Here is a 72,089-nt window from a genome sequence, read left to right as displayed (position 1 = left end):
TTCTTCCAGTCCAGCGTTTCTCATGATGTACTCTGCATATAAGTTAAATAAGCAGGGTGACAATATACAGCCTTGATGTATTCCTTTTCCTATTTGGAACCAGTCTGTTGTTCCATGTCCAGTTCTAACTGTTGCTTCCTGACCTGCATACAGATTTCTCAAGAGGCAGGTTAGGTGATCTCGTATTCCCATCTCTTTCAGAATTTTCCACAGTTTACTGTGATCCACACAGTCAAAGGCTTTGGCATAGTCAATAAAGCAGAAATAGATGTTTTTCTTGAACTCTCTTGCTTTTTCCATGATCCAGCAGATGTTGGCAATTTGATCTCTGGTTCCTCTGCCTTGTCTAAAACCAGCTTGAACATCAGGGAGTTCATGGTTCACGTATTGCTGAAGCCTGGCTTGGAGAATTTTGAGCATTACTTTCCTAGCATGTGAGATGGGTGCAATTGTCCGGTAGTTTGAGCATTCTTTGGCATTGCCTTTCTTTGGGATTGAAATGAAAACTAACCTTTTCCAGTCCTGTGGCCACTGCTGAGTTTTCCAGATTTGCTGGCATATTGAGTGCAGCACTTTCACAGCATCAACTTTCAGGATTTGAAACAGCTCAACTGGAATTCCATCACCTCCACTAGCTTTGTTCATAGTGATGCTTTCTAAGGCCCACTTGAGTTCACATTCCAAGATGTCTGGCTCTAGATTAGTGATCACATCATCATGATTATCTGGGTTGTGAAGATCTTTTTTGTACAGTTCTGTGTATTCTTGCCACCTCTTCTTAATATCTTCTGCTTCTGTTAGGTCCATACCATTTCTGTCCTTTATCAAGCCCATCTTTGTTAACATATATGCAGAGTACATCATGAGAAATGCTGGACTGGAAGAAACACAAGCTGGAATCAAGATTGCCGGGAGAAATATCAATAACCCCAGATATGCAGATGACACCACCCTTATGGCAGAAAGTGAAGAGGAACTAAAAAGCCTCTTGATGAAAGTGAAAGAAGAGAGTGAAAAAGATGGCTTAAAGCTCAACATTCAGAAAATGAAGATCATGGCCTCTGGTCCCATGACTTCATGGGAAATAGATGGGGAAACAGTGGAAACAGTGACAGACTTTATTTTGGGGGGCTCCAAAATCACTGCAGATGGTGACTGCAGCCATGAAATTAAAAGACGTTTACTCCTTGGAAGAAAAGTTATGACCAACCTAGACAGCAAATTCAAAAGCAGAGATTACTTTGCCAACTAAGGTCCATCTAGTCAAGGCTATGGTTTTTCCAATAGTCATGTATGGATGCAAGATTTGGACTGTGACGAAGGCTGAGCACAGAGGAATTGATGGTGTTGGAGAAGACTCTTGAGAGTCCCTTGGACTGCAAGGAGATCCAATCAGTCCATTCTGAAGGAGATCAACCCTGGGATTTCTTTGGAAGGAATGATGCCAAAGCTGAAACTCCAGTACTCTGGCCACCTCATGCAAAGAGTTGACTCATTGGAAAAGACTTTGATGCTGGGAGGGATTGGGGGCAGGAGGAGAAGGGGATGACAGAGGATGAGATGGCTGGATGGCATCACGGACTCGATGGACGTGAGTCTGAGTGGACTCTAGGAGTTGGTGATGGACAGGGAGGCCTGGTGTGCTGCAATTCATGGGGTCACAAAGATTCGGACATGACTGAGCAACTGAACTGAACTGAACTGAACTGAGAGTCTTCTCTTGTGTTGTTGAAAGAGGCTGTTTGCTGTGTCCAGTGCATTCTCTTGGCAAAACTCTATTAGCCTTAGCCCTGCTTCATTCTGTACTGCAAGGCCAAATTTGCCTGTTACTCCAGGTATTTCTTGACTTCCTACTTTTGCATTCCAGTCCCCCATAATGAAAAAGACATCTTTTTTGGGTGTTAGTTTTAAGAAGTCTTATAGGTCTTCGTAGAATGGTTAAACATCAGCTTCTTCTGCATTACTAGTCAGGGCATAGACTTGGATTACTGTGATATTGAATGGTTTGCCTTGGAAATGACACAGATCATTCTATTATTTTTGAGATTTTATCCAAGTACTGCATTTTGAACTCTTTGTTAATTATGATGGCTACTCCATTTCTTCTAAGGGATTCTTGCCCACAGTAGTAGATATAATGGTAATCTGAGTTAAATTCACCCATTCCAGTCCATTTTAGTTCACTTATTTCTAAAATGTTGAATACTGGAGTAGGTTGCCCTTCTCTTCTGGAGTAGGTTGCCATTCTCTTCTTCAGGGGATCTTCCCAACCCAGGGTGTGAACCCAGGTCTCCTGCATTGCAGGCAGATTCTTTACCATCTGAACCATCAGAGACACCCCGCCAGATAAGAGAGCAAGTATCTTTTGGGGTGTGAGGGTAAGATAGCAAGCATTTACTATTGGAAAGGAAATGGCAATCCACTACAGCATTCTTGCCTGGGGAATCCCAAGGCCAGAGGAGCCTGGTGGGCTACAGTCATGTGGTCACAAAGAGTCAGACACGCTAAGCAACTAAGCACACACACATTTACTATTGTAACTTTCTGGGTTTTTTTGAGTCTGCTGTGTGGCAGACACTTTCCATACACCATGCATTCAAACTTTGCAAGCCATCTGTGTTCATTTTCTAGGGCTGCTGTAACAAAGTACCAAAACCTGGATGGCTTACAGCAACAGGAATTTATTGGTTCACAGTTCTGGAAGTCAGAAGTTCATAAGCAGGGTGTCAGCAGGCCCACGTGCTCCCTAACATCTCAAAGGGAGAGACTTCCTTGTCTCTTATAGATTCTGGTTGTTGTTGTTGGAGATGTCTTTCCCTACTTTCTGGATCTGGAGCTGCAACAGATCCTCACTATGGCAGCACAGGTACAGACCGAGGACACCCTGAGATGTTGCGGGAATGAGTGGGATGGAATAGATGGGTAGAGGGCTCGTTTCCATCAGGGTTTGCTTGTTCCTCCTGGTCACTGAACATCAGCCTCCATCTCTGCTGTGTGTTCTTAGCTGACCATCTTCCACCACCATCTAGTTCATGCAATCTACTTGTGTCCTGACCAACAAGGCTCCATTGGTCCCCTTCTCACCCTCCTCGGGGTGCCCTAGACCCCTGGGTGTGGGCAGGGGTGGGGGTTTTGTGTGGTCTTGGCATCAGGGGAAGCACTTACGGCCCAGGGTCTCTCCTCCACTTAGCATTGTGCTCCTCTTGGAACACGTCTGTTATTGCTCTGGGCTGGCTCAGCAGGGGCTCCCCTTCAGCCAGCTGGGCCCCGACCTCCAGGCTCAAGACTTTCTTAGGTTTCTTTGTGGCTCAGCTCCTGCCTGGGCCTCTTGCTCCTGCAGGCTCTAACAAACAGGTCCTGGCTCTCGTGTTGAATCCAGCCTCCGTGTCCCACTCAGGCATGCAGGATCTCCTCCTTGCCCAGTCGGAGCCAGCTGAGTCTCAGAGAGGGTGGTGGGATGGGGAGGACCTCTCCATGTCCAGACTTATCTTGCCATCCCCTCCATCTACACAATCCACCCTAGTGATGGTGTGAGCCTCTGTGTCCAGTGGAAGAAGCAAGCATTGCAGAACAGGAGAATGTTCGTACAGCCCAAGAGTGGCGTGGCTTTTGTCTAACACTCAGGAATGAGTTGTCCAGGGAGACACATGCTGACAAAGCAAGAGACTTTACTGGAAAGGGTGTTGGTGGAGAGCAGCAGGGTAAGGAAACCAAGGAGAACTGCTCTGCCACGTGGCTCACAGCCTCATATTTCGTGGGAATAGGGTTTGTTTCCAGGTTGTCTCTGGCCAATCATTCTTAGTCAGGGTCCTTCCCAGTGGCACACACATCACTCAGTCAAGATGGATCCCAACGAGGATTCTGGGAGGTTGGTAGGACATATGGACTCGTGCTTGCTCTCTCCCTTTGACCTTTCCTGAATTCTTCCAGTTCATGGTAGCCTGTTATTTTCTCATTACTTACCAGGCCTCCTATTGTTAAGACAGTTCATGCAAGTGGCTGCTGTCTTGTCTGGCCAGCGAGGGTGGTGTTTCAGTTGGTGCTCAATGCTTCCCCTAACAGAAGGATGGTAAAGCCCTCTGCTGTTATGTGGCGCTCCCTACTACCCCGTCTCCTAGAGTTTCAGCTTCAAGGTAAACCATGGAGCATAGCTCACTCCAGCTCATTCATGCTGCAACTTTTTATACTTTTCTTTTTCTTTAGTACCAATCCTTCCTGCCCGCACACTGCAAAAAGTTCTTATCTCACCTCCATGTGATGGGAAAACTGCCTCTACCACTTTACGCATTCCCTCCTTCTCTGGACCGCGGCATAAATTCTTTTCACTTGACAATCAAAGCTAGACATTTGATATTAAAACAACAGTGTAAAACTGTCACAAGGAGTTCCGACTCCTACAATAGCAAGCCTAGGCTTCCAAGGATGCAAGGCTAAACAGTCCAAGTCCTGGTTCTCAGGTGGTTCCTGGGTGTCAGGGGGCAATTGGCTTCAGCCTGCAGGTCTAGTTTAAAAGGTAAAAGAGTTGCAACATAGAAAGGAATGGCCTATCCAGGAAAATCCACTAGGTGACATTTTAGAACACTGCCCTACTTTTGTTTTAGCGTCGAGATTGTGCAGCCAAGAAGAGCATACTTTTTCTGGCACCTCTCAGAATTTGTGAGTTCAGTTGGTCGACGTATCTTTTTAATGAGTCTGAGATTCTAGCCTGTAGGAGTTGATTGGGTTTGCTCTAGTCCAGGGCCAGAGATAATCTCTCTCTCATTCTGACTCTTCACAGTTCAAACACATGCTGCCAGTCCCCCAAATGTGGGTGTAGATGGATTAGTACAAAATCGTCCATGGAATATAGTGGAATATGATGGAATATAGTGACTTGTCACTGAGACCTGCCACTATACATCTGCCATCCAAGCTATAAACCCGACCATCTTGTCCAGTCTGTCATTTTACAAATGTAGAACTGGAACTCTAGAAAGGTGAGAAAAATTGCCCCAAACATTCCAAAACTTTGTTGGAGTGAAGGGAAGACGAGGAGACCTGTGTGCAGATGAGCTCTGTGGAGATACAAACTCACGCAATTTCTTTCCACCATCTCATGCTGCGACGAGTTTTCCTTACTCTTCCCAACTTGCAGATTGTTTTTCAACTATAAATATCCATTTTGGAGGTGGAGGTGGACAAGTGCAAATGCCTGACCCTGAGAAGCCCCCATCCATCTGCCAGTGGCCACTGAAGACAGAACTTCTGATGAGCTGGAATCTTGGTTTCTTTGCCAAGAGACTTCAGCCGGCTTGCCAAGGAAGGGTCAGTTCTCTGCTCAGATGAACCCAGTCTGGGGGCGTGGAGATTACAGTGGAGGATGCTCTTGATGCATCCACGGCCCCTGATCTGGAGGAGGCAGCCCTGGACAGACATAGACAGATGGTAAACGAGGGGCCCTCATCTCCAGTCTTCAGTCGCCGCCACCGCAGTAGGTGGCCGGCTCTGCAAACCCTGACTTGATCACAACACCATGCAGACATTTCCGTGGATTTTTAAAAAGCAGCTGTCAGCTCAAGCTTGCCTCACTGAGCTTTCAGTCCTGGTGGCTAGACTGGCAGGCTTCCGACATGGAAACCCTGGAAGGAAAACAGAGTGTAGTCAATCATAACTATGCCTCTTTTAGCTGGATTTTCATTTTCAGAGCAAAGACCTCCTTAGGACTTGAAACTCTCCATTCTTCTTTCTGTAAGAACATATGCAGAGCTCCCTACCTCAGTATGGAAAGACAGTAGTGAGAATGTAAAAGCAAATGGGGCAAAGAGATCTATGTGCCATAAAACGATGGGGTGCTGGGACAATGTGAGCGAGATCTCCTTGTTATGATCCAAACATACACGCCACGCACGCACAGAGCACTCCCCTCTACCCCTTATGCAAACAAGATCAGGCGAAAATAAACTTGCTGGACAGCCTTGAAAATAAAAAAGAAACTCACAAAAGGGTTTCTTCAAATGGGGGTAAAAAGAGACCCACAGCTTTCCTTTGCTGAAAGTCCTGGGAGGAGAGAGGATTTATTCCATGCATGCAGGATGATTATAATGTAATAAGACTGCTATTCTTGTGTGGCTCGTTAGCTAGCCTTAAAGATAATTCTAAGAGAAGTTCAAAGGATATTTTGAGCTGTGGGAGAATCAATGAAGGCATTACTTTGAATGACAGCCCTCCCTTGGAGCTCTGGAAAAGTTAATCACATTTCATATGCAAATAGATACCTGCCCCCCCACCCCCACCAGGTGTAGGGTTGGGCTTCCTTCTTTTATTCAGTGTATTTCTGAGTGGGTTACCTTGGGTGCAGCACTGTGCCAGGTGCTGAGGGCCAAACAGAAAAGGTAGGCCTGGCTCTCCTACCCACACACTCCCTGGGGAGAAGTTAGGTCATGCAGAACAAAATGTTTAACTTCCATGCCACGACAGAATTGTCAAAATTAATTGATCACATCTCCAATGAAGGCAATGAGCTGTCTTGCGTCAGCTGCTAGAACCACCACCCCGCACTTCCTCCCTAGAAGCTCATCCTTGAACCAATGTCTAAATGCCAGTGGGTGGAATTCTTGGGGTCAACTCTGAGTTGAAGACTTGACAGTGGGATCTTGGTTTCTACTTTTGTTAGTGAAAAGTGAAAGTGAAAGTCGCTCAGTCATGTCCAACTTTTTGCAACCCCATGGACTGTAGCCTGCCAGACTCCTCTGTCCATGGAATTCTCCAGGCCAGTATACTGAAGTGGGTAGCCACTCCCTTCTCCAAGGTTAGGGAACCATTACCAAAACCACCCACCTTGGCCAGGCGATGATACCCGCTTGCCTGAGTTATCTCACAACAGGAGGTCCCAATAAGGAACAAAGTGCTGCTGTCAAAAACTAACCAGGAAAATTCGGGAGAGCCTGAAAGGAGGGAGGAGATGACCAGCCTCCAAAATCCTTCTTACAGGGATCCATCTTGGCTGAGAGAGGCACACACCACCAGGAAGGACCTGGAGTCAGAGTGATTGGCCAGAGAACCTGCAAACGCAACGCATCACCATAAAACCCAAGACTGCCAGCCACGTGACAGAGTTTTCCCAGTTTCCTTTACCCTCCTGCTCTCTGTCCAGGCACCACTCCACAACAAAGTCTCTTGCTTTGTCAGATAATTCACTTCCAAGTGTTAGACAAGAGCCCATTCTCAGGCCCTGGAAGGGGTCCCCCTTCCTGGGACAGTTTTCCTTTCCTTTCCTTAGGTTGTTGTCAGTATCTTTAAGGGATTTCTGATGTCTGAGTTGCCATGGGGACGGATATCCTCTTAAAACACTGTACTGGCCTCATGGGCAGGGGCGGGGTGCAGGGAGGAAAGGAATGGCAAACTAAAAGGCAGGGCATGCAGGGGGATAAGAACACAATTTGAGCAACCCAAGGAGAAAGGATTGTTGGGAAGAAGAGGGCTTGGAGACTGCTGCTGGCAAGAAGGAAGCGTGAGTGGCATTTCCTCTGACCTTCACCTCTCTCATTGGGCTTCCCAGGTGGCTCAGAGGTTAAAGCATCTGCCCGCAATGCGGGAGGCCTGGGTTCGATCCCTTGGTCAGGAAGACCCCTGGAGAAGGAAGTGGCAACCCACTCCAGTGTTCTTGCCTGGAGAATCCCATGGACGGAGGAGCCTGGTGGGCTACAGTCCACAGGGTCGCAAAGAGTCGGACATGACTGAGCGACTTCACTTCACCTCTCTATTTTGAGGTAGATCCCTGCAGTGGCCTCTCTGTCCCCTCCCCCATGTCTCCCCTGTCATTTTATCCAACACCACCCAAAACTCTGACTTTCTTTCTACTCCCTCAAAATCTTCCCTGGATTTTCACTGATGCTGGAGGAAGTCCAAATTCCTGACTCGGACAACTCATCAATCCAAGCCACAGTCCCACCACTCTTTCCCAGAATCCTTTGCTTCTGCCACATTGAACTACCTGTCGTTGCCCAAACACACAGGGTGTTTTCTGGCTCAGACTTCTCCCTCTGCCTGGAATGCCTTCTCACCTCCTTGCCCTCTTGAACCTACCCATCCTTCAGGCCCCCTTCAAAGCTCATCAGCTCATATAGAAGTGTCCCTGCCTGCCTTTGAATCCTCATTGTTCCTGCTGCCTGAAGCACTCAGTAGTCCTCATCTGATGTCTTGTATTAGAGAATGATGGCCCTATGGTTAATGTATCTTAAATGCAGGACAGGGGGATGGAAGGGAGGGAGGAAGGAAGGAAGAAAAGAAGGGAGGGAGGGAGGAAAGCCTCCTTTCATCCTTTGACTTGAATAAACAGGACTTATGATGCAGAAGGCAATGGCAACCCACTCCAGTACTCCTGCCTGGAAAATACCATGGACAGAGGAGCCTAGTAGGCTGCAGTCCATGGGGTCACAAAGAGTCAGACACTTACTGAGGGACTTCACTTTCACTTTTCACTTTCATGCATTGGATAAGGAAATGGCAACCCACCCCAGTGTTCTTGACTGGAGAATCCCAGGGATGGCAGAGCCTGGTGGGCTGCCATCTATAGGGTCGGACAGAGTCGGACACGACTGAAGCGACTTAGCAACAGCAGCAGCAGTATGATGGGAAATGGGCTTTCCTGATGGCTCAGTGGTAAAGAATCCACTAGCCAATGCAGGAGATGCGGGTTCGAGCCTGGGTTGGGAAGATCCCCTGGAGAGGGAAATGGCAACCCACTCCAGTATTCTTGCCTGGGAAATCCCAAGACAGAGGAGCCTGGTGGGCTATAGTCCGTGGGGTCACGAAAACAGTCAGAAGTGACTGAGTGATTAGAAAACTGCAGCATCATGATGGGAAATGTACAGGGTTCTGAGTCAGTTATTCTCGCTTAGTTGAGAGACTTATGTGGACCGAGCTCATGGTGGTGGTGAGGGGGCTGCTCCTAGACACTTGGTCATCCTAATTGGTAAAGGCAAAGACTACCTGACCTTAGGGTGAGCTGAGCCAGAGCCTCAGGGGTCAGCAGTGGTTCCTGGCAGAAGAGGAAGAGGGGGGACCTGCCCAGACAGACCCCAACTATCCTGAGAGGGGATCCCTGCCACCTGGCTCAAGAACAGAGCCCTCAGAAGTCCTTTCTCCTCGCAGCCAGCCACAGGCTGACACACCAATGGCCAGGCGGGCTCTCATTTAAATTCCCCTCAGTCGTAAGTGCAGAAAAGTTGACAAAATCCCAATAGGATTCTCGTTTGGTTTAATTCCAATTCAGCTCCAGGGGTCTCCGCATTAAGCTGTATCACTGAAACCCTTAGAGGCCAGAGCCAGATTTCGCAAACCCAGGTGGGGTTGGGGGCCAGGGTCCCCTTCCTCTCTCCCACCACGACACCACACTTCCTCTTTTCATTCATCCGCTGCCCCACGGCAATGCATTCATCTCTTCTCTTCCTGCCATTCCGTGGCATCTGTCTAGTAATGCTTCCCGTCTATCTGCTCATGTCATTTTCAAATTCTATCTGTTGTGCTATTTACTCTGTTTATGTTTCCTGTCTCTTCTGTTTTCTGGCTTCTTTCCATTCATAGCATCTATCCTGTTGATATTCTGATCTATTTATATCCCCTTGTGGTGCTCAGGCTCCCCACTCCTTTTTAATCTCTTTCATCAATCTTGTTTACCTTCTCCATAACCCCTTCATCTTGCTATTACCTAGTTATCTATTTAGTTAAGTGGCCCGGGCCCCTTGCTCTCTGTCTCAGCTTTTACCTGAATCCACTCCAGGTACCCAGGCAGGGCTGCTGACACCACTCCCACTCTGACTTCCTGCACTTGACAAGGGAGCCCAATTCAGCTCTCCTCTGGGGCCAGACTAGTGCAGCCAGGCTCCCACAACATGTGCCCATGAGGTCCTCTCCGACAGAGATAAGGTATACAGAGCATCCAGCCCGTGGCCACCCTGAGATAGGTGCTCATTCCTCACTTGATTTTACAACTTTTCAAGGCAATTTCCCCTTGTATTAGGTGAGGAAGCTGAGGCTCGGGGAGGTGAAGCCACTTGCTCAAGGTCACACAGTTAATATGTAGAATATAGACAACCTACCCTTAGTTATCTGCATGAGCAATGGCGTGGATAATCTCCCCCTCCAGAAAAACGGAGACCTCATTTCTAACAGGCTCTGGAATGTTGAGTTTGGGATGGTGGATTTCCCTCCCGGTGCAGTTCTGCTGTGGCTGATCGTCAAAGTACAGTGCAGGAAAGGCCAACTGATGGAACGGGACTATGCTGCAGAGTCCCCACAGGAGTGACAATGTAAAGGCAGCACTGTCCCCTGTAATGGAGAAAGCCAGTGTCTTGGCTGCCACCCTCGTCCCCAGACCCTCCCTCCCAACCCCTCATCCCTGCCCGATAAGCCATTTCTGCTCCCCACTCACCCATAGTGACCAAGAGTTGTGTGGAGTGGTGTCAGATGCCTAGTGGAAACCAAAGGAAAGCCACCACGGCTTCCAGGATGGTCTGGGATACACGATGGAGAGAGTGACTGATTGCTCCCAGAGAGTTAAGCAATAGGAACGTCCCTGAAATAGAGCCATCTGGGGATAAGATAGAAACAAGTGAAGCCTCAAGCCTCTTGCTCAAGAAAAAAGAAGTGACTTCACTCCCAATCAGGTGAAGTCCTAAAATAGGAATCCCCAGTTCAGAGAAAAGCAACAACCAAACAGAACCCCCACTCCCCACCAACATCCCCTGACCCCCTCTCGTTCAGCTCAGTTCAGTTCAGTCGCTCAGTCCAACTCTTTGCGACCCCATGAACTGCTGCACGCCAGGCCTCCCTTCCATCACCAACTCCCGGATTTCACTCAGACTCATGTCCATTGAGTCAGTGATGCCATCCAACCACCTCATTCTCTGTGGTCTCCTTCTCCTCCCACCTTCAATCTTTCCCAGCATCAGGGGCTTTTCCAATGAGTCAGTTCTTTGCATCAGATGGCCAAAGTATTGGAGTTTCAGCTTCAACATCAGTCCTTCCAATGAACACAAAGGACTGATCTCCTTTAGAATGGACTGGTTGGATCTCCTTGCAGTCCAAGGGACTCTCAAGAGTCTTCTCCAACACTACAGTTCAAAAGCATCAATTCTTCAGCGCTCAGCTTTCTTTATAGTCCAACTCATCACATCCATACATGACTATTGGAAAAACGATAGCCTTGACTAGACAGACCTTTGTTGGCAAAGTAATGTCTCTGCTTTTTAATATGCTGTCTAGGTTGGTCATAACTTTTCTTCCAAGGAGTAAGCGTCTTTTAATTTCATGGCTGCAGTCACCAACTGCAGTGATCTTGGAGCCAGGCGAACTGCAGGGAACATTATTAAACTCCATCAAGGCAGCTTCCTTGAATTCTTTCCTGGGTCCTTCTTGCCTCTAAAGTCAACCCATACTCCCTAGTCTATCTCTTGTGGAAGCAAAAGTGCGGTCTGAGCCACTCAAAAGCCATTAAAGAGGCGAGGTTGGTGGAAAGGAGTTTGCTTTTCAGATGCTGGCAACTGGGGGGCAGGTGTCTAAAAGCTGACTCCTTCCCACTGACAATCAGTGGGCAAAATGTTTTATAGATGGAAGGAGAGGGCACAGTCGGCTCTGACAGTCTTCTTGAAATTGGTCATGTGGTGGCTTGGCCAACACCATCTTGATCATTTCAGTCTTCAGTAGCACAGTTGGTTTGCTTCCATTTCCTTAAGACTGGTTCTCGGAACTGTGGCAGTTTATGTCATGGCTACAGTCAGTTCATCACACAGTTAACTTCTTCCACCTGGTGGGGGTTTCAGCATCTACAAGACAGCTCACAGGGTAAGGCTCAGAGTATTATCTATAGCCCATGAAGAGATACTGAAGATCCTTAACTTTGCTTACTGACAAAACTACTATTATTTAATCTTGTTGATCAGCTTTTCTTTGCTGCCATAGTTTCTCACTTCTCTGATTGAACAATTCTTTGGCTAATGTTTTTCACAGACAAAAGGCAAGCTAAGGAAAAGGGGCGGAAGGAACGTAGGCTCCTGCTCTGTTTCACGTATGCATCATCCACCCTTACCTCTCTGCGTGTACTTTCCTGCCTGCCACATCAGTATAACACAAGGTCCTCACCTGAGATGTTCAGTGTGGGGAAATGAACTGAGACCCCTAGGAGGCATGCTTGAGAAAGGATGGGTGGCCTTTTCTTTGGCTAACTACTAAGTTTTTAAATAACTGGCCCTTAAGGATTTTATAGCATCCAGAGGTGGGGAACATGCAAGCTGATTACCGTATCTACAGTAGAGAGGTGTTGAGCACTAAAATAAAGGTGAAAGAATGTGTGCAAGTGTTAGTTGCTCAGCCTTGTCCAGCTCTTTGCAACCCCATGGACTGTAACCCCTTAGGCTCCTCTGTCCATGAAATTCTCCAGGCAAGAATACTAGATTGGTTTGCCATTCCTTTCTCCAGGGGGTCTTTCTGACCCAGGGGTCAAACCCAGGTGTCTTGCTTAAGCAGGTGGATTCTTGACCAACTGAACCACCAGGGAAGCCTTAAATAAAGGTAATTAGTATGAACTGGGAGCACAGAGGAAGGGGAGACATTCCGGTATGGCGAATTGAGGAAGTCCTCATGGAAGAGGTGGCATTTAAGCTGAGTCTTGAAAGAATTCATGCAGATATTTTAAGTGGAAAGATTCCAATTAACAAAAAGCAGGAAAATTCATGGAGTGTTTACAAGCGTGGGGTGATCAGGTGGGGTGTTGATGGAAGTCAAGAGAAAATGATGCTTTTCTATAAAGATGTGACTGCTTGTGGACTGCAAATCCTGTGGGGCAGTGGCCATCTTTTGTAGCTCTGTGCCTGGCACGGTCACGTCTGATGCTCAAGAGGTATCTCTAGTCATGGGTGGTGTGATGCCAATGGCGATGGTGTGTGTCACCATGATGCTGTTTAGGGACTCGAGCCACTGTCACTTCGAGGCTGGGGGTCAGGACCCAGAGTTTGGGAAAGCTGAGTTAGTTTCTCCCTGCTCTTCCTCCCTCCCCCATTCCTCCTCCAGCTCTCTCCATCTGACTTTGCTTCTTTTTCTGGAAAAACAGGTGGGAAGTTGCCAAGTTGACTGGGACCCCCTGCCCAGAGTGATAGACCCTGTCACAGGAAAGTAATTTCTTTTTAAACTTCTTTCCGGTGAAACCCCGCTGCTGCACACAGCAGGCCGTGTATGCCAGCACTACCATTCTGCCACTGCAGTGCTGGGGAATAAAGGAAAATGCTTAGCATTAAATTTCATGTAAATCAGACTTTATTTGCTCTGGTGACAGGTTATTACCTTCGGCAGGGAATGAAGGGGGGAAAAAATGGCTGTTGACTGAAGACACAGGTCCCCACATGAGGATGTTTCCAATAGCAGCCTACAGCTGTGCCAGCCAGGGTCACCTGCCCTTTCCCCCACCTCCTTCCTCCATCCCAGCAGCTTCCATGGGCTTTTCCACCAGCATCTGCCCTCTCCCAGTTGGTCCCAGCTAGCAGTACTGTCTCTGGTGTTAGGCCTTCTCACTGCTTGCATGGGGACATCTTCTAGACCAACTGTGCCCAAGCATGGCTTAGCCCTCTGGTGCACTGCGGCATGGACCCTCTCATACCCAGAACCCTCTACGTGCTTCTGTTCTCCTTGCTGAATTTAATTTATCCTTCAAGCTCAACTTAAGTCCAAAACCTCCATGAAGTCTCTCCTCGCCTGCCAGCCAGAGGCACTCTCTCTCCGTGGAGTTTTGTTCATCCTACATCACTTCATGGGAAATAGATAGGGAAACAGTGGAAACAGGGTCAGACTTTGTTTTTTTGGGCTCTAAATTCACCACAGATGGTGACTGCAGCCATGAAATTAAAAGACACTTATTCCTTGGAAGAAAAGTTATGACCAACCTAGATAGCATATTCAAAAGCAGACACATTACTTTGCCGACTAAGGTCCGTCTAGTCAAGGCTATGGTTTTTCCAGTGGTCATGTATGGATGTGAGAGCTGGACTGTGAAGAAGGCTGAGCACCGAAGAATTGATGCTTTTGAACTGCGGTGTTGGAGAAGACTCTTGAGGGTCCCTTGGACTGCAAGGAGATCCAACCAGTCCATTCTGAAGGAGATCAAACCTGGGATTTCTTTGGAAGGAATGATGCTGAAGCTGAAACTCCAGTACTTTGGCCACCTCATGCGAAGAGTTGACTCATTGGAAAAGACTCATGCTGGGAGGGATTGGGGGCAGTAGGAGAAGGGGACGACCGAGGATGGGATGGCTGGATGGCATCACGGACTTGATGGACGTGAGTCTGAGTGAACTCCGGGAGATGGTGATGGACAGGGAGGCCTGGCGTGCTGCGATTCATGGGGTCGCAAAGAGTCGGACATGACTGAGCGACTGAACTGAACTGAACTGAACACCTTTGTCCCATCGCCCAGCCTAGCCTGATTTGTACACTCCAACCAGCTACCAACACACTGATTGAGAATCAATCACGTGGTTTACACTGTGCAGGGCCCTGTAGGGCCCCTGCGCACAGAGTCTTTCCATGTCCCCCATTTCTTTGATTACAGGAAATAGCCTTCATTCAGCCTGCATGAACTTCCCTGAGTTCCACAGAGTCAAGCTGTGGTTAATTAGGGAAGGGGGGTGGGGGTGAGACCAGGGAGAAACAGTTAAGAGCAGCTTTGGTGAAAGGTCCAGCTTCCCCATCAGTGGATACACACAACAATATCTTTGAGCTATTTTCCAGATTTCCCACCTGAAACCTCCTCCAGGTGGGAGAAACTTATAGTATGCTCCCCACAAATGTGTAGACCCCCAGACCAGTTAAGCCTGAAAGTTGATGATGTTGCTTCCTACTTACCTAACCAGCACATCAGAAGAATGTCTGCGAGCTGATCACACCCTCTTTCACTACACACTTCGTCACTCTCTTCCCCAAATCGGGGCACTTGGTTTTAAGAGCATTAGCCCACTGTCTCCCCCTTTGCCTGGCAAAGCGATAAAGCTACTCTTTTCTACTTCACTCAAAACGCTGTCTCCGAAATTTGATTTGGCACTAGTGCACAGAGAAGCTGAGTTTTTGGCATCATTCTCCCAGTGATGATTGACTTCTGCTGTGGAGTCTGCTATGAGCCAGGCCCCTGTCTCATGGGTCACAATCTCTATCCTCCACCTACTCACCACCTCCTTGAGGAGCGAAGTTATGCACATGAAGAAACCAACCATCACTCAAAGCACAGAGTAGATTCTCAATCAATGGTTGGTGTTGGTTGCTAAGAGGCACGTATCAACCAGGATAGGCTGGGTTATGCTAAAGCAACAAAGGATCCCCAAATCTCAGTGACTCAAAGCAACAAAAGTTTCTTCCTAGTTCGTGTTGCGTGTCCGCTGTGGTCAGCTAGCAGATAGGCTCATTGAAGTCACTCAGTGATCCAGAATGGTAATAGCAGCTGCCACTGAAACTTGAACCTTGATCACTGCCCAGGAGCATCTTACATTTGGCAAGGAAATAAAGCTCTCTTCTGAAGGTGACCCAGATTGTCTCCGCTCACAATTCCCATGGCCCCACCAAACATAAAGGGGCCGGAAAGTGCAGTCCTGCCATGTGTCCAGAAGGCAGAGAGCTAGAAATACTTGGTGAATCGCTCCAAAGCCTTCTCTAAAGGGCTTAGTTACTAAATTTCATGGGGAGTGAGCTGTGTCTGATCTATCCACCACTAAACCCCTGGTGGCTGGCACGGTGCTTGGTACCTGATAGAGACTCAATAAATACTTAGGTTGATGGAGAGCATTGGCTCCGACCCTTTATCTCAGTCCAGAGTTGAGCTTTGTGCTTTATTGGCCTTGAACCTGCCTTCTGTGCCTCTAGACCCCAAGCCGTCGGGAGGGGGCAGCTTTGTAGGCCTTACACACAAGAGTCAGTGTTGCTTGGACAATCTTCTCTGCACCAGAGGAGAGGCAGGGAGGGCAGGGCACCGTTACCTGTGTAGACTGTTCTTTCTTTCTTCCTTCCTTTCTTTCTTTTTTCTCTTGGAGTATAATTGCTTTACAATGTTGTATTTGTTTCTGCTGTAAAACAACATGAACCTGCTCTGTGTACACACATACCCCCTCCCTCTTAGATCTCCCTCCCCTCATCCCACCCCTCTAGGTCATCACACAGCGCTGAGCTGAGCCCTCTGTGCTGCACAATGGCATCCCACTGAGACTGCTCTTTATTAATTGGCAAGCAGACACTTTTTGAAATGTGTGTATAAAGGTCTGTGTGTGTGTATGTATAACAGGTAACACCAAAGGGGAAGAAGGCAGGTTGTAGCTCCATAGTTTATCACTGCATATCTCCCACTAGTAGTTAATCAACTTTCAGTTTGACACAGTACTTGGTGGTGGGGGTCCGGGGAGAGAGAACCTCTGAAGGGCGGGTGCCACCCTTCCCTCGGCAGCGCTGTCTGTTTCACTCATACTCACATCTTTTCTTCCATTTTATCCTCGTTTTCCTTCCCTCTCTTCTGTTTTCTCTTCTGCTTTGATTGCCTTCCTCCTTTCTTCAAAATCTCAAAGGCAGATGAGAAAAGAGGATGGGGAGGAGACCAGCCTTGGGTCAGGCGTGTGAGCACAGGACCAGGGTCTGACTGCAAACTGATCGGCATCCGAGGCCCCGGTCATGGTCTGAACGTCCCTGTCACGGTCACAGTTTTAGATATGCTTGATTAGATGTGGGAGCCGTGGCAGAGAAAGTCGGGAGCAGAAGTCATTTGAGGTCCTCTCTCCACCCCTCTCCCCACCACCCCTCCTCCTCCTCCTCAAGGGCTAAGATGAAACACAACTGAGATCATGTCCAGGGAAAGGCCCACTTAGCCATCTGTCCCCCAACTAGGGGTGGAGCAGGAGCCTAGGATCTTGCACTGATCATGTCCAAGCTTGTCTGGGCTTTTCCAGAATCTCTGACGGGGGACTGGGGTTCAGAGAAGGCAAAGCCGGTCCAGCAGCTTGGCTGCCTCCGCAGCCTCCAACACTGGTCGTCTGCCAAGCTCACCATCTGTACCCTCCGGCCGGTGGTAGGCATCGCCAGCTCCTGCATCAGCCCCCGCCCCCAGCCCCCCACCCCCAGCCTGTGCTGGGAATCTGCCAGCACCCGACTGCATCATACAATCGGATAAGCTTTGCCAGGTTTATGGCTGGTAATTTATGGCCTTCTTTAGCAACATCTATCACGCTGTACAGTTGTTAATCCCAGAGTCTTTGCCCACTTTGCAGAAAATAGCTTGCAATTCCTTACAATGTAGCATTTGCTAACTCACCTGTCTGGCTGTCAGGCTGGGTGGGTGAGACAAGCTACTCTTTAGTAACTTCTTTCTATCTTACTTTGCTTAGGGGAGCCGGGCTTTCTCCCTCCAGAAAATAACAGCAAGGATCTTCATTACTCCACTACCCCTCTGCTCTCCTCTGTTACTGCTCCAGCGGCAGCTCTGTGCCTAACCTGCTCACTCTCTGGAAGGCATTGGGGGTGCTGATGGCGGGGTGGGCTTACAGTCCCAGCAAAACCAGAACCTTGCACTGCTATACAAGAGAGAGTGGGTCCCAGGCAACACGGACTTGCTCCCTCCTCATTCAATGTCATTGAGGGTCTGGAGGGAGTGTGTCCCAAGGGTGCATGTACACACTTGTACACAAGTACGGGGGGAGGAAATACTTCTGTGGTCAATCCTGGCTTAGGCATGCTAATGAAACAATCAGTCTGGACCATTGAAAATCTTCAACAAAGGCAAACACAATGCCACATAAATGCGTTTGGCTCCAGGATGAATCACACAGTATCTTACAGCCAACGCTTTTAAGTTGAGCTATTTCAGCATTAAAATTAAGTCTCCTGTTCTTAAGGTATATATATCCTCCCACCCGCTCCTTGCCTGGTAAAAGAGGAGGTGCTTGAGAAATTCTAAATCACATGCGGAAGTGCAGGTGTGGTGAAAGGATATGGACTGTGATCATACGGCATCTATATATGGATGAATTTTAAAAATTGTTTCATGTGCTGGAGAAAGATGGAGTGAGACACACTGGAAAAGAATACGCCAAATGATAAAAAGGTAAAATTCAGATATTGGGAGAGATATACAGACTCACACACATACACACACCTACATACAATTACATACACATATTCCCTGATGGCTCAGCGGTAAAGAATCCACCTGCAGTGCAGGAGTCGCAGGAGATGCAGGTTTGACCCCTGAGTCAGAAAGATCCCTTGGAGGAGGGCACAGCAACCCGCTCCAGTATTCTTGCCTGGAGAATCCCATGGACAATCCCACCCCGCCATCCCATGTATCCTGATGGGCTACAATCCATAGGGTTGCAAAGAAGCAACTTAGCATACACATTCATGTTATATTTATTATATATGATTTGTACATATTATACACATACCTCAATTTATTACTTTTCCATATTTTATAAATTTCTTACAATGGGCATGCTGCTTTATACTTGGAATAAACACAAACATCACAAATGAAAGACAATACTCATTTTGATTGACCTATTGATTGTTATGACTCACATCAAAGTTATTCATCCCTCTCCTGTACACTTCTAGGACCCAGAGAAGATCAGGAGGAACATTACTTTCCCATTTCTTTCCCTTGGATCCATTCTCTACAGTACCCCGAACCTATTCTGGTTGGATATTCTATTTTCTGACAGTAAATATAGGAAGGAACTCTTGATTACTGAATAATTTATTTTCTGATTCAAATGTCATATTCTTTATGGTATACTTTGATTAGCTCAGGGTACTCAAGCAATGCTTGTTGACTGACAGAATGAATGAAGTGGCAAGGGCTGCTGTTCATTTGGAACAAGCCAACTGAGGCAATATGGGCTTCCCAGGGGGCACTAGTGGTAAAGATTGCCTGCCAATGCAGGAGACATAAGAGACATGGGTTTGATTCCTGGGTCAGGAAGACCCCCTGAAGGAGGGCATGGCAACTCCCTCCAGTATTCTTGTCTGGAGAATCCCATGGACAGAGGAGTCTGGCAGGCTATCTATGGGATTGCAAAGAGTTGGACACAACTGAAGCAACTTTGCCTGCACAGAGGCAACTGAGGCAGTATGTTCAGACTGAGGTCATTTTGCTGTTCCGGTACAAGCTCATTAGCCTCAGTGTCGGGGGTAGCAGCAGCCACAGGACGTGCTGTGTCCAGTCAGGGTGGGGATAGTGTGGATACAGTACACAGTGAGGGCATTTTCCATATTAGGGCTGCATGCTCACCAAGATCTCCCACCCAATTCACAGCTCACCTCAGGGCATTCATTTGCAGGTTTGTTTGTTTTTAATCAGAAATATTCAGTGGAAGGCATGGATGTTCCAGCAGATACCATAAGCAGTGTATTGCTATCTCTTGGACTCCCGTATTGTGCCAGGGTTATCTGTGATGAGGGCTTCCCTGGTGGCTCAGAGGTTAAAGTGTCTGCCTCCAGTGCAGGAGACCTGGGTTCGATCCCTGGGTCAGGAAGATCCCCTGGAGAAGGAAATGGTAACCCACTCCAGTACTCTTGCCTGGAGAATCCCACGGACGTAGAAGCCTGGTAGGCAACAGTCCACGGGGTCGCAAAGAGTCGGACATGACTGAGCAACTTTACTTTCACCTTATCTTTGATGATCCATCTGCTGCTTGATGCTTTTCTTTGCAACTTGGCTTCTGAAGACATTCAACTAAAGTGATGTTGACTTTAGACTTCCTGATTTTAGGGATGGGGAAAGGAATTGTTACATAAGTTTCTGGAGCCTAGTCCTTTCAGTGCAGTCAGCTGCAACATAGAATGAAGTCAGCATGTCTACCATACCCTAAACACACACACACACACACACACACTCACCCTCCTCTAATGTCCTGTATGAAGCCCAACACTTTCTTCTTTCTCCTCCCACACCAGCTGCCCTCAATCATCATTTTAATCAGGGTTTGAGGATGATGAGGAAGGTTGTGTAGACAACCAAAACCCTCAGTCTGAAATTGAGGTGACTTTGGAAAGTTCATTCCAGGCCTCTGGAGACTTTCACAAAGATCACAGATCAGGAGTTTGGTCTTCTCCATACCAAAGGATCAGAGCTGAAAGAAACTGAATTTAAGGGCTAGTACAGTGTGTGTGCGCAGATCTATATGAAACTCAGGGAATTTCTAAGATTCCTATTTTTAGTACTGGCAGAAGAGCCTCTTGATCCATCACTGAGTGTGAGGCTGGGGTGGGTAGGATGCATAAGGTCATAGCTGCCCCCACCTTGACACTCACTAACCACAGACTCACACTCATGTTCATTGTCAATGGCTATTAAGGTAGGCTGGTGGAGGGCACATGGATGATAGAGGAAATTACAATCCTGGGTCCCAGATTTAATGACCCAGTGACCTTGGGAAAACCATGTACCCTTCCTGTGCCTCACTGTCTATCTCCTACAAACCTGTCTGCCGAATAAAAATCAAATGAGTGTGTATGTGTGAAAGTGTTTTGCAAACTGAAACAGACTTAGAATAAGTACATAATAAGTACTTGTTGAATGAGCAAGTAAATGACATTCAGTCATGGTGTGCTATTAATTTTGATGACATATTGATATCACTAGCAAGTATTTTATCGATTGATGACAGGTCTATGAGTACCGGTCAAAACGGAACTGCAAAAACCACAAATTTCATCAACGAGTGATATATAGCTTTATACTGGTTTTCTTTGTTTCATTTGTCTCTGTCTTGTCCCTCCAATTATACGGTAAGCTGCTTGAATGCAGAGATCTGGTCACATGTAGTTTGCCCAGCATCAGCGAGGTGTGATGGCTGATATCAGTGATACAGGGGGCTTGAATCTTGGATCGTTCTTGGACTGGATTTGGGATGCTGTGAGTGTGCACATTTATGGGACAACTCTCTGCTGGATAGACCAGAAAGTGGGGAGAGACAGAGCTAGTTGGGGGGTATTCTTGCAGACCTCTGCAGTCTTCATCTCTCATATAAATACAGTGTGCAAGGAATTAAATAAGAGAAAAAAGAGATGTTGGCAGCAAGTCAAATTAAGCTGCAATTTTTTTTTCCTTTTTTAAAATTGTTTTAGGTTGCACCCTACAACATGTGGGGTCTTTGTTCCCTGACAAGGGATCAAATCCGTGCCCCGCATTGGGAGCATGGAGTCCTAACCACTGGGCCACCAGGAAAGCTCCTAAGCTGCAATTTTCTCTGAGCCTTCTGGGTGATGTTTCACTATCTCCTGAGAGGACTAAGTGTCTGGCCCTGACTTCTCTTCTCCCCCTTCTAAGTGCTGTGCTTTCTCTTCTTCCTGGCCGGCTAAGAGCCCTTCATTGGGCAGTCCTTGGCCTGGAATTAGAAGAAAAATACCGAGATTGGGAGGAAAGCCTTTTACTAAAAAAAAAAAACGTAAGTGAGCAGCTAGGGCAAGAGAGAGAACCTTTAAAAGGAACTTTTAGTCCCAGGATCAAAATGCAGGCTAGCCCTTTCTTCTCTGTGAGGCCAGCCCTGAGGAAAGTGGAATTGCCCCCCCTCCATTTCGTTACAGAGAAGCCTTTATGGCTCCTTTCAAGAGCCTCAAGTTCCCAGGAAGAGCGTTGCCATGAACTCCACCCCCCACGCACTGCTCTTCTCCGCATTGTGCTTCACAGCGGAAACTGATCGAAAATGCGGTTAACTTACTCGGGGCTCTGGCAATTGATCCAGGACCAGGCAGGAAGAAGAGGGCTGGATACATCAGATAACTAGTTCCAGACACTCAGATGGCGAAAATCAAAGCCAAAGGACCAATGAGAAGGGAAGGCATGTTTAAGTACACGAACCAGCAGAGACAAACGGCATAAATAAGGCTGATGGATGATGGAGAGAGATAGGAACTGTTTCAAACCTGAGCGCCTTCAGTAACATGAAGGCATTAGCTCTGTGGGAAAGGTGGGAGCTATTAAAAGGATGAATTGATTGCTGAGCAAGACCCACCAAGCTAGTTCCACGGACCCAAAGCTCTTCAGACAATTATACGAAATAGGTAGAAACTAGCTATTAACAAGGAAAAGAAAACGAAGTCAGGCTTGTTTGTTTAAAGAGAGAGATTCATCATCATACTAAATAAATGCATCATCACAGCTAGATAAACATTTACAAACTGAGGGTAACAGTATGTGCAACAGAATCTATAAATCGTCCTTGAGAAGGTGTCTCTTTCTGTAGCTGGACTTTGGTGGGACTTGGCTCTGGGCCACTGAGCCTTGACCTTGAAAGCACAGGTCAGGTGTGGAGTCTTAGGTCACCTCCAGCTAGTTCACACAAGTTTAGGGTAGGCTCATGCTATTGTAATGGAGAAGGAAATGGCAACCCACTCCAGTATTCTTGTCTGAAGAATCCCATGGACAGAGGAGCCTTATGGGCTACAGTCCATGGGGTCACAAAGAGTTGGACATGACTGAGCAACTAAGCATGCATGCTTGCATGTTATTATAAATATACTTGCTAACTTTTTATCATCCCTGGTTTAGGGCATATGGATAAAATACATTTCATTTCAATTATTATTTTTAGTTAAATCATAAGAATACAAGAACTATGAGACTGAAAACAACCCAACAAGAATACCTACCCCATTCCATTTAGATGAAAGAATCGAAGGTCCTCGAAAGATCAGCTGGAAGGGCCCCTGTTCCACTATTATTTATAATGGGGGCAAAGGAGTCCCTGAGCCAGAGGTGTTCATCCAAGGCACACAGGGGTCTAGGTCCCAGGAAATGAAGGACCACCCTTCCTTCATGAGATCACAGTTTCCACCCCTTAGACAGGGGTGGAAACATCACACAGGTATGTTTCCACATGGCTGTTGTAGACCCTGGTTGAAGCTGGCTGATGCTTCAACCATTGTTTCTCCTTGCTGTGCTCTGAGGTGCTTTTTCGATACACAGGACCCGACAGCTCTGAGGAATGGCACAATATCCCTTGTTGGTAAACGACAGAGAGAGCTCCTGGGTGAGGGTTACAGCCCTCCACAACTTCCTGAGAGGCACGTTCCTGTCCACAGAGACCTTGGTTGTGCACATCAGCCAGAAGTCCAGTCACCACTGAGTCGCTCATATGGTGAATTATCCAATAGATGATTATTTCATCCTAGGACACCTTTCCCATTCTACAACACACATGCAAGTCTCTCCTTTCCTCTGAAGGAATTTCAACTTGATATTGTTCTAAACATCATTAAACATCATTACACACATGCACAATTGCTGGGAGATCTGCGGTTTTGCATTTTTCACATTATTTGTTGAAGAGGAAAAGTAGCAGGATGTATGTGGCTATCTTAAAGATCTTGAAAGAATGCAGCTCTGGCTGAGAGAAACAGGAGAAAATAAAAACTTTCGTAATGACTGTGTGGGAAAGAAAATAAGACCATGGGTGCTGATGGCAGGCAAGATGTACCACATTTCAAATAGGGACTGTAGCCGCAAATATGATTTCACAGTGTGATGCGTGATGTCTCCTTTTGTATTTTTATTCTCTAAAGATAGTTTGAAAAATGGCCGTTTTTGAGACCACAGTTATCAGAGTTGTTTTCTCCTTGTGGACAACGAAAATATTTCGATTTATGATATTCAAGCAGGAAAAGGATTATGGAGGAATGGCATAGACAGTAGGTGCAGTGTTGGTTTGGGGTATTCGGATCATGAGAACACTCCCTTCACATGCCTGCATCAGGCCATTTACATGGAGCCTTAATGTCATTCAGAGATTCCAAAGGGACAGGAGGAGTCCTGTCCCTGGAGAGAAGTCTGGAGTAGGGGGGCCGTAGAGCATGAACCCCTTCTGGCTGAACAGGCTTTCTTGTAGGAAATCCCAGATAATGGGCAGAATAGAGCATGTTGTTTGGGGGCCTATGGCTCCAAGGTCTAAGAGCAGATTCCCTCATTCAGAATCCATGGGATGCCCATCACAGAGGCCCTACTGTGTGTCAGACACTGTTCATCTAATCAGAGCCACCCAGACACGGTGTTCTGAGTGCCACCTGCCTCTACCACCCACCTGAGTCTCTGGTTAATAAGCAACAAAATGGATTTATTGGGATTTTATCTCCTTTTTATTTCCCCTGTCACCTCCATGTTGGGGTTGTTAATAAACTCCATCATCGGGTAAAAGGCTGGTAGCCGAGGTGGGGGAGAAGGAAAACGCAAGTGCCGAGCTAATGAATTAATTGGATTTTGATGTACTCAGAGTCCATAATGAACTCTCAATTATTCAGGGAGATGCTCCCAACCTAATATAGTCTTCTTTATTTTCCTCTTGCTCTGCTTGATGCTGAGTAATTTGGAACTTGTATAAAACAAGCATTCTTGGAGGATAAAAAACAAAACAACCAACCATGCTCTAATTTTATTTCATTTTCAAAGCCTATTCAAGATTCTCCTTGTCATCCATTGGTGATTAAACTGCACCCTTTTTGAGGACCAAGGTTGAGTTTATAGTCATATCTTTTCTGCCTTCTGACCCTGCTCAACAATTTCTTATACATATTTTTCATGTCAACATATACAATTCGTTCCAATGGTTTAACAGTATTCCATTGTAACTATTACTCAGCCACTAAAAAGAATGAAATAATGCCATTTGCAGCAACATGGATGGACCTAGAGATTGTCACACTGAGTGAGGTAAGTCAGAGAAGAAATACCTATGGTATTCCTTATGTGCAGAATCTGAAAAGAAATGGTACCAGTGAACCTGTTTACAAAACAGACACAGACTCACAGACTTAGAGAATGAACTTATGGTTGCTGAGGGGAAGGACGGGGAAATCGACATGTACAAACTGCTATATTTTAAATGGATAACCATTTAAAATAAGATGGGAAGGGCTGGGTGCTCTCACAAAGCCATCTGGATTTGCAGGTGTGATACAGAGCAGCAAGTATTGCAATATTTCATTGCATGTGGCACCATCATCTACTTAATGGGATTCTATAAACACTTAGATTATTTTTATTTTTCAGTATCTCTACCAAAACTTTATAAATAAACTTTGTGCATTTTCTTAATTGCTTTACAAAGGTAAAATCCTGGAAGAAAAGGCTGGGTCAAAGGGATGTGTGCTTTGACACATGATACCAAATTACTCTCCAGAAACATCGTGCAAACAGCATATGAGAGTTTTTATTCCCTTGCACGCTCACTCAGTGGTTCTGGGGAGAAAAATTTCCAGTGTCAGATAACAGGGAAAAATAACTTCCATGGAGTTGCATTACCATTCAATGCCTTTACCCTTTGTGACTGCTGTCCAAGTTCGAGCCCTTTCAAATCCAATACTGTGTATTTATAAAGGTCAGTCTACCGTTTTCATCCTCCACTGGTGTGTCTGACCTTGGTTGCAGACTCACCATTTCCACCTCCACTGTAGGGAGGGGAAGACTAACAAGTCAAGAGAGTTCCAGAAAAATGTAAGCGGTCCCAGCTCCTCCTTAGAAAGGCAGGGACCTCAGAAACCCAATGTCAGGTTTCACAGCATCACCCTGTTTATTCCTGCTCGTGAAAAGGAAAAGAAATGAAAACTTTTGTGATTCCTCTAAGATCCAGAATTCTTTATGAGCTGAACCACCTAAAACAAAGGCTCTCAAAATAGAAGAGTGATCTCAGCTTCTAGCCTAGGCTCTTACATCATAATTCTGGTTTTATGGCAGTCCCCTGGGCATTTCTGCCTTCCGGCTGGTCATTACTAGATTGAGATCAAGAGAAGATAGATTTTGAAGTGAAGCTAGTGATAAGGGAAAGGGCAAAGTTGCAGGCGTAGAGCTGAAGAGGCAAAAGGCCACACAGGGAATCAAGAGAGGAAGAGGAGGAGGGTGGGGGCAGTGGGGAAGAAGGGAAGAGCTGGGTGCTCGCGCAAAGCCATCTGGACTTGCAGGTGTGGTACAGAGCAGCATGGAAGCAGGAGGGCTCAGACCACAGGGATTTGGGAGTGACCTCAATCTCATCCTATCTCCCCTCTCAAAGTGTTAGTTGCTCAGTCGTGTCCGACTCTTTGCAACCCCGTGGACTGTAGCCCGTAAGGCTCCTCTGTCCATAGGATTCTCCAGGTATGAATCCTGGAGTGGGTTGCCATTCCCTTCTCCAGGGGATCTTCCCAACCCAGGGATCAAACCTAGGTCTCCCTTACTGCAGGTGGGTTCTTAACTGTCTGAGCCACAAACCACCCCAAATAAACATTCAGTCTCAGTTTTGTTCCCTAAACCTCTGCTTCAAGCCTAACTGCATCATTAAGCCCCTCCTACACAGAAATTCTAGAGCTGTTACGGGTGGTATCTAAAATCACCAGCAAAATATGCAACCAATAAAAAATTCCTTTAAAATATTCTGGGCCTCTAGGTACCACTTAATATATTAATTATGCAATTTACTGATTAAGCAAATTAATAAAGAACCACTACTCTCGAGATTTTTGAGATTTTCTAAAGCTCTTGAAAATAACGTTTCTCTTTACTCCTGTCAAGCTCAAGAAAGTCTAACAGCTGAATGCTGATGGGAAAGCCCCTGGTCTCCCGGGTTTGAATCCAGGGATGCACTTCTCAGCCACCCACCCCCTCCTGCAGTGGGAAGATGAGCCATGAGCTGGGAGGCAGGGCAGGAGGGAGACCAAGGGTCTCTGATGGGGAAGCCATAGGTACCTTTCAAGTGCCTTGAGGAAGTCAGGACCTCAGTGAGCAGTCAGATTCCTGTTCCTTCCCTTATTATTTACAGGCCTCCTTGAGGGTCCTTTAATGATAATAACTGTACTTTTGCTACATGTATGCTCAGTTACTTTTGTTGTGTCTGACTCTTTGCGACCCTATGGATCATAGCCTGCCAGGCTACTCTGTCTGTAGGGTTTTCCTGGCCAGAATCCAGGAGCGGGTTGCTGTGCCCTCCTCCAGTGGCTCTTCCAGACCTAGGGATCCAACCCATCTCTTCTGCATCTCCTGCACTGGCAGGCAGGTTCTTTACCAGCTGAGCCACTGGGGAAACACTGTGCTTTTGCTAATCTTTGTCTAAATCAACAACTGGTTCTTTAGTTGGAAAGGTTTATGTGACTCTGGTCTTAAGAATGAGTATTTGGTGCACATCTCCCTCTAAAGTGACAGAGGAAAGCAGATGAGCCCAGTTCTTTCAGAACATTTTGCAGACCTTGGATGACATGAGAAAACCCTTTGCTGCAATACATGGATGTAAGAGAGACACTCTACAGCCTGGTCAACACGTCAGAAAGGGTCCCCTTGCTCTTGATTATTAGAAAACAAGAGATCCTTTCCTGTGAGTAGGCAGGGCAGAGCTCTTGTGGACGGTGCTGGAGTCTAGGCTCCTCTTTCTCACGCATTCAAGCAGCAAAGCATCCTCCTAGCAGAAGCCTGCATGTTGTTTCCTGCCAAAACTAAGCAATGAATCTGGAAATTGGACCAAAAGGGCTTAGTATACATGTCAACACTGTACAGAGCTTTGTAAAGCTGCCCTCGTTTCACTGATGGATTCTCTCTTCATTGGGGACTGGGAGCTCTCAAAATGGGGTCAGAGGAGTCTGACAAAGGAAGAAATAGACATGTAGCCCCTTTTATCATCAAGGTTAATAATTGGTATGTCTACAATACCCTTTGGTGAGCTACTTGAGGAGCCTTAAATAGATATTAGGTAAGGCCTGTAGTAATTACCCAAGGGTCCGCTAATATGTTAAGAGTTGGGGGACCTTGGTTAGAAAGCAGTGCAAGTGATTTTGGAGTCCCAAGAGATTTGGGGGCCAACTTGAAAATTTTTTAATCCCAGCTTATGTCCACCCATGCCTTTTAACTGGTTTCCCCCATTCCATCTTTCTTTTCCTGGCATGGCCAGTCGAAAAAGAGCAAGTCCCTGTCCTTCAGTGAATTCTATGAAAACATACTTTAAAGGAAGGGAAAGGGGAAGCCATGTTGGATGTATATGAGGCTCATGGACAATGTCACAGGCTCTCACAAGGAAAATTCACAGACACCCAGGACAGCCCTTGGTGCTCTAATACAGTGCCTCGTTGGGCTAATGCTCTGTGGGGCAATGGGATCGATCATGCGCCCTGATTTGGCCTGTCCATTTGGTCAAACAATGAATTCTATCGACCTCTTTGTGGAACTTGGCCAAACATTTGATTGAATTAACCAACCTGAGTGGCTGTTTTTTTAGTAGACACAACCAATGCCTCAGGCTATCATTAGACATTTTACTTCTGGTGTTTGGGGCCTGGCAGAGAAAAAGCAATATTGACTCTTCACAATAACAACTAAAACCTGGCAGATTCACACCACCGGCCAAATTCGTCCAGCCCCCGGCAGCCAGTGTACACCAAGAAGGGTACTCCCCAGCCGCAGCACCTGTTGAGTCCAGGTGGCTCTCCTTTGGCTGTACTCTTCTGCAGCATCTTCTCTCTTCTTCTCTGCAGGATCAACCAGGGACTTGTATTTTTGCAAGAATCCTTGGGTGTGTTGTGTATTCTCTTCTGCTTAGTCATTCAGCCATAACCTTTCCATTTAGAATCCTGCCCTGCTGATGGTTCAACTCCCTAGTTCAATATTTTACATTTATCTCTATTGAATTCCAGTTGCCTTCTGTTACAAGAGGCACTTAAATTATCTGAGCCTCGCTCCACAGGCTCAGGCTCCAAGTCCAGGACAAATCTGTTTAGCACTTAGGGTTCACTGGCTATATGAGGGGCCTGGGCATATAAATGTGTCTAAATGGGGCATGCTTTAATGATGGTGAAAGCAGTCATCTTGGGTGGGAGCCTGGGAGCCACTGAATTTATAAAATCTCCATCAGGCTTCCTCAGTACTAAGGGGGAGTGGACTAGAGATATTATTTAGAGAAATAAAAATAACAATATAGGCTTTGAGTAAAAGAACAGCTAGCAAATTGCAAGTAGCTACCGGATATGAGCACTGTTAGACATATAAAATATAATGCCGCCTTTTCTTTATCCAAGAGATTTACAGTGTACTATATCATTAGCTCTCTTGTTGCTCTCCCACTGTTGATGGCAGGAAGTCATAAGAATTTTCTCATATTTCAAGGTTTGAAGAGTGGTTCAGGAGAGCAAAAGAACTTCTAGTATGCTGGGCATAGCACGCAACTCAGTTGGTCTATTCTCATTTTCTTGCCAATAGATCGTTTGCACAATGGATCACAGTCATTGAAAAACAGAAAAAACAGACACTTAGGATGAGGGTCTCCAGAGTGAGGTTGCTCTAAATTGTGCCATTCTACATACCAAGCAATCATAAAAAAAAAATCTCAGGTTTAACATGGGAGGAAATGAAAAACAGACAGTTTCAACCAGTTCCCCGCTCCCTACCCTGCAACACACACACATTTTGGAATTCAGGTTTTGTCATCTCTCTAAGGTCTGAATGCAGCAGTTTGAGGGCCTCTATGGTTTCCCCCTCTGGGATCCAGTAAGTATCTTTAGTCTTATGCTGCTAAGCCGCGTCAGTCCTGTCTGAATCTGTGCAACCCCATTGACGGCAGCCCACCAGGCTCTGCCATCCCTGGGATTCTCCAGGCAAGAACACTGGAGTGGGTTGCCATTTCCTTCTCCCCTTTAGTCCTATGAAGTGAAGTCGCTCAATCATGTCCGACTCTTTGTGACCCCATAGACTGTAGCCTGTCAGGCTCCTCCATCCATGGGATTTTCCAGGCTAGAGTGCTGGAGTGGATTGCCATTTCCTTTTCCAGGGGATCTTCCTGACCCAGGAATTGAACCCGGGTCTCCCACATTTGCAGGCAGACGCTTTACCATCTGAGCCACCAGGGAAGCCCAATAAAACTCTGCAGATCATAGGACTGAAATGCTGAAGGAAGCTGGAAAGTCCTGTGTATCTGTGAGTTCAGTTTCCTGCTATTCTCTGACATATCCCACCTCCCCAAAGATGAAGGGAATAGAAGAGAAGAAGCAGAAACCACCATAGGAAGCGGAGCTCTCTGGAAGGAGATTTTTGCTAAGGTGATGATTTCACTGCTTTCTGCTTGTCTGTGGACCTCATTCTTCCTCTCTAGAAGTGGACAAGCGATAGCATTGTTTCTGAGGAAAGAAGAGGAAAATGAAGTTGTACCCTGAAGTAGCAGTGAGGCTGCCCAGAAAGCTCTTTGATTAACTCATTTATTAAAAGATCATCTATAAAAGATGAAAGGAGAAAAACAAGCCAAGGACAAATACAGAAGAGGATCACAAACCTGTAGGAAAAGTGCCAGGAAGACGAAAGCTCAGAATGAGCAGAGGCTTCAGAAAAATGCTAGAGACAACACAAAAGCTTTTAGTAGCTATGCTCAGAATTAAAAAGACAGGCTCACTGCTTGAGGAACTTTGTGCAAGGTTAAAGACGAGAAAAGAAAAGAGAACCACTGAAGTATTTTGTTTCTTTACCAAAAAGACAGGATCTTTCAGCAGAAGAGAATAGAATCAATATTGTTAAAATGATCTTGAGACTCACACTGAACAAACAAAAAGTAAGCAGTCACTTGGAGGCTTTAAAAGTTTCCAAACCTGACATACTTCACACCAGGATTTTGAAGAAACTTTTAGAAATGTTCATAAAAACTACAATTTAAAAATGATTAAGGGGAGAAACCAGAAAATTAGAGATGATAAAAACCTGGATTTTCATAGAAGAAAGTGGGTTCCAGTTTGTATAGTCTGGTGAATTTGGTACTGATTACCATAGAAATTCTAAGATCATTTGCCATTCAAATCTTCCATGAGGTCTCAGATGGGAGGTAGAAATTACTGGAAGCTAGCATAGGTTCTCTGAGAACAAAGCATATTAAGTAGGGCCCTGTTTCCAGGTGGTGGTTGTTGTTTAATCGTGAAGTTATATCTGATTCTTTTGTGACCCCATGGACTATAGCCCACCAGGCTCCTCTGTCCATGGGATTTTTCTGGCAAGAATACTGCAGTGGGTTGCCATTTCCTTCTTCAGTTTCCAAATGGTAAGGTAACATTAGTCAGATCAATACTGTAGATAGAGCAAGGTCCTAGACAACATTTGCCTTGATACTCTTGTGGATTGAATGGAAAATTGAGGACCGCATAATATTTTTAGCTAGCATCCTGGTGAGTTGGCCAACCATACCTAGGATTGGATTACATCAATATTGTGAAAACATCTTGTAGTATGTTGAAAGTTTTCATATTTGGCTCTATTGTCTCTATTTTATCAAGACTTAGATAAAGATGCAGAAAGCTTGCTTATCAAGTTTATGGACAAAATAGCAGAACCAGGACTCAGACTATCCCTATACAGTCTGCGGCTGCTGCTGCTAAGTCACTTCAGTCGTATCCGACTCTGTGCGACCCCATAGATGGCAGCCCATCAGGCTCCCCTGTCCCTGGGATTCTCAAGGCAAGAACACTGGAGTGGGTTGCCATTTTCTTCTCCAATGCATGAAAGTGAAAAGTGAAAGTGAAGTCACTCAGTCGTGTCCGACTCTTAGCTACCCCATGTGCTGTAGCCCACCAGGGTCCTCCATCAATGGGATTTTCCAGGCAAGAATACTGGAGTCGGTTGTCATTGCCTTCTCCACTATACAGTCTGCTGCTGCTGCTGCTAAGTCGCTTCAGTCGTGTCCGACTCTGTGCGACCCCATAGACGGCAGCCGACCAGGCTCCGCTGTCCCTGGGATTCTCCAGGCAAGAACACTGGAGTGGGTTGCCATTTCCTTCTCCAATGCATGAAAGTGAAAAGTGAAAGTGAAGTCACTGAGTCTTGTCCAACTCTCAGCGACCCCATGGACTGCAGCCTACCAGGCTCCTCCGTCCATGGGATTTTCCAGGCAAGAGTACTGGAGTGGGGTGCCATTGCCTTCTCCGCCGCTATACAGTCTAGGAATGGCTAAAACTAACAAGGAGAAATTCAATAGGGATAGAATTAAAATCCTGTAATTAGGCTTAGAATAAACATTGGCTGTGCAGTTACAAACTGGGGATACTTGATTTGAAAGTGATTCTTATGGGAAAAAAATACTTAGGGATTACTAACTATAAAATATCAAAGCAAGTAACAGTATATAAAGCTTATGAAATGTTTCCTGCAATCTCAGATCCCTGGTAGAGGTATTCTGTCCAAGATGAAGGAGGCAAATATCCCATTGCACTGGAGAAGTGTTCCTACAAACCAGAGCATCTCCAAGAAGGGCACATACAATGGTGAGGCATCTCAAAACCTTACTATGAGAGTCACTTGTGATAGCTGGTGGAACTAAAGATATTCCTAGATATACCTAGAAATGTTCTTGCATCTGTACACAAAAAAACATATTATGAGAACTTTCCTAACAGAATTGATCATGATGGCTAAAAATAGAAATAATCTAACTGTCCATCAACAGGAGAATGGCTAAAGAAAAAATGCTGCATTCATAAATCTCACAAACATAATCAGAACGGGAAAAGGAAGTTAAATAAGAATTCCTATAGAATGAGAGCATTTATTTACATTTTGAAATGTGCACAACAGTGTTATTTATTGTTCAGTGATACAGACACATGAAATAAAACAATAAAGAAATACATGGCAGTGAGGACTACAAAATCCAGAACAGTGTTTACTTCTCAGTGAAAAGGGAGGGCAAGGAGGTAGTGGAAAAGAAGAGCCTTACTTCCATTCATACTATTTCATTTTTAAACTGGATATTGGTTATAAGTCTCTACATTAATTTTTTAAAGAATGTTTTTGATGTGGACCATTTTTAAAGTATTTGCTGAATTTTTTACGTTATTTTTATTTAGTGATTTTTGTGTTTTTTGCCCATGAGACATGTGAGATCTTAGCTCTCCAACCAAGGATCAAACCTGCACTCCTTGCATTGGAAGGCAACCAGTGCAACTTGGACCACCCACTGGACTGCCAGGAAAGTCCTGGGTCTATAATATTTCAATTTTTATCCCATTTCTATCATTAAAACATTCAAAATATATTTTATTTACTTTTTATAATATACTTAGGTGAATTTCACATAACATAAAATTAACCATTTTAAAGTCAACAAGTCAGGGGAATTTAGAACATTTACAATGTCATGCTATTGTTGCATTCCTGTGTGCTAAGTCGCTTCAGTCGTGTCTGACTCTTTGCGACCCTGTGGACTGTAGCCCGCCAGGCTTTTCTGTCCATGGGATTCTCCAGGCAAGAATACTGGAGTGGGCTGCCATGCCCTCCTCCATCTTTCCGACCCAGGGATTGAATCTGTGTCTCCTCATTGGCAGGCAGATTCTTTTCCACTGAGTCACTGGGGAAGCCCCAGGGTTGCCTTTATTAATTTCCAAAATATTTCCATCCCTCCAAATAAAACTCCATATCCATTAAGCAATGTCCTTCCATTTCCCACTGAATGTTTTTTCTGGTTTTTTTTTTTGGATAGGGAGAACTGAAAAAAAAAAAAATAACCTATAGTCTGTGTTTTTCAGAGACATTTTAGGTTCACAACAAAATTAAAAGGAAGGAACAGAAGTTTCCCACATGCCCCTGCCCTCATGTATGCATTGTCTCTCTCGTCATTATCCCTCATCAGAGTAGTGGATTTGTTACAATGATGAAAACACATTGACACATCACTATCGCCATAGTTTATAGGAGGGTTCATTCATGGTTTTGTACATCCTAGGGGCTCGGACAGATGTATAATGACTTGTGTCCACCATGATAGTATCATACAGAGTAGTTTCACTGCCCTAAAATTTCTCTGAGCTCCACGTATTCATCCCTATTCATAATACATTTTAAAGAGTGTCCTTAAAAAAAAAAAAAAAACTCCTAAGAAAGACAAGGGATACATGATGACGATCTTTAACTATCTTAAATTTTTTCCCAGAGAAGAGAAATCCAATTTCTGTCTTGTAAATCTCCCAAGAGATCAATGAAGTGGCTATCAGAAGAAGGAAGTGTTTGGTTTAGCATAAGTAAGAGATTTCTAAGAGGACTGGAGTAGTACACCACAGTGGCTCAGAATATGGACTTTGAGTTGGATAGACTTAGGTGAAAGTCTGTTTGATGCTTATGGGTCTTGAGAAAACTGCTTGATTTCTCTGGGTTTTCATTTCCTAATATTTATAGAGTAGATAATAGTGTTGACAATAGAATCATTATAAGGAATAATTTAAGGAATGTATATAGATAAAAGCATAGTAAAAAGCACAAAATTAGTGCTGCATATATAAAAAAATAATTATGAAAAATAAAGAACTGTCCATAGATAGAATGATTATCTTATAAGACACAGAGCTTCCCTGGTGTATCAGAGTTCAGGTTAGAGGGCTGGATGATGAACTGTCTAAGCACTGGAGAGGGGGACTTTTCCAGGGAGGCTACAGGAAATGTTCTCTATTGTCCTTCTCACACACTGTTGCATGTAAAATGTCTTTGTTTCAAAGGGGAGTCATATTAGTAGGTGCTTCTAAGAGAAAATTGTCATATATATTTTTTTTATTCCTGTGAGTAGTGTTCTAGCTTAGAACAACACACTTAACATCTAATAGATTCTGTGATTAGCTGGATCATGATTAGCTGGATCCCCTACCAAGGGTCTAATCTGAGAGGTGCAATCAAGTTGCTGACCAAGGCTGTGGTCTATTCTCAAGGTTTGGTCTGTTCCCAATCTCACATTCTTATTATTAGAATTCAGCCCCTTCTAGACTTTGGATAGAGGCCTCATTCTCTACAGCATCTTGCTGAAAGTCATCCTCAGTTCCTGGTGATTGTTGGGAGCTCCTGGGAGTGTTGGGGAGCCATCCTCAACTCCTTGTCACACACAAGCCTACCCAACACAGCAGCTTGCTCCAAGAAAACTAGTAAGGGAAGGAGTCTGCCAACAAGAAGATTTTACAGTCTCATGTAACATCATCATGGAAGCGACAGCCCATCATTTCTGGCATGTTCTGTTAGAAATGCATCACATATCCTGCCTGTGGTCAAGGTGAGGGGATTACACAAGGGTGTGACTTTGTGAGGCAAGGATAACTGAGAGTCGTTTTGGAGTCTTTCTGCCATAGGCAGGGAACTAAGTGAGGAAACGAGAGTACCAGTGCCTCCCTCTGAAGGCAGACATCGACGTGTGAGCACAGGAGAGGATGAATGAGATCAAGAAAAAACAAGAGGGAGATAGTCAGGAAAGCTGATGGGCAAAACAACCAGCAAACAGAACTCAGGAGGTGAGTGTATGTGAGAATCCCCAGGCTGATGTAGCTAGCGTTTTGACCAAGCAAGACAAATATTGTGGTGAGGACAGGTTGTGCCTGGAAGTCATGCCAGAAAAGGGCTGGTTTCCATGGAACATACAGTTTTTGTGTTTAGGTACAAGGTAGATTTAGAAAAAAAGAAGCAATGTGTGCTAAGATTCAGCTTGGTTCTCTACCAGGCAGTATATCAGTTCTTTGTTCGCTGGTGTCCACTTCATCCTCCTTGGGAATTAGTTATTCTGTGCTTTGCTATCTGTGACTAATAAGGCTGCCTGCCACCAATCTGGGTGTGCTCAGCTTTGTGCTACAGATCACTGGCCCTCTGAAGAGGAGGCAGAAAAGAAGCAAAGGGCAAAGAGCTGAGGATAAAGCCCCAGGATGGTGGCTACATTGGCCAGGGAATCTACCTGAAAGATGGCCCTGAGTCTCATCACATGCCAGCAAGGGAAGTCTATTTGCAAAGGAACCCAGAGACTCTAGATACAGTTTTGATTAATAAAGCCTATAGCGTGGTGACTGTGGTGGTCTTAGATAAAATGCTAGGGTTGGAAGGAACCTCGACTCCTCCCATTCAAGGCTCAAAGCAGAGATGACTTGGCTCAGCTATTACAGACTTTGCATAGTTTTATGCCTCTGGTTCTCTGGGTAAGTGTAAAGCAAGGGGACTTTTAATCTCTGGCATATGAGAGTCTGTTATGAGTTCAGGAAACAGAGTAACTTGGGTTCCAGGCCAAACGGCTTTGACAATATTTTTCCCAGGCAACCAGCCCATAGTGTCCTTCAGTGATCCTTCCCTGAGATGAGCTGATTTTTGCATCCTGTGAAGGCTTCCATCTCCAGTCAAAACCTGAGGAGATGGCTTTTTCTGCTCTGTAGGTGTCAGTGAGTCAGCATGACTGTGTCTGTGAGTCAGACCAGCGTAGGGGAGCCATGTGTTCACCCAACACCCTGGAACAGAGGGGCAGCGGGAGGAACCAAAGCCTTTATAAAACCCCTAGAGTTCTTCCACGCGTGGACTTGGTCTAGGAGGCCTCATCATAGAACAGGAAAATGTGCTTTTGAAGAGGTAATGGGAGTTGCTCATCAGCTTCTCAATCAAACCTGCAAGAACTTGACAAATTCAAATATCTGAGATTTCCCCCTTTCTAGGTGCCTTGTTAGGGAAAAGAGGGGCAAAGGGAAAGGAAGAGGGGACCTTGAATACCTCCTCTGAGCCAGGCACTGTGTGAGCTTCCCTCTGTATGTTGTCGCATTTGACATCTGTTGTGTCCTCTGTTTTGTAGCTCCTTTGAACTTGCAGCACCTAGTGTGAATTCCTACCAGAAATTCAATAATAGTTGCTCAGCTAAAGAAATTAAATCACTACAAGGAGATGGATGGAGCACTAGCTTCAGAGTAAGGGGACCTGTGTGCCCAGCTGCTGTGTGACCTTGGGGTAACCTTTCACTCTGAGCCTCAAATTCTTCATTTATAAAATGAGAAGTTTGAAAAAGGTATCCATGAGGCCCAACCAATGGCAAGTCCCTGTGGCCTAATGATTTGACAGGCACAGAATGGAAGGATACTGGATTTCACAGTGAAGGAAAAGAACCAACACAAAGAGAGGCATCTTGCTCCTTAGTTCAGCTTCCCCAGATAGGAGCTTGCTCAGGGTGGGGCTGGAGACATACGGAGCCAGGAGACTGTCTTCGGCAGGGCCTGCAGATCGCATGGGCCATGCCCACAACCTTAGCTATCCCAAAGGGCGCAGCACCAGCTCTTGGCAAGCACAGCTCTGCCTTAAGAAACAAAGTAACTAACTATGGGATAAATAATTATGACCAACCTAGACAGCGTATTAAAAAGCAGAGACATTACTTTGTCAACAAAAGTCCGTCTAGTAAAGGCTATGGTTTTTCCAGTGGTCACGTATGGATGTGGGACTTGGACTATAAAGAAAGCTGAGCACAAAATAATCGATGCTTTTGAACTGTCATGTTGGAGAAACTCTTGAAAGTCCCTTGGTCTGCAAGGAGATCCAACCAGTCCATCCTAAAGGAGATCAGTCCTGGGTGTTCACTGGAAGAACTGATTTGAAGCTGAAACTCCAATACTTTGGCCACCTTATATGAAGAGTTGACTCATTTGAAAAGACCCTGATGCTGGGAAAGACTGAGGGCAGGAGGAGAAGGGGACAACAGAGGATGAGATGGTTAGATGGCATCACTGACTCAATGAACATGGGCTTGGGTGGACTCTGGGAGTTGGTGATGGACAGGGAGGCCTGGTGTGCTGCAGTTCATGGGGTCGCAAAGAGTCAGACACGACTGAGCGACTGAACTGAACTAAACTGAATTATGAAATTGTCTGAAAAAATTACAATTTCCAAACAAAGCCCTTTGGTATGTGTCATTGCCTTGAAACAAACACACACACATGCACATATAAACAACTATGAGAGCTCTTTGCCTGAACTCTGATGAGCACCAGCCTCAAAATATGCCTTGGTTTTCAGTTCAGTTCAGTCGCTCAGTCGGGTCCGACTCTTTGCGACCCCATGAACCACAGCAAGCCAGGCCTCCCTGTCCATCACCAACTCCCAGAGTTCACCCAAACTCATGTCCATTGTGTTGGTGATGCCATCCAACCATCTTATCCTCTGTCATCCCCTCCTCCTCCTGCCCTCAATCTTTCCCAGCATCAGGGTCTTTTCAAATGAGTCAGCTCGTTGCATCAGGTGGCCAAAGTACTGGAGTTTCAGCTTCAACATCAGATTTCCTTTATGATAGACTGATTGGATCTCCTTGCAGTCCAAGGGACTCTCAAGAGTCTTCTCCAAAACCACAGTTCAAAAGCATCAATTCTTTGGTGCTCAGCTTTCTTTATAGTCCAACTCTGACATCCTTACATGACTATTGGAAAAACCATAGCCTTGGCTAGACAGACCTTTGTTGACAAAGTAATGTCTTTGCTTTTTAATATGCTGTCTAGGTTGGTCATAACTTTCTTTCCAAGGAGTAAGTGTCTTTTAATTTCATGGCTGCAGTCACCATCTGCAGTGATTTTGGAGCCCAAAAAAATAAAGTCAGCCACTGTTTCCCCATCTATTTGCCATTAAGTGATGGGACTGGATGCCATGATCTTAGTTTTCTGAATGTTGAGCTTAAAGCCAATGTTTTCACTCTCCTCTTTCACTTTCATCAGGAGGCTCTTTAGTTCTTCACTTTCTGCCATAAGGGAGATGTCATCTGCATATCTGAGGTTATTGATATTTCTCCCAGCAATTTTGATTACAGCTTCTGCTTCTTCCAGCCCAGCATTTCTCATGATATACTCTGCATAAGTAAGCATAAATAAGCAAGGTGACAATATACAGCCTTGATGTACTCCTTTTCATATTTGGAACCAGTCTGTTATTCCATGTCTATTTCTAACTGTTGCTTCCTGACCTGCATACAGGTTTCTCAAGAGGCAGGTCAGGTGGTCTGGTATTCCCATCTCTTGAAGATTTTTCCACAGTTTGTTGTGATCCACACAGTCAAGGGCTTTGGCATAGTCTATAAAGCAGGAATAGATGTTTTTCTGGAACTCTCTTCCTTTTCCATGATCCAGCAGATTTTGGCAATTTGATCTCTGGCTCCTCTGCCTTTTCTAAAACCAGCTTGAAAATCTGGAAGTTCATGGTTCATGTATTGCTGAAGCTTGGCTTGGAGAATTTTGAGCATTACTTTACTAGTACATTAGATGAGTGCAATTGTGCAGTAGTTTGAACATTCTTTGGCATTGCCTTTCTTTGGGATTGGAATGAAAACTGACCTTTTCCAGTCCTGTGGCCACTGCTGAGTTTTCCAGATTTGCTGGCATATTGAGTGCAGCACTTTCACAGCATCATCTTTTAGTATTTGAAATTGAACTGAAATTCCATCACCTCCACTAGCTTTGTTTGTAGTGATGCTTCCTAAGGTGCACTTGACTTCACATTCCAGAATGTCTGGCTCCAAGTGAGTGATCACACCATTGTGATCATCCAGGTCATGAAGATCCCTTTCGTACAGTTTCTTTGTGTATTCTTGCCACCTCCTCCTAATATTTTCTGCTTCGGTTAGGTCCATACCATCTCTGCCATTTATTGAGCCCGTCCTTGCATGAAATATTCCCTTGGTATCTCTAATTTTCTTGAAGAGATCTCTAGTCTTTCCCATTCTATCGTTTTCCTCTATTTCTTTGCATTGATCTCTGAGGAAGGCTTTCTTACCTCTTTCTTATCTCTCCTTGCTGTTCTTTGGAACTCTGCATTCAGATGCTTATATCTTTCCTTTTCTTCTTTGCTTTTTGCTTCTCTTCTTTTTACAACTATTTGTAAGGCCTCTTCAGACAGCCATTTTGCTTTTTTGATTTCTTTTTCTTGGGGATGGTCTTGATCCTTGTCTTCTGTACAATGTCGCGAATCTGCGTCCATAGTTCATCAGGCACTCTGTCTATCAGATCTAATCCGTGAAATCTATTTCTCACTTCCACTGTATAATCATCAGGGATTTGATTTAGGTCATATCTGAATGGTCTAGTGGTTTTCCCTACTTTCTTCAACTTAAGTCTGAATTTGGCAATAAGGAGTTCATGATCTGAGCTACAGTCAGCTCCCCATCTTGTTTTTATTGACTGTATAGAGCCTCTCCATCTTTGGCTGCAAAGAATATAATCAATCTGATTTTGGTGTTGGCTATCTGGTGATGTCCACGTGTAGAGTCTTCTCTTGTGTTGCTGGAAGAGGGTGTTTGCTGTGACCAGTGCGTTCTGTTGCCAAAACTCTATTAGTCTTTGCCCTGCTTCATTCTGTACTCCAAAGCCAAATTTGCCTGTTACCCCAGGTGTTTCTTGACTTCCTACTTTTGCATTCCAGTCCCCTAGAATGAAAAGGACATCTTTGGTGTTGGTTCTAAAAGGTCTTGTAGGTCTTCATAGAACCATTCAACTTCAGCTTCTTCAGCATTACTGGTCAGGGCATAGACTTGGATAACTGTGATATTGAATGGTTTGCCTTGGAAATGAACAGAGATCATTCTGTTATTTTTGAGATTGCATCCAAGTACTACATTTCAGACTCTTTGGTTGCCTGTGATGGCTACTCCATTTCTTCTACGGGATTCCTGCCTGCAGCAGTAGATATAATGGTCATCTGAGTTAAATTCACCCATTCCAATCCATTTTAGTTCACTGATTCCTAGAATGTCGACGTTCACTCGTGCCATCTCCTGTTTGACCACTTTCAATTTGCCTTGATTCATGGACCTAACATTCGAGGTTCCTGTGCAATATTGCTCTTTACAGCATCGGACCTTGCTTCTATCACCAGTCACATCCACAACTGGGTGTTGTTTTTGCTTTGGCTCCATCCCTTCATTCTTCCTGGAGTTATTTCAGTATTCTTGCCTTGAGAGCCCCATGAACAGCATGAAAAGGCAAAAAGATAGGACACTGAAAGAGGAACTCCCCAGGTTGGTAGGTGCCCATATGCTACTGGAGATCAGTGGAGAAATAACTCCAGAAAGAATGAAGGGATGGAGCCAAAGCAAAAACAACACCCAGTTGTGGATGTGACTGGTGATAGAAGCAAGGTCCAATGCTATAAAGAGCCTTGGTTTTAAAAAGTCATACATGCAGAGAGGATATTTTTCTTTAGCTTTAGAGATGCAGAACACCTTTTTGTTAATCCCTTAGGAGTACATAGAAGTACATGTTTGTGCCCACATACACACACCCAGAATGTGGACCCATTTTAGAATACCATCTCTAAAATGGAAATTACAGCACTGTTAGTTCTCTGGGCTCAGCTGACAAAACTAGATTTTGTCCGGCAATGCAGTTTCAACCTACCCTCTCTGCTAAGCAAGAGCAAAAGCTAACGCAGGGCAAACATATGCAATGGGCATTTCTAGAGTCTTGTAAATGCCAAGTCCCTGGGTGTTTGACCAGAGAGGAAATGTGCCCATCTTCAGCCATCCAGCATTCTGTCCATTGAGATGCCTTGTTTCGTGGGATGCCCAGGGTTTAAGATGGGGCATTTTTTCTGCCCACAGAATGACAGTATTTCCATTAGTGCATTTGGATCCTGTTTCTTTCTCTTCTTCTTCTTTTTTTTAAAGCTTATTTACTTATTTTATTTTTGGCTGCGCTGGGTCTTTGTTGCTGCACAGTCTTTCTCCACTTGCAGCGAGTGGGGGCTACTCTCGAGTTGTGGTGCATGAGCTTCTCATTGCAGCGGCTTCTCTTGTTTTAGAGCACAGGCTCTAGGGTGCTTGGGATTCAGTAGTTGCAGCATGCAGGCTCAGTAGTTGTGGCTCAGAGGCTTAGCTGCTCTGGGCCATGTGGAATCTTCCCAGACCAGGGATTGAATCTGTGTCCTCTGACTTGGTGGGCAGATTCTCATCCACTGTGCCATGAAGGAAGTCCAGATTCTGCTTCTTTTTGAAATGGCTTAATGTTCCTGTTTGTGCATGAGTGTGTGTGTGTATGTGTGTGTATGCATGTGAGCAAGTATGTATGTGTAGATACATGCATACCATGTACTGTGTATGTGTGTTTATAGACATGTGTGTTTGTGTGTGTGCGCACACACATGCACCAAGGTGCTGAAATTATTTAAAATAGTCAAGTCAGCTAATGGAGTCAGTCTTAGACCCACTTTGTGTTATTGTATTTTTCTTTCTCTCAATCAAAAATGCTGCAGAAGTGAGGAATTGCTCTTGTCTTAATTACCACAGAAATCTTGCTAATTAGAAACAAGGGAAGAAGTGTTAGGGATTTGCCTCAGAATCAAAGACAGCATTATTTTCTGATAGATATTAAAAGACTTGCAAAAGAGGCTAAGATGATGTGGTAGATAGAGTTGTGAAGTATGTCTAGGGCCCCAGTGGTAAAACGGCTGGAAGGGGAAATTAAATATCTGGGAGGAAAATGCTCTCAGATGTTGGAATTATGCCTGCAGCCATAACACTGGAAGCTGTGATCCTATCTACCTCAAACACAAAACCGGATCAAGAGATCTCCAAGGAACCTGAGGGCGGAAAAAGTATTGGTGGCTTAAACAGGCACCTCTTCAACTACCTTATCATAACTCAGCTGACGTTGATAGTGGGCACAGACGTGCAAATCTTTCTTCTACCCCTGCCACTTTCTCTCACTTTTTTCACCGTTTCTTTAGCCTCGAACTGTGTGCGTGCTTGAAAAATAAATCAAAAGACTGAAAGACCATCTTTTGAGGTCTATTCCATATGCCAAGACCACTATGTTTGTGGAAAGATGAGCAGAGTGTTGAGGAGATAACATGTGATGAACTGGGTGCATTGTGGTTTTCATCAAATGAACTCCAGGTCTAATTCAGATTCCAAGGCTGGGACAGGCTTTCCTGGCTACCTTTAACCATGAAGGTAGTATCACGACGATCATGATGTATCTAGTCACTCTCAGTGTTTCAAATGTTTCAATTCCCAAAGCCAAGAATTAAATCTGGAGGCAAAAAGAAAGGGGCAGAGTAAGATCCAAGCAATTGATAAGAGCAACTCAGGGGGCTTCCCTGGTGGTCTAGTGATTAAGAATCCACCTGCCAGTGCAGGGGACATGGGTTTAATCATTGGTCTGGGAAGATCCCACAAGCCCTGAAGCAACTAACCCCGTGCACAACAACCACTGATCCTGTGCTCCAGAGCCTTAGAGCCACACCTGCTGAAGTCGGCACACCCAGAGCCTGTGCTCCCCAACAAGAGAAGCCGCAATGAGAAGGCTACACACCGCAGTGAAGAGTAGCCCCCGTTCACTGCAACTAGAGAAAGCCCACATGCAGCAATGAAGACTCAGCACAGCCAAAAATAAATAAAAAATAAATCTTTAAAAAAGAAAAACAATCACAACAAATGAGCAGCTCAGGAATGGGAAGGAAAAAATTAGGAACTGGCATGGAGGAAAGACAGGGAAAGTAAAGAATAGAATGACTCAAAGTCCCTAAATTAGGAGTCTGAAGATAGATAGATAATGACTTCTTCCAAAATTATGCTATATTGCCCCTAGCTTTAGGTCAATGGCTTCAGCAGGGCTGCAGAGAAAGCTGCTTTCGAATCTAGGCTGTGTGACCATGGAAAGTCACCCAACCTCTCTGGATTTCAGTTCCCTTGTCTGTATACTCTTCCCTGCCCTGACTACCTCACAAGATTGCTACTAGGATCAAGCAAAGGTATAGGTGTGCCGTGGCTTTGTAGATTCAACAATACTGTATTGTTAATAGGCATGGTTATATTTGGGTCTCAACACTAGACAGATAGACTTTGCCATTCAAAACTCAACTTAGTACAGGAATATATCCTCATATACAAAAACCTGGTTTTCAAGCCAGGTTAAAGTTATCAGAAACAATCCTTTTCCACCTCTCACCCCAAACATGGCATGAAAGAATATTTATATTGCCCAGGTACTATGTAAGCTAAAATAGGTTTTCTATGGGCTTTTGCTTGCTGACACAGAGCTTAAAAACTCAAACAATACTATGAGACTTATCACAAAAAAAAAGCAATTTCTTGGCTACTTTGTCCCAACACTGGGTCTCTTCTTCAGAGGGAACTACTTTTAGCCATTTATTTTTGTATTTAACTTAATAAATTTAGACCACACATTTAGAGTACTATTTCTTGGGACTATTTTTTATTTGAAATTTTAGAAATCATATATTGATTTACTCTCGTGGAAGTTAAGGATTTAGCTCTTGCACAGCCCTGGCCCCATTCCACCTACTACATATGCACACAGACATTTCCTCAACCCATCCTTCCAATGTAGTTTATCACAACTGTTGTTTCGTGTTTACATTATTTTGCATATGTAATCACATATCACAATCACTAAAATCACAATATTTAGTATTTACATTATTTTGCCTTTGTAAATATTATTCACAACACAGCTGGTGTCAGTCAGCTCAGTTCAGTCGCTCAGTCGTGTCCGACTTTTTGCGACCCCATGAATGGCAGCACGCCAGGCCTCCCTGTCCATCACCAACTCCCGGAGTTCACTCAGACTCACGTCCATTGAGTCCGTGGTGCCATCCAGCCATCTCATCCTGGGTCGTCCCCTTCTCCTCCTGCCCCCAATCCCTCCCAGCATCAGAGTCTTTTCCAATGAGTCAACTCTTCGCATGAGGTGGCCAAAGTACTGGAGCTTCAGCTTCAGCATCATTCCTTCAAAAGAAATCCCAGGGTTGATCTCCTTCAGAATGGACTGGTTGGATCTCCTTGCAGTCTAAGGGACCCTCAAGAGTCTTCTCCAACACCACAGTTCAAAAGCATCAATTCTTCGGCGCTCAGCCTTCTTCACAGTCCAACTCTCATATCCATACATGACCACAGGAAAAACCATAGCCTTGACTAGGCGGACCTTAGTCGGCAAAGTAATGTCTCTGCTTTTGAATATACTATCTAGGTTGGTCATAACTTTTCTTCCAAGGAGAAAGTTTCATGGCTGCAGTCACCATCTTCAGTGATTTTGGAGCCCCAAAAAATAAAGTCTGACACTGTTTCCACATCTGTTTCCCATGAAGTCATGGGACCAGAGGCCATGATCTTCGTTTTCTGAATGTTGAGCTTTAAGCCAACTTTTTCACTCTCCTCTTTCACTTTCATCAAGAGGCTTTTTAGCTCCTCTTCACTTTCTGCCATAAGGGTGGTGTCATCTGCATATCTGAGGTTATTGATAATTCTCCCGGCAATCTTGATTCCAGCTTGTGTTTCTTCCAGCCCAGCGTTTCTCATGATGTACTCTGCATATATGATTATCACAGCCAATCTCTTGCACACCTCTTAGTTGTCCAATGAGTTCAACTTTTCATCTTTGTGACTAATTAAAATTCTTAGCAAACTCTTTGACAGATCCATGAGACATAAAACAGACAGGCACATCCAATGTGGTGTCATTTCTGTGTTTTCCTAGGAGATACTCCTTCTAGAGTCTTCAGTCTTCTTGCCCTGTTGACTGGTGGCCTCCAGCTCTTCAACAGACTGGTCCTCATGCATCTTCCTTCCCTTGGATCTTAGGAATTCCTTTTTACTCACTTCTCTGTAAGATCCTCTGTTTCCTGCACCCAGTGCGATATCTTCTGCTTTTTTTATTTACTCCTTTGTTTTGTGGCATATGCCCTTTACTGCTTTCCTAAGAAACAGTGCATCAGAGATAAATTGAGACTGAAAATTTAGATGTATGAAAATGCATTTATTCTTCCCTCATTCTTGATTGGCAACTTGACTTGGTATAAAATTTGGGGTTGAGAATGATTTTTACCCTGAAATTTTGAAGAAACAACTCCATTGTCTTTTAATCTAGTTTTGCTCTTAGAAAGCTGATACCATTCTGATTTCTGATATCTTGCATGTCCCTTGCCTTTTTATCTCTAAACTCTTTTAAAAGAGATATTAAGATCTCTTTCTGGTGTGAAATTTTATGGCAGCATGCCTTGAGGTGGTCCTTATTTTCCTTTGTTGTACTAAGCACTTAATAAGTCCTTTCAATCTGTAAAGTTATGTCTTTCAAAAGAAGAAATGTTTCTTATATATTTCCATAATAATTTTCATTCCTCTATTTTCTTTGTTCTCTCTTTGCCTGACTCCTGTTAGTTAGAAGTTGTACCTCCAGGAATAAATCACCTAATTTTCTTATCTTTTCTTTCCTAGTTTCTATCATTTCAGTTCAGTCACTGAGTTGTGTCTGACTCTTTGCAACCCCCTGAACCTCAGCACACCAGGCCTCTCTGTCCATCACCAACTCCAGGAGTTCACCCAAACTCATGTCCATTGAGTTGGTGATGCCATCCAGCCATCTCATCCTCTGTCATCCCCTTCTCCTCCTGCCCTCAATCTTTCCCAGCATCAGGGCCTTTTCAAATGAGTCAGCTCTTCGTATAAGGTGGCCAAAGTATTGGAGTTTCAGCTTCAACATCAGTCCTTTCAGTGAACACCTAGGACTGATCTTCTTTAGGATGGACTGGTTGGATCTCCTTGCAGTCCAAGGGACTCTCAAGAGTCTTCTCCAACATCACAGTTCAAAAGCATCAATTCTTCTGGGCTCAGCTTTCTTTATAGTCCAACTCTCATATCCATACATGACCACAGGAAAAACCATAGCCTTGACTAGATGGACCTTTGTTGGCAAAGTAATGTCTTTGCTTTTTAATACGCTGTCTAGGTTGGTCATAACTTTCCTTCTAAGGAGTAAGCGTCTTTTAATTTCATGGCTGCTGTCACCATCTGCAATGATTTTGGAGCCCAAAAAAATAAAGTCAGTCACTGTTTCCACTGTTTCCCCATCTATTTGCCATTAAGTAATGGGACTGGATGACATGATCTTCATTTTCTGAATGTTGAGCTTTAATCCAACTTTTTGTGTATGATTGTCTGGGAGATTGCGTCACTTTTTAACCTTCTACATATTCTTTTGATTCTTTAATTATTTTCTGTTTTCTTAATCTTTAATATGCATGAGTATTTTTTCTTATTTTCTGAATGTCTCTTTGTAAATAGGATATTATCTTGTTGCTTCATGGTTGAAATATTGTTTCATCAGGGTTTTTTTTGTTCCTTGCATTTTCTGTTCTATTTGAATCTCTCTTTCCTGTTTTTATCTTTTCTATACTAAAGTCTTTTCTCAAATGTCTGCTAATTCTTTTTTGTCTATTCATATCTGAAATACAAATGAGCCACTAGAAACCTAATTAGATGTTATAAGCATACACATATGTATGTGCACATATACTGTGGGAGGGGGGTGCCTATATGACTATAGAATAATTAGAGCAATGAGTTAGTCTGAGTCACTTAATTAAGAGACATTTCATTCCTCCAGGAACATGATTCCTGTCTCCTTTTCAGTGGTTGAGAGTAATACATGTTTAAGTGAGAGAGGGACAGAACTAGGGAGTGGGGACAGTCTTACAGTTCAGTATATGAATCTTAATACCTTCATTTTCATCTGCTATCAGTTGTGACTAGTGTCAAGTTCACAGACTACATGGTTCAGTGTCTCCAGAAATTATACCTCTTGCCTTCTATAGTGTTGAATGTAGGAAAGTTGTCTGACTTGGTGGGGGAGAAGAGAGAATCTGGGGATGTCTATCAGCTCCTTACATGGGCTTTCACCCCGTCTTCATGTTTGACAACAAAGAAGCACAAGCTTCTTGTATGTCAGTCTCCAGAGGCACCTGTATATCTAGTTTCAGAGTCCTTCCTGAGCTCCAAATTAGGTTATGACTTTTTGGCTTCCTCTTCTGCGGGTATTAATACTTTCTCTGCTCTTCTAAATCGGTGACCTAAGTCCATCTGCTTCTGACCTTTCACAACTTGTTTGCCACTTCTCTGCTCTGAGTGCCCCCTGCTGCTGCTGCTGCTGCTAAGTCGCTTCAGTCGTGTCCGACTCTTAGCGACCCCATGGACTGCAGCCTACCAGGCTCTTTCGTCTATGAGATTTTCCAGGCAACAGTACTGGAGTGGGGTGCCATTGCCTTCTCCAAGTGCCCCCCTTGATGGGTTTAAGTCTTTATTCCTTTAAGAGAGTGTATTAGTTATCCATCGCTACATAACAAACTACCACAAATGTAGCTGCTAAAAACAACACAAATTTATTATCTCACAGTTTTTGTGGCTCAGGTATTCAGCATATTTTGGCTGAGTCTTTGATCCAGGATCCCATAATGCTGAAATAACAATGTTGGCCAGCTTCATCCTCATGTGGAAGCTTGACCAGGAAAAGACCCACTTCCAAGCAGTATGAGGTTGTTGGCAGAATTTGTCTCTTTGCCATTACAGGTCTGAGGTCCGCATTGTTTTGCTGGCTGTTGACGAGTCTCAGGTCCTTGCCATAGGACCTCCTCCAATGCAGCTATAGGGAATCTCACTTGCATTGAATTCCTCTTGTATTTCAAATCTTTCTGCCCTCCCATTTTTTAACCAGCCGCCCCACCCACCCACTCCCACCCTCAAAGCCTTTAAATGGCTCATGTGCTTAGGACAGGCTCACCTAGACAATTTCCCTATCATAAGTTCAACTGTTGCATATCACATACCTAGTAACAGGAGTAAATGCTCCTGTGCACAGTCCTGGAAATCAGGCAAGGCATATATACCAGGGGTTGGAAATCTTGGGAGCCATCTTAGAATTCTGCCTACTGTGGTAAGATTTGTAGGAGGGAACAGAAATAATTATGTACGTTTTTTATTATGTAAGTTTAATTAGAAGTCTTGTATGTCTCCATTAACACATTGTTACTGTATAAAGGCTAATATCTGTGCTCTAGAGCTAACAGCAGACTTGACCCCTAACTTTTCACATGTGAGTGGGGCCCTCTTGAGTGATGGCTCAGGAAGAATGAGACTTTCTCCTTTCATCCAAATGAGTGAGCCTTGGGTGCCTAGGAACCCAAAGCTGACTCTGAGTGGACTTCCACCCTCCATTCCAAATCGAAGCTAATTAGGACCCCGGAAGACAGCCTAAGAGCTGTGGTTCTGATCTATCCTCAGTGGTCCAGATACACACACTCGGGTGATGGTGCTGTTCTGACACCTGCTTTGCTGTGCCCCAGGAGTACCCAGCTGCATGAAGATATTACTAATGAGAGACAGCACCTTGGCACGGAAACGAGGTGATTTTTCCTGGCCTGGTAGATCCCATGGTAGTTGTTGTATTCAGTGATGAATCACTGATTTCTAGAAACCTTGACTAGAAGTGGAAGGGGGAGATAAATATGAGTGGGGGTGTTGCTGTGAACATTTCAGCAGATAAATGACCAGTTGTGACTAAAAGATGGTTTTACATTTTCTGAGTGTAATCAAGTGAGATGTAACCAATATTCTGTAGTTCATTAGCCTCATGTCTCCTAACCTTTACTGTCAGGCACTCCCTCGTGAAGAGGCTCCCCTCTCATCTCACTTTCTTTTTTTTCCCTTAATTTTAGCTTAGAGTGAAATTGGTGGGAAGCCCCTGGCAGGTAACCAGCAGAGAGAAAGGGCCCCAAAAGGATGAAAAGGTCACACACAGTTTGATCTTAGACTAAAGAGAAAGAAGAGAGAAAGTGGGGAGGCAGAAACAGATAGAGTGATTGACAAGGTGAAAAATCGTCTGATTTCAGTATCTTCCTGATGCGCTGCATTTCTCATGATAGCCAACTGGGCATCAGCAAGCCAGGAAAATGTGTGCAATGTTTGGAGGAAATTTACAGAGATGGCTTCTCTTGCTGCTACTAAATGGAAAGGCAGCAAGACAGACATTGCTCTCTACCCATTCAGCCGGGCTTCATTCCTAGCAAGGGTCTCTGGGCTTCCCTTTCAGAAAATCTACATTCTCTACCTTCATGTGGAAGGGAAGGGTGGAGAGACACTGCTCTGAGACTATAACCCACAGAGGATATGAAATGGCACCCTGCAAAAAGGCTGAGTCCCTGCCTTGGTTGTGCCTGGTCTACCATGGAGATCAGTGCTGATAACCTGGCCTGTGGTACCTGGGGTGGTACCCCTGGGCTGGTAGAGGTTCAGTGGCTTCAGGTGGGAAAGTCTCTCTGTCTCAAGTCTTGGCCCTTCAGATCGACCTTTCATATAGCTACTCTCGGATTTCTAAAACCCCAGTCTAATCATGTTGGATTCCCTACTTAAAAATCCATTGTTGCTATTTAAGTCTTTGTGACCCTATGGACTGTAGCCTTCCCAGGCTTTTCTGTCCTTGGGATTACCCAGGTAAGAATATTGGAGTGGGTTGCCATTTCCTTCTCCAGGGGATCTTCCCAACCCAGGAATCAAATATGTGTCTTCTGCTAAAAAACTCTCGGTGGACTTCAGTTATCTACAGAGCCAAGCCCAAAGCCAGATTTCTTAGCAGTACAGTCAATGCTTTTTACATGTTTCAGCAGTGCCATTCGTAGCTGCGACACTGCACACGTATGTATGCACTTTAACCCTCCTGCACCGCCCCTTTCCCTGAACGCACTCCGTCCTGTCCCGCCTTGGGGCTCTGGCACACCCTCTGTTCTTTCTACCTACAGCACACTCCCCTTCTTTGTCTATTTGTCGAAAGAGGCTGTTAATTGTCCTTAAAGTACCAGCCCCAATTTCTCTTTCTCTGAAGTTCTTACCACTGATTTGTCCTTCATCTTTTCCACTTCACGGGACACAAGGATCAGGAGAGTTAATTAAGAAGCTAACCATTTAATTAAGGAGAAGTAAACCCTCATGCCCTGTTGGTGGAAGTGTAAACTGATACAGCCACTTTAGAAAACAGTATGGAGTTTCTTTAAAAAACTAAAACTAGACCTGCCCTCTGACCCGGTAATCCCATTACTGGGCACATACCCAGAGAAAACCATAATTCAAAAGGTGCATTCACTGAAGCACTATTTACCTGAGCCAAGACATGGAAGCAATGCAAATGTCCGTCAGCAGAGGAATGGGTAGAGCTGCGGTACATATATACAATGGAATATTACTCGGCCATGAAAAGGAACGGAATGGGTCATTTTTAGAAACATGGATGGACCTAGGAAGTCTCATGCAGAGTGAAGTAAGTCAGAAAGAGAAAAACAAATATTGTATAGCAATGAATGTATGTGGAATCTAGAAAAATGGTATGCCTGTGTGCTAAGTCACTTCAGTCATGTTTGACTCTTTGTGATCCCATGGACTGTAGCCCGCCAGTCTCCTCTGTCCATGGGGATTTTCCGGGCAAGAATACTGGAGTGAGTTGCCATTCTGTTCTTCAGGGGATCTTCTGGAACCAGGGATTGAACCTGGTTCTTTTGCATTGCAGGCAGCTTCTTTACTGTCCGAGCCACCAGGGAAGCCCAGAAATATGGTATAGATGATCTTATTTGCAAAAGCAGAAATAGAGGCATAGAGAATAAATATATGGATACCAAGGGGGAAACAGGTAGGGGGAAGGAACTGGGAGATCAGGATTGGCACATGTGCACTTGATACTGTGTATAACACATAACTAATGAGAATATACTGTATAGCGCAAGGAACTCTTCTTAATGCACTGGGGTGACCTGAATGGAAAGGAAGTCCAAAAGGGAGAGGATGAGTGTATATGTAGGGCTGATTCATTTTGCTGTATGGCAGAAACTAACACAACATTCTAAAGAAACTATACTCCAATAAAAATTAATTAAAATGTAATAAAAAATTTTAAAGGAGAAGTAAAGATTATGCAGGCTCAAAGTTGCAAGTGAGGGATTGGCAGAATTGTGGACTCCCTCAAAGAGGATGAAACCCACATGAAAAAAATTCAGGGGCAGGTGACTTTAACATGACTCTGGTTGGAAGTGTCAGTCTGTTGGGGAGGATGCTGGGTAGAAGACACTGGTATCAGAGACACTCAAATGGGCTGTATGCAGTGCTCCGGGTCAGGACTCTGCAAAGCAGATTTGTAGAAGGCAGGCTGACTTACCTGGGAGACAGAAGTCTCCTGGCACACATAAGACAGCTAATATTTGTGGTGTGTCTATTTGCCCAGTAGTTGCTCTTAAAAAGAGAGTCAGGGATGAGCTAGGAAGACAAAGTACAATGCAATGGAAGGAAGGGAGAGAAGGGCAAACTCTTTGCAGAGCAGAGCCAGTTTCCCATGTCACTGCAGCTCAGTTTCACTGATTTGGGAAACACGCTGCTGACTTGAAATGAGCCCCTGCGCATTTGCCCACACTGCCATCTTGGGAAATTCACTTGCTTCCCTGTGCGCACTTACTGAGGGAAGTCTCCAGACTTCCCAAGAGTCCATAGGAATCCTCTCCAGTTCAGAGCATCCGCCACACACTGAGGTGACACAGCGTGACCTGACAACTCACAACACATCCTGCCGACTCCACAGTGATGAAAGGCCACTCACACTTTGAAATGCCTCCTAAAAGGCCGGCTGAGCTGGGCTACTTAGATGTGGGGTACCGTTTTAGATTTCTCCAACTTTGAACTCTGAAAGCAGATCTGCCCTTGTGGCCTTTATGCCTTTAGTCCAGGTTGGAGGGGAGTTCCACATTCCATTAGCCAGCCATGCCCTGATCTTCACAAAGAGCCCACCAAAGGAGGGGTATCCTTAGGATGAGAGATGACTAGCAATTCTGCTCGGTGGAATCTGTGCCCAGGGATTCTGTCCCTCCGTAGCCTGCTCTTCTTTAGCTTTTTGCACATATCACACTGAGCCTCACCCCAGAGTCAGAGAAACCGCCTATGTCTGTCCTCCCATTATCTGGGGGAGTTCCTTGGAGAAAGGACTAAGTCTTCCTTCTGGAACCCCCAGCCCAGAACAGAGCTTGGCACATAGTGAGTACTGAGTGCACCACAAAAGTGAACTTGGCTTCCTCTCTTTCTCTCAACTCTTCTGCCCTTCTTTTACCTAATTTTCCCTCTTCTTTTTCATCTTTTCTCACAACCAAATCACAGTCAGGCTGGCAGAGCCTGTGAAGAGACCAGGCTGGTACCTTCACTCAATTGGTGCCCATAACTTTCCAATTCTACTCTCTGAGAAACGAGACCTTTCTCCTTTCCAGGCCCCCTCCTGTGTACATCTCTGCCGTATCCCTCTTTCACGAGGTATATGGCCCTCTCTGGCACATCATCTTCCCAGGCAGAGCTTACAGCTTAAAATCCTTCTGCTCCTCCATGAGAGACAATACAGCGTGGTGGTTAAGGACCCTCACACCTGCAGATGGATGGCCTTAGTTTGAACCCTGGCTCTGCCACTTTATTAGCTATGCTAACTGCAGTGAGTTAATAAAAATCTTCATGCCTCAGTTTACTCAACTATGTAATGGGAATGATAACACTACATCCCTCAGAGAGTTGCCTTGCAGATCAATACATACAAGACATTCAAAACTGTGCTGAGCACTTGGTGAGCACCATGCAAGTGTTTGTTATTATTGTTTTTAATACTATGGGGTAGTCACAGATACATATATTTTCAGGCATATAGCCTCAATACAGTTGCCCATCGGTATCCACGACTGGGGGGAAGGAGGGTTGTTTCAGAACCTCAATTCCTTTATATAAAATGCCTTGGTGTTTGAATATATCCAAGTACACCCTCCCACATACTTTATATCATCTCTAGACTACTTATTTAATACAATGTAAATGCTTTGTAAGTAGTTGCTGATGAGCAGCAAATTCAATTTTTGCTTTGGGGAACATCTGGAATTTTTTTCCTAAATAATTTTGACCTGCAGTTGGTTGAACACTCAGGTGCAGAACCTGTGGATCCAGATGGCTGGCTATACTTACATCCTCAATCTCTCCATTTCCAGCAAATCTTCCTCCTCAGTCTGCAAACAGTTTCAAATCCCCTCTATCCTAAATAAAACTCTCCTCCCACTCTGTCTCTACCTTAAGCTGTTTCTCTCTCTCTCTCTTTCCTTCCCTTCAGTCAGCATCGTTAAGTGAGTAATCTACACTTAGAATCTTCACCTCCTCACCTCCCGTTCAGGAATCAATCCATAGCCATCTGGCTTCAGCTGCTGCCACACCACTAACAGTGTTCTCACCAGGATCACCCATAACCTCCCTCTTGCTATTTCTAATTACCTCTCTGTCACTTTTGACCATCTTGACCGCTCACTTTTTCTTGAAGTGTTTCTTTCATTTCCGAGACTCTCTTCTTTTCTGGTTTTAACAGTCGGCTTTTGCTATGTTACCTTAAGGTAATAATGCCCGAATCTCAGTAGTTTACACTCATAAAGGTCTCCTTTCTGTTCACAGCCTGCAGCAGCTGAGGGCTGAATGTAGCTCTGCCCTTGTCTGTTCTTCATCCGGGGGTCCAGGTGGAGGGAACAGACAAACCACATAGTGACCCCTAAATCCTCTGCTTGGATGCTGTGTGCCTCACCTTTCCTCATGTGCCCTTGGCCAAAGCGAGTCATGTGGTCCAAGCCTGATATCAAGAAATCAAAGGAGCCCACTCTTCCCACTTGAAATGAGATGGGCCAATGATCTTCTGGGCTTCCCTGGTGGTTCAGTGCTTAAAGAGTCTGCCCGCAATGTGGAAGTCCTGGGTTTGATTCCCGAGTTGGGAAGATCCCCTGGAGTAGGAAATGGTAATCCACTCCAGTGTTATTGCCTGGAGAATCCCCACGGACAGAGGAGCCTGGCAGGCTGCAGTCCATGGGGATGCAAGGAGTCAGACATAACTGAGCAACTAAGCACAGCACAGTGATCTTCCAGGAAAGATAGCAAATAAAAGGGAACAATAATACAATCGACCACAGGGGTCCCCAACCCCCAGGCCACGGACCAGTACCAGTCTGCAGCCTGTTAGGACCTGGGCCACACAGAAGGAGATGAGCAGCGAGCAAGCAAGCAAAGCTTCATCTATATTTACAGCTGCTCCCCATCACTCACATTACTGCCTGAGCTCCACCTTCTGCTCTGTGAACTCAATAAATGTAATGTGCTTCAATCACCCCGAAACCATTCTGCCCCTCTGCAGTCCATGGGAAAACTGTCTTCCATGAAGCTGGTCCCTGGTGCCCTAAAGGCTGGGGACTGCTGACCCGCCACACTGGTTCCCCTTCTACCTTTCTAACAGTTTGTTCCTGCTTAGCCTCTCTCACTGGATCATGCTGATCTACTCACTTCTTAAATGCTGATGCTCTTCAGAGCTTCTTGCTGTCCAAATCCTCTATAAGTAATTCTATCCATGCTTTTAACTCCAGTAAGCATCTATATTCTTATGACTTGCTTCCAAATTTGTAACACAGACCACCACTGGAAGCAGTCCCTGGAATTTAACCTGTCCAAAATTCAACTCATTTTCTTACCTTCCTATTCCTTTATTCTCCAAAATGGTTAATGACAATATTGTTGTTGACAATATTGTTAACGACAATAATCCAAATCAGAAAACTGGCAAGGATGAATTACTCCCCCTTTTCATCCTATCTAGGGAATCAACTACAATCCATTCCACCTTTAATATAACTCTCCAATCTCTTCCCCCGCTATTTACATTATTACCTGAGCTTGGGCCCTAACTGTTTCTTGCTTAAATATTAGTGATTCTTTAACTGCTTGCCTGCTTCTGTCACTCTTCACTCAGACCCATGCCTGGATTGTAGCAAACGCTAGCCCCTCCACTCTAATCTCCTCCACTCCGATTTCTAGAGTGGGATCCATTCCACTTTGATCTTCTCTGCTTAATAAACTTCAGAGGCTGTCCCCTTAACCTGCAGTAAAATTCGGGCTCCAGGTGATGGCATTCGAGGCTCTTCACAGCCAGGACCCTACTTTTCTTTTCATCACCCTATCCTGTTACTCACCATCTCGCACCCTCTGCTTTGCTGTATTGGATTTATTATTTGTCAAAATGCCTCCCGGTGCTTCTCACTCCCAGGTGCTTACTCGTGCCATTCTCTCTGTCCAGATGCTCTTCTCAGCAGCTTTCTTTGCTGAACTCCTACTGACCCTTCAAGATCTAGTCTTAACACCTTTCATAAGACCATCCCCCAAAACCTTGCCCATTCCCTCGGCCCCTACCTCACAACAAGTAACAGCATCCTATTTTATAACATGAATCCTGTTATGTCACTCATGCCTTTAGTGGTCTCCACAGCAGGGACTGAATTATTGTCATCTTTGAAATCGCTCAGGAACAAAACACAGTATGTGCATGTTGGATACTCAGTAAATGTTTGTTGAGGGAAAGAATAAATGAGGGAATGACATAGTCCAGTCCATGGCACATGAACACAATGGGCAGATTTTCCCAGTTATTGGTTTTACTCTCTGGCTGCTTGCTGGCTCCAGGAGACACAGTCTCCTTCGTCGCTGCCTTTGTGTTAAACATGGTCTCTTGGGCAGCTTCCCTAGCATGAATCTGATTGTTCTAACCTCATAGAACTTGTTAGCAAACCTCCCCTTCCCAGAGCCTGTTGCTCCATCTAACAAGGCTCCTCTGCAGGTGGACTCCCTGGTCTCCAGCTTTCCGAGGAGAAACGCCCCCTCTGGCCAGTTTAGGCACTCCTGAGACTTTCCAGGAGCCCCTAAACCTGGATTACATTGTCATTCTTGCTGTCGCCAGTGTTTCCTCACTGTTGCCTGTGCATCTCCACCAAGACTAGCTAAGGACTTTGAAGGACCCAATGCAAAATGAAAATGTGGGATTCCTTGTCCCAACATGATTAAGGAATTCACAATGGCGACAGCACAGCGGTAAGTCAAGCACTGGTTCCTTCTAAGTATAGGGCCCTGTGCAGTCACAGGGTTCTCATGTTCAGGAAGCTGGATGTCAGCAGTACATCCCAGTCCAAGCAGAAGTCACATATCAGAGGTCAAGGTAGGAACATACTAATTCTTCAGGAAAACGAATTAGCAAGGGTGAAGAGAGAATGCATTTTTGCCTGCATGAGGACAAAAGCATTAGACATAATCTGGTAAGATAAATTAATTCTGAATAAGGTCTTTAATTAATGCAGTTGAAAAAGAGAGTTTTAAAAATTGTGTATATGTGTGTGTGATTAATATATATGATTATTTGGTTAAGTAAAGGGTTTGGCCTAATGCCATGTAGAAGTTATTTTAAAAGTAAGACTAAGCTATCTCATTAGAAGCACTTTGTAATTATGAAGAAATTGCTTGTCACTGTTTGCATCAATTCAGGAGATGTAGAGTGATGTTAATTCCTTGGCTTCAGGGTGTGAGCACTGAGTGCCTTTATCTTGGTGGACAAAAAATTAATCAGTGGATCTAAGAAAGAAATGGGAAATTTTATTTGAGCCAAATTTGACGATTACAACCCTGAAAGAAAGAGTGTCTCAGAAAGCTCTCAGAACTGTTCTCATTAGAAGTCAAAGCATGGTTATATAAATCTTTTTTGAGACAGAGGACTGTACATCAAATGACGTATTACTGACAGTTTACATGATCCAGATTTAAGGGTCACCGTGGTAGGTCACATGACCCCATACAAGATCAAGAAGGAATGTTATCTTGAAGGAGTTGTCTTCTTGATGCTAGGAGAATGCTGCTCTTTATGACTGAGCAGGTATTCCTGCTGATGGGGGTGGTTGGATCAATGCATCCTGCAGTTTCACAATGCATAGCATTGGGAGAGAGCAGGCCAAAGGACAGAGAAAGTTTTCTTGTCTCACCATAAAATATTAATTTTATTTCACACCTTCTACTAGGGCTCTGCCAGAGATGACAGAAGGACAGGCAATAGGCCTGGTGGGCTTTGAGAACTCATTCATTTGTTCGACTGTTTACTCAACTAAACATATATTAGCACCCATTTCTTGTCCATGACTTAGGTGCAGAGGTTTTTCCAATACAAGGACATGCATACTAAGTCGCTTCAGTCATGTCTGACTCTTTGCAACCCTATGGACTGTATCCCACCAGACTTTTCTGTCCATGGGATTCTCCAGGGGAGAATATTGGAATGGGTTGCCGTGCCTTCCTCCGGGGGATCTTCATGACCCAGGGACCAAATCAACATCTCCTATGTCTCCTACATTGGTAGGCAGGTTCTTCACTGCTAGCGCCACCTGGGAAACAGGGGATTAACTTTGGAGACTGACAGCTAGCCGGATCAAATATCACACAGCAGCCTTCTCTGCACTCACTGTAAACTTACAGTGAAATAATGTTTACACTTACAAATGAAATAATAGCAGGGATGGGGCATAGTGTTCTTGTGGGAGGAAGAGAGGGCCTGGGTTGGGAATTGGAGGAGTTTTTTCATCTCTTTTAGTCCTTCCCTTCCCTCTTTCTCCAGCCTAATACTATGAATGCAAACGAGGAGGCTCCCTGTTTCTGGGATTTGCCCCAGGTGAACATCACGCTACTGCCAGTTGTCACAGTCCTGCACTAGTGCTGGGAGATACTTCCAGCAAACCTTGCATGTGTAGAGTATCTTCCTATTTATTTCATTTTGATCTTCACAAAAATAATAGGTTGAACCATATGAAATTACCATTTCCGTAGGTTAAATACAGTCAACTGTTGGCAATTCCATATGGTTCAGTTTCACACCACATATACGGTCTAATCATCTCCATTTTCTCAGTAGCCAAACCAGAAGCTCAGAGAGATTTCACTGACCTCACAGAGCCAGGTGTGGGGTTTGTGAACCCACACTCAGATTCCTGCTCTTTCTCCACATCTAGTGCCACTTTGGTGTAAATAGCAAATCAGCCTTAGGCAGCAACACACAGGTTGGAAGTCTTGAGTTAATGTGCTTTAACTGTCTTTTTTTTTTTTTTCCAGATTCAGTAATGGTTCGTTGTACAAACTCATTCATTTTTAATCAGTCAACTGTAATCATTTGTTACAAATGATCTTTAATTCTCAGCTGCGGTTAATCAGTACTAAAAGCACTTTTCCTGTTATTTTATTTGGATAGGACTCTTAGTGAAATACTTGCCTGCCATTACTTAATCACTTGTTTGTTTTCCCTCTGCATGCAGTTTCCAGCAGCATACAGCAGTGTTTAACATGGGCATTTCCCCTTTACTTAGTGAATCGAGTTCTCCAAGCTGTAGGTGCAGGAAGCTGTAGGGACCTCTGAGGGTTCACGCTGTGGTTTGATGCTAACTGACACTCCTCTGCACACCAAGCACAAAGCCGGGTGCTGAGAACATGCCGATTTATATGTAAAGATTATTATGAGCATTCACGGTATAGGGGAGAGGGGATGGATGGAATGTTACCTAAACCATCCCTGGAGTGTCAGGAGGTCGTCCTGGAGGAGATGATCCAGGGAGATAACTATTAACCAAGCAGGTAGGCCAATAGATGCAAAGGCCCAGAGAGTGAGAGCTTGGAAATTGGGAAAGCGCAAGTAGTCGAGCTTGGTTGGAGGACAGGGAGCAGGCAGGGGAGGGTGGCAACAAGAGTAGAGGTCAGGGCAGGATCAGATCACGAAACACCCTGCTGCTGCTGCTGCTAAGTTGCTTCAGTTGTGTCCGACCCTGTGCGACCCCATAGACTGCAGCCCACCAGGCTCCCCTGTCCCTGGGATTCTCCAGGCAAGAACACTGGAGTGGGTTGCCATTTCCTTCTCCAGTGCATGAAAGTGAAAAGTGAAAGTGAAGTTGCTCAGTCGTAACTGACTCGTAGCGACCCCATGGACTGCAGCCCACCAGGCTCCTCCGTCCATGGGATTGTCCAGGCAAGAGTACTGGAGTGGGGTGCCATTCTCTTCTCCAGTTAGAGAACTATTGGTGAAAAAAAACCACCCACCTTGGCCAGGCATGATGATAATCGCTTGTCTGAGTTGCCTCACAATAGGAGGGAAGTACCAATAAAGAATGTGGTACTTCTACCAAAAACAAACTGGGAGAATTTGGGAGGGCCCAAAAGGAGTGACGACATGCCAGTCCATTGTATGACTAAAACTAACCCAGCAGAATTTGGAAGGGGCCAAAAGGAGGAAGGAGGAAAGATGATATGTCCTGCCAAACTCCCAGAAACGCTTGCACTGGGGTCCATCTGGCTGAGAGATGCACGTGCCAACAGGAAGGACTCTGAGTCAGAATGATGGGCCAGAGACAACCCGGAAACTAACCCCGTCACCATCAAGCGTGAGACTGTGAGTGGCATGGCAGAGCCGTCCTCTGCTTTCCAGTAAGCTGCTGCTCTCCACCCCTTCCTCGTAAGAGCTCTCGCTTTGTTACCATGTGTGTCTCCTCAGACAATACATTTCCAAGCCAGACAAGAGCCCACTCTTGGACCCTGGAAGGGGCCCTCCTTCCTGCGATACAGGGATGTGATCAATGATGCCTCAGAAGGGCAACCCCTGTGCAGGGAGAGGTGAAGACCACCTGAGATTTCTTCCACAGGCTGTCTGGAATGGCCCCCACCTTCTGCATGAGGAAGGTCACACGGAGCCTCTGTTATCAAGGTGGCACTGCTCAGTGTGATGAGGAGGAGGCCTAGATGATGAGGAAATTGCCATGCCAATAATGTGCTCTGACCACAAAAGCAAAAAGCAAAAACCAAACAGTTCCTGCTCACTCCCCACTCTGTGTAAGAGATCCATTCACCAGATGGTGCCTCCTCTGCCGTTGTTTTCATCAGAGCACTGAACGTGCCAAGTAGATGTCATTTCTCGCCTTCGTCTCTGCCTTTGACGGCCTTGCCATACTCCTATTATCCTTTCGATGTCCTCTGTGGCCATCTTTGGGCTTCCCTGGTGGCTCAGATGGTAAAGAATCTGCCTGCAGTGCAGGAGACCTGGGTTCGATCCCTGGTTGGGAAGATCCCCTGGAGGAGGGCATGGCAACCCAGTCCAATATTCTTGCCTGCAGAATCCCCATTGTCAGAGGAGCCTGGCAGGCTACAGTTCATGGAGTCGCAAAGAGTTGGACATGACTGAACAACTAAGTACCTGGCACACATGGCAATCTTTAAGTCTTTCTTCTGTTGGTGTCCTGGACCAACAGCTGATGAGATTAATTCATACTATAATGTGAGTGACTTATGCTCTCATTTGAAGTGCTGATATATCTGAGGAAGAGCAAATAGTAACACAATGGTATCAATCTAGTGGTGGAAATCTGAGTTTGGGAAATAGGGTGGGTTTTGTGAAGACCTCCCGATCATATTTAATAAACAACTGCCCAGCCTAAGGATGGGCCTTCTTGGCTCTGACACATTCTGAAAGAACTGTGAGGTTTCTATAAGACTTCAGTGGTGTGAGTTTGAGAGGACCTGTGCTTCTCTTCAGCCTCACTCTGAGGAAATGGATCTCACTCAAAGATTTAGGAAGCACCGGGTCTCTAAACGACTGGTTCTCCGTCTCCAGAAAGGGATGCTCTTTCCCATTTCTGAGGTTTGGTGCTCCCGTCTTCATCTAATTCCTCTTGGCTGTGAGCCTTCTCTGACTCCATGCTTGGTACCCGGGTGCTTTGCTCAGGTGCACGCCTCCTTTAGACTCCAGACATGGAAGCCCTGTGGGAATAGCTCTTTATATGCACGAGTGTGTCTCCCCCATGGACTGTGAGCCGCTTTCTGGAAAGCAGGAACCATTTCTTATTCAGTGACTTTTAATTCTGGCAGATAATAAATGATCAGTAATTCTTTTTTTATTTCTTTTCGCAAGGCAGGGTACAAGAAGATGAGTACAATATGGAAAGCTGAGTGGGATTTTGTTTCGGAGCATCTCCGTTGCCTTCTTAAAGCTAGACCGTCATATTCCTCAGGCCCTCCTTGGGGAGATGAGATAAAACAGTCACTCTCTGTGCCTTCAAGGATCTCAGTGTCAGTTTGAACATAGATTTTAGTGGCTGACAATGATGAAAGCATTCTTTTCTCTTGGCCCGTGAAAATGGCCTTGCCTTGAAAAACACAACTTGGGATAGGCCAGCTCTGACGAAGCTGAAACCTGAGGGTTTGAGGAGGCTCCCAAGACTTTGCCTCAGGCTTTTCAGTATAAGTCCAATGTCTCAGAGATCAGTTACCTCCCTGCTGGCCCAGAGAAACTGGGTTAACCAGAAGTGGTCCTGCCTCTGCTTTCCAGCTTCCCATCTCTTCTATCTCAGGGATTTTTGGAACTGTGTGTCTGGTGGTCACAGTGCTGGGTGGAGGGCATGCCAACTTAGGGTGCATGGAGGCTGGGGGTGCATGGAGACTGGGGGTGCAAGGAGGATGGGGGTGCATGGAGGCTGGGGGTGCACAGAGGCTGAGGATACAGGGAGGCTACAGTACCATGGACAGTCTCACCCAAAGAAGAACCCACTAATCCAAAATGGTAGCAGTGTGCTCTAACTAGACAATGACCTTTGGTTGTACCAGGATAGACATTTATGTTTTGAAGACTCAGATGCCAATGAAAGAAAATAAACCTTCATTTTCCAGGGCTTCCCTTGTAGCTCAGTTGGTAAAGAGTCTGCCTGCAGTACAGGAGATCTGGGTTCAATCCCTGGGTTAGGAAGATCTCCTGGAGAAGGAAATGGCAACCCACTCCAGTATTCTTGCCTGAAGAATCCCATGGACAGAGGAGCCTGGCAGGCTACAGTCCATGGGGTCGCAAAGGGTTGAACACGACTTAATGACTAAACCAACACCACCTCATGGTAACCCACCATTAAGATTCATTCCTCTATACTAGTTTAAACCACATTACCTCTACAGGTCATGCTAAGGTGGATGTTCTACGCAAGCTACAAGGGACAGTGGCCTAGTCATCACACACAGGGCCACTCACTCTGCTTCAATTCTATAGCCCTCTTTCCAGTTCCCACAGGACCAGCATCTGCGCACAGCAAGATTGGACACTCCTGCCCCATGTGGCCCCATGGGTCCCATTTGCATTGTTCTGGCCTTGTACCCAACCTCCTGGGTTGTTCCTGCATGCACTAAGCTCTTGACCTCTGGCTTTGCCTCTCCTATTTTGCTCTGGAACAGATTTCTTAAATATCATACTTCTCCAGATTGTGACCTTGGACAGTTTCATCCCCTGCCCCAGCCAAAACGATTATCCCACCCCAAATGACAATGATGTCTTTGCCGGATTTACACTGACCCTTAGTTTAATCCACTTCCTGTCTGACTGGGTGATTCCCCAGCTGCTCCCCTGCCCAGCACACAGGCTATAGCAGCTGGCCCTTGTCCACTGAGATGCCTGAATGAGTCCCTGCCTGGGAGAGGGACTTGGGTACCAGCTGTGTCTTCTACTCAGAGTCTACGTCTGTGCCCTCCTCCCTCGTGTTGGCTGATGGGGAAGCCTCTGGGGTTTGGCTTGCAGCCCAACCAGACCTAGAGGAGAGCCCTTCATCAAATGCCTGTGAAATTGATCTTTTATAGCTCTAGCAACCAATCCCCCTTAACTGCAGATCCAAGGGAGATGATGGTACCGACCAAATTAAAACTGAACACGTACAGAGAAGACAGGGATTCCTGGGCTGGTTGTGAAGATGTGTCCCTGGGGTCAGATCCTTTGAGAGGAAACTGGTGATCTTTGAGAACGACCTGAGAGCCGGCCGCCATCAGAAAAAATATACTCAGCCTCTGGCCCTGAGTGTTTGGCCTTTGCCTGCCAAGCACCAGCATAGCCAATTACCTGTCCCACAGGAGCCATTTAGAGGAGAAAAGAAATATTCACCTCTGTTCATACCCAGGTTAGGCAGTGCTATCTATCAGGTGAAGAAAGGGCCAGGGCTCCCCTTAGATCTAAAGCTTTCTCTTTCCTTTTTTGACCCCATTTTTGGTTTCTTTTGTGGAGGAGAGCACATGTCTTAAGACAGGAAATTGCCCTGGTGATTGATCTCTAGAAAATGCAATTAGGTCCTAGTTAAGCATTCTCCAAGGGGCACCCTTCCAGTGTGGCATTCCAAGTTTGGTGATCACTTAATGACCATGCATTTGGGTCCTTCAGGTAATGAAGCATTTGTCTCTGTCAGGGTTTGAGCAATGGAACTTCCAGTGCCCTTATGATGCAGAAGAGGTGGGGATGGAAGGTAGAGCAGGGAAGAGGCAGAGCATATGCTGGAGAGGAGACCTCAGAACAAGAACAGCCAGCTTGGCCAAGGATATGCCCTGGTTATGGGCTTCCCTGGTGGCTCCATGGTAAAGAATCCACCTGCCAAGGTAGAAGATATGAGTTTGATCCCTGGGTCAGAAAGAGCCCCTGGAGAAGGAAATGGCAACCCACTCCAGTATTCTTGCCTGGGAAATCCTATGGACAGAGGAACCTGGTTGGTTACAGTCCATGGGGTTACAAAAGAGTCAGACATGACTTAGGAACTAAACAACAACTAGAGTGAGGTTGCAACGTGAGTTGAGGGGCACCCGTTGCCTTCAATGGCTGTAATTCTATAATATTTGCTAATCAATTCACTGCTTGGAATTTTTTTTTTTTTTCAATTTTTCGACCAGGAGGGCCCCCTACAGTGGAAGTACAGAGTCTTAATCACTGGACCACCAGAGAAGTCCCTGGAATATTATTCTTTAATTCCACTACCCTGGGGACTTTGGAGGAATAAATAAAGTGACCCTGCCCCTGCCCTTGAGGTACCCACTCCAGTCCTCTTGCCTGGAAAATCCCATGGATGGAGGAGCCTGGTAGGCTGCAGTCCATGGGGTCGCTAAGAGTTGGACACTACTGAGCGACTTCACTTTCACTTTTCACTTTCATGCATTGGAGAAGGAAATGGCAACCCACTCCAGTGTTCTTGCCTGGAGAATCCCAGGGACAGGGGAGCCTGGTGGGCTGCCGTCTATGGGGTCGCACAGGGTTGGACACAACTGAAGCAACTTAGCAGCAGCAGCAGCAGGGAAGGTCAAACATACTCTATCAACCTTCCAGGCAACAAATTTCCATTTGGCTCAGGTGTGGGAGGAAAGGCACACAAACACGAGAGGTAGTGCATTCAATATGGACCCTTTGGGTCACTTGAGGCAAGATAAAGCCAATCAGGTACATCCTGCTTTTCTGAACTCAAATCAGCTCTGCCACTTAAAAGCTGAGAGACCTTAAGCAAGTCAGTTACCTGTTAATTTTGCAATTTCTTGTCTGTAAAATTGGTATCATAGGCTTTTAGGGAAAATTCAGTAGGCAATGCACAGAAAGCCCTAGGCCTGGACTGCAGTGATGTCAATGCAAGCCAGTTTCCCAGTTCTGCTTCTAAGCCTGGGCTAATTAACATCCTTTTTATTTTCTACTTTTTGGTCATAGACCTCCTTGGCAGTCTGGTGATGCATATGAACTCCTTCTCAGAATTATGGTCTAACTGTAGAAAATAAAACACATAGGATTATGGAGGAAACTGCATTTTTATTGAAATGCAGTTATCAAAATACTAAAAAAACAAATTTGCTGTATGGTAATATATGTGCGTCTTTATTAGCACAGTAAATAACAAGATCTGCTGGCAAGTCAAATAACTATTGTAATTTTGAAGTAGTAATAAACCTAAACAATATTTCAACATATCTGCAACAACTGTAATGAGATACAAAAAAATCTGTGATTTCTATTGGTGACAAAACTGCAGCTACTGTTAATACTGCTATGACTGGTTGCCTACATTCAAAATTAGAGGAACTGTTATATTTTTGTTAGCAGTTGGTGGAAATAAAGAGGTAATTTCTTTCCATCTAAGTTACATGGACTCTCTGTGGACCCCAGGCTAAGAACCATTGCTGTAACACTTGATCAAGTAATTTATATGCATATTTTCTAAAATTTTAAAATAACATTGGTTTTCTCATTACCAAAGACAAATGTAAACATAGATGAAAAGTTAAGAAATATAGATGAAATGGGAAAAGACAGAGGACATTTAAAAATATGACCCAGGGATCAAAATATGCTAACACTTGATGTAGTAGTTTGACGTTTTTTGTTTTTCTCCAAATTAACTAATTATTTTATTTTTGCTGCCGTGGGTCTTAGTTGTGGCACACAGAATCTTCGTGAAAAGCCCGGGCTTCTCTCTCTAGTCATGGTGCGTGGGCTCAGTGGTTGAGATGCCCAGGCTTAGTTGCCCCAAGGCATGTGGAATCTCAGCTCCCCAATCAGGGATCAAACCCACATCCCCTACATTGAAAGGTGGATTCTTAACCACTGGACCACCAGGAAAGTCCCAGTAATTTGACTTTCAAGACAGTGGAACTCATTGCTAATCCATGTTTCATGCACTGAATCTGCCCCACTGAGAGTTGCTATTTCACTCAGTCTAATAACTGGTCAGTAAAGAAACAACCCAAAGCATCACAGTTGCAGTCCAGAACTATATGAAGCCCAGTGATGGCAAAGGAGCCCTTGATCTTTGCAGCACAATCACCCAAAGATGGAGCAAAGTATCAAGAAACAGAGCTGGGGGCCCTGGAAGCTAAGAGGACATGCTAGAACCTTCCAGCCCCACTCAGAGGAGCTGTCCCACTAATCTCAGATCTCTTGTTAGACCTGATGAATTATCTCGCGTCAGAACCGTGAATTGTAATGGAAATTACCCACTTGATGAAGGATACCAACCGACTCTACTCAAAAGCTGCCAGATGTTCAGATCAGATCCCTGACACATGCAGGCAGAGCTCGAGGGCTCATCCAAACAGCTTATTGAGAAATAATGATAATGAGGTGGCACTGAATCTGGGAGATATTACACAATCCACAGAAACACACACGTGTGGCCAGAGAAGGATGTTCTGTCGCCTCAGATGATGCCCTGTGGCAATGCCGCCCAGCTCTCTCTGGGATGAAAGAGTAGCCTGACACACGTCCAGCTGACCCAGGTTAACCTGAGAAGACTGAAGCCTTGGAATGGCTTGCCTGGACTTGGTGAAAACAATACCCGTGGAGAATCCACCACGTGTGGGGTCAGAACACAGAGGAAGTCAGGCCTTAGCTTACTTTTTCCCAGATCCCCCAGAGAACTCAGCCCCACAAGCCCTCCAAGCAGGGACCAGTTTCTGGTCACCCGACTTGCCAGCCCTCCCATGTGACCATGAGGTTGTGACAGCATCACCAAATTAGGGTCTTGCAGTCCCTCTTAGGTGGAGCCTTTGGGACCCCGGGGTCAACATCTCTAGAGGTTCTCTTAGAAAAGCATTTCTCTTCTATTCTCCAGCTCAGTCCTTAGACAGCATCCTTTTCTGACTTTCAGACAGAGACCTTCCCTAGGGGAGGAGAGGAGGGTCTGAACAAACGCTACCTGCATAGTCTTCAGAATGCGATTGTGTGCTTCCCTGCAGGGACCCTGCAACCCTGAGGGGGCACACCCTCCTTCCTCTAAGCCTAGTTAAAGATCACAGCCCAAGATAACAGGCCGGCAAAGCTCCTGAGTGCAAGGCACTGCCAAATTTCAAAATGTTTTTAATAAAACAATGTGGAAAGGGCAGCTTGTTCATTTCGATTCTCCACTGGGTCATTCAATTAAAACTGAAATTCTGGGGAAACTTGAACCACCCTGACCATATTTTCCATTAGTAATAATGATAAAAGATAATTATGGAGCCTGTCTGTCAGATATTCCAGACACCCACACCTCCACTTAATTAATTGCTAATTAAGATATGAAAGAACTGCAGTGTCTCTCATACATCCTGACTTTATGAAACCTCAGCAAATCTTCCTCAGGGAAGAAGAAACCTCCAGCTCCTCCGTTGGTTTGGAAACCATGGATGCAAGGGGGTTGGGGGCGAGACGGCTGACTCTGAGATGGAGTCATTTAATCACATCATTTAGGTGGTACATGAGAGCCCTGGGAGAGAGGATAAAGTGGAAAGCAAGAATGAGAATAAGTTTGAATTCCTCCAAGCTCAGCCCTTGACACATATTATCTATGTTAATTCTCACAGCGGGGAATATCATTATTCCCATTTTACAGATCAGAAAAAGTGTGTTTAGAGGGATTATACACATATCTTTTCCAAAAGTGTGGAGCAGGTGAGAGCTAGAATTTAAGCTGAATTTCATGCCCTTTCATTTGTTGTTCTGTGGAGATACAAGAAACACACAAAAAATTTGTAATGCTTTTAAAATTTTTTATTTATTTATTTTTGGCTGTGCTGGGTCTTTGTTGCTGTGAGCGGACTTCCTCTAGTTGCAGAGAGCAGGGCCTACTCTTTGTTGCAGTAAGCTGACTTCTCGTTGAAGTGGCTTCTCTTGCTGCAGAGCATGGGCTCAAGGGCTTCAGTAGAGTTGTGGCACGTGGACTCAGTAGTCGTGGCAAATGGATTTAGTTGCCCCGAGGCATGTGCAGTCTTCCAGACCAGGGATAAAACCCATGTCTTCTGCATTGGCAGGCGGATTCCTAACCACTGTCCACCAGGGAAGTCCCAAGAAACAGAATTGTTTGCTTCCAGGTCTTTACCATAATGAAGGCAAAAGGCATTTGTGGTTGCTAATCTTCAGGATGGCCCCCAATTCATCCTTGCTTTCTAGCATTCATAACCCATGTGCTGTCTCCTCCCACATTAAATAGGGCTGATCCATGTAAACAGTAGGATGGTGCAGAGATGCTAATAAGGCAGGTCACCAAAGACCCTGCTCCTCCCACTTGGCTTTCTCTTGGGTAGCTTTATCTGGGGGCAGCTAGCCACCATGTTGTGAGGATACTCAAGCAGCCCAGCAGACGCTTCAGTGGGGAGGCCTTCTGCAACAATCAGATCACATCCGCGAACCATCTTAGAATCCAGTCCTCCAGCCCTAGCGAGTCTTCAGATGCCTACAGCCCTGGTCAGCATCCTAAAGAAAGCTTCATGAAAGACTCTGGGCCAGAACAAGCCAGATAAGTCACTTCTGAGTCCCTGATCCACAGAAACCCAAAGATAGTAAATGTTCATTGTTGTTCAGCCACTGCATTTGGGGGTAATTTGTTATGAGGTAATAGACAATGAATTGAGCAAGCATGAACTTTTCACATCTCACTGAATTTGCCATTAACAATGGGCCAGAAAAATCCTTCTAAGAAATATTCACATTTGTATGTATGCCTGAATGTAAGAGCCCCAAATAATAGTCATTCAAGGTGCCTTCTGTTAGGGGATCTTGTGAGTTTAAGAGTTAAATATAGTTCAGATTGCCAGTGGGCTTCTTGGTGACTCAGCAGTAAAGAGCCTACCTTCAATACCGGAGATGTGGGTTCGATCCTTGGGTTTAGGAGGATCCCCTGCTGGAGGGCATGGCAACCCGCTCCATTATTCTTGCCTGGAGAATCCCATGGACAGAGGACCCTGGCAGTCTACGGTCCACAAAGTCGCAGAGTTGGACTCAACTGAAGTAACAGCACACACACAGATCACCATTAGTTGCCCCAATTTTTCATTTTCTCATTAAAATGACTAAGAACAGTTTGTTGGTCTATCATAATCTGATCCATTTTCAGCAACTGACTGTTGTGAGAACTGAGAAAAGACATGAAATAACAATGCTTTAGCATACTGGCTAGTCTGTCTAGAGCTGATCAGCATCCTTGCAATCTCGTGGTTATTCCTGTAACATCTCCAGCAATCTGCAATAAACAAACAAAAACCACTCAAATAAGAGGGTTTATGCTGAATATCAAAATGGACTTTTGGGGGCTTCCCTGATGGTCCAGTGGTTAAGACTCCAGGGCAGGGGGTCCTGGTTCAATCCCTGGTCAGGGAACTAGATCCCACATGCTGCAACTAAGACCTGGCACAGTCAAACAAATAAATAAATAAGACAAAATGGACTTTTGCTGTGAAGTCTGAAACCTCTGCAGGTTTTGGAACTCTGTCTCACCTGGCCTGGTGGTATCTTCCTTCTGCCCATGATTCACCTCTGCCAAAAGAAGAAAAACACGGGGCTTTGGGAAAAGTCTGTGATTGGGGTCAACAGGGTCTCCTAGCTGCACTCTCTGGACTGTCTGGCCCACAGGTCCTGACTGTACCATCAGGGGCTGGAGCCCACGAAATGAAGTCAAAGCCTAGCCTCTTGGGTTCCTGGACTCACATCGAGTGTTAGAGGGGTCAGAATTTGAGGAGGAAAAATCTTTATAATGCACATTTTGGGGACATATTTCGTAGGAAAAATGGTTGTTTTTGTTTTTTCAAAGATGAGCTGTTACAAGTTGACCTCAGAGAATGGCTGTGGGAGAAACGCTGGGCGCTAAGAGGGTAAGTGCAGGTGAATGATGGGCAGAGAGAATGGGCAGGAAGAACACATCAGTTTGCTGAAGCGGCTGTCCCCACGGCCACCATGCTCCCAGTGCAGTGCTCCCAGCACGGGGCAGGTCATCGTGCTCTTTCGTCTTCCGTGCATCTCCTGTGGTTCCACCGCCACTGTCCTCAGGCCTTCCTGGAAGTGTGTAGACTAAAAGGAACTGGGACCACGATTCCTGTGTGGATATTTGTCTCTGCTCACAGCTTTGTCTCTGCAACTTGTGAGCATAGGAATGATGGTCCACATGGCGACACGCCAGCACGAATTTCTGTTATAAGAATCCTTTTTTTAATCACCACTTATATGAAAATCTACTCCAAGAGAAGGTCTTTGTGCAATCCTTTCAGGGCTGTACCACTTGTCAATCAAATGGATCTATTTGTGAGGTCATATATAATTCCATCAAAGGGGCCAATATGTTAGGCTCACTAGAGCTTCTCCAACAGAGCAGGTTTCAACACGGCTTCAGGAAGATCAGCACACACTGGCGGGAATTCAATGCGGCCATTGCTCAGCCCACAGTTTAAAACATTTTTTTTTAAGTGCCATTTTTTAAAAGGAAAAGAACACGGGACTAGAACATAGGAGCCCCACCTTCTAGTTCTAATTCTCCAAATAACTCTGTGATTAGTGCCTGTCTCCATAAGTGAACTCCCCTCTGTTGTAACTGACAGTTCTGGGTCTCTGTCCCCGATGGGCAGGACCTCTTTGAGAGCAGAGGATCTGTCGCCTTGTATCTCCAGTGCCTGGTGCAGGCCCAGGCATTCAGAAGGCTCCGGTTTTTTTTTTGTTTGTTTGTTTTGTTTTGTTTTGTTTTTGGCTGCTCTGGGTCTTAGTTGCTGCTCTTCACTGCAGTGCAAAGGCTTCTCATTGTGATGGCTTCTCTTATTTTGGAGCGTGGGCTATAGGTGCGTGGGCTTCAGTACTCATGATTACTAAAGCACATGAGCTTAGTAACCCTGAGGCATGTGGGATCTTTCCAGACTAAGGATCAAACCCTTGTCCCCTGTGCTGGCAGGCAGATTCTTAACCACTGGACCACCGGGGAAGCGCCCAAAAGGCTCTTAATAAATAGTTGCTGCCAATGACCAAAACACCATATCAGCCCGTCTGTCCCTATTCACACATGTATACATGTGGTTACACACATGAAGGAAAGCACAGAAGTCTGCATTCCCTGCTGTCAGCCTAGAGGGGTGAGGTAGTATGGACAGTGGGGGAAGAAAAAGAGGTAGAGAGAGGTAAAGACCTGAGGGAAAAAACAAGGGGGCTGCACTAAAAAGCTAGATGTAGACTCAGATCTTCTTGTAAAAGTACCTATAAGGTGAAGTGAAGTCACTCAGCCGTGTCCGACTCTTTGCAACCCCATGGACTGTAGCCTATCAGGCTCCTCCGTCCATGGGATTTTCAAGGCAAGAGTGCTGGAGTGGGTTGCCATTTCCTTCTCCTGGGGATCTTCCCAACCCAGGGATCAAACCCGGGTCTCCTGAGTTGTCGGCAGACGCTTTTACCATCTGAGCCACCAGGGACCTATATGTGTGGATAAATTAGGGGGAAACTGATGATCTTCTTAAGTCAAAACAAGTTGCAGAGTATTTCAGTTAAAAACTATAAACAAAAGCATCCCATCTGTCTGTATGAATATGCATAAGTGGGTTTAAATAAGCACAGGGAAGACGTATATTGTGGGTGCTGCGAGGCACCACCCAGCTGAGACACTCAGCCCCGCAGCTGATGGGAGCTTTGGCTGCTGACGGCTCACAGCTGAGTTCCTCTCCAGCGCTGACCTCCACCAAAGGGAGCTGCTTTGCCCAACGTTGTGCCAGCCCTCTCCATTGGAGCAGTCCACCTCCAAAGACCAGTGGGGCCCAAAGGCCTGTCCCTTCTCAATACAGGACAGCTCCAGAGGTCCCTGTGGCCAATTTGACTTCCTGTGCTCCTCATAAGAGTTGTGCGGATAAACCTGCAGAGTGTTTATCCTGTCTCAGCCTGTTTCTTGGAAACTGGACTGATTGACAGTGCGGAAGGATACGTGCTAGTCTATTAAAAGGTTACATCAAGCAATGATGCCATTTGTAGCAACACGGGTGGACCTAGACAGGATCATACTAAGTGAAGTAAGTCAAAGACAAATATCATATTACTTATCCGTGGAATCTAAAACTATGATACAAATGCACTTATTTACAAAACAGAAACTGGCTCACAGACATAGA

Source organism: Capricornis sumatraensis, chromosome 14 (genome assembly GCF_032405125.1).
Source record: "Capricornis sumatraensis isolate serow.1 chromosome 14, serow.2, whole genome shotgun sequence".
Taxonomy (NCBI): domain Eukaryota; kingdom Metazoa; phylum Chordata; class Mammalia; order Artiodactyla; family Bovidae; genus Capricornis; species Capricornis sumatraensis.
The sequence above is the reverse complement of the archived record's forward strand: the minus strand, read 5'-3'. Positions refer to the sequence as shown.